General features: G+C 43.6%; 2 protein-coding genes across 2 annotated transcripts; both read right to left on the bottom strand.

Moving 5' to 3' along the window:
• Positions 1–16,790: 16,790 nt before the first annotated feature.
• Positions 16,791–42,544, bottom strand: LOC115115032 (cytochrome P450 3A27-like). The gene is made up of 13 exons (XM_065002174.1): positions 42,327–42,544; positions 33,357–33,450; positions 29,465–29,517; positions 27,956–28,055; positions 26,527–26,592; positions 24,702–24,790; positions 21,340–21,488; positions 21,022–21,149; positions 20,549–20,627; positions 19,497–19,657; positions 19,114–19,340; positions 18,586–18,748; positions 16,791–17,666 (listed from the first exon to the last, which is right to left on the bottom strand). The coding sequence occupies exons 1-13, from the start codon at positions 42,398–42,400 to the stop codon at positions 17,541–17,543; spliced, it is 1,509 nt and encodes a 502-aa protein (XP_064858246.1). The 5' UTR covers positions 42,401–42,544; the 3' UTR covers positions 16,791–17,540.
• A 2,267-nt stretch (positions 42,545–44,811) lies between these two features.
• On the bottom strand, positions 44,812–67,989 carry LOC115127139 (cytochrome P450 3A27). Its single transcript, XM_065002222.1, has 13 exons — positions 67,551–67,989; positions 67,200–67,293; positions 66,756–66,808; positions 62,311–62,410; positions 61,565–61,681; positions 58,420–58,508; positions 55,703–55,851; positions 54,710–54,837; positions 51,525–51,603; positions 47,633–47,793; positions 47,031–47,257; positions 45,763–45,925; positions 44,812–45,183 (listed from the first exon to the last, which is right to left on the bottom strand). The coding sequence occupies exons 1-13, from the start codon at positions 67,622–67,624 to the stop codon at positions 45,058–45,060; spliced, it is 1,560 nt and encodes a 519-aa protein (XP_064858294.1). The 5' UTR covers positions 67,625–67,989; the 3' UTR covers positions 44,812–45,057.
• Positions 67,990–72,089: the final 4,100 nt, after the last annotated feature.

Genomic DNA, 72,089 nt, shown 5'->3' with positions numbered 1-72,089 from the left:
TACAATACAATACCTTTAGCCCTACAATACAATACCTCTAGCCCTACAATACAATACAATACCTCTAGCCCTACAATACAATACCTCTAGCCCTACAATACAATACAATACCTCTAGCCCTACAATACAATACAATACCTCTAGCCCTACAATACAATACCTCTAGCCCTACAATACAATACCTCTAGCCCTACAATACAATACCTTTAGCCCTACAATACAATACCTCTAGCCCTACAATACAATACAATACCTCTAGCCCTACAATACAATACCTCTAGCCCTACAATACAATACCTCTAGCCCTACAATACAATACCTCTAGCCCTACAATACAATACAATACCTCTAGCCCTACAATACAATACCTCTAGCCCTACAATACAATACCTCTAGCCCTACAATACAATACCTCTAGCCCTACAATACAATACCTCTAGCCCTACAATACAATACAATACCTCTAGCCCTACAATACAATACCTCTAGCCCTACAATACAATACCTCTAGCCCTACAATACAATACAATACCTCTAGCCCTACAATACAATACCTCTAGCCCTACAATACAATACCTTTAGCCCTACAATACAATACCTCTAGCCCTACAATACAATACAATACCTCTAGCCCTACAATACAATACCTCTAGCCCTACAATACAATACAATACCTCTAGCCCTACAATATAATACCTCTAGCCCTACAATACAATACCTCTAGCCCTACAATACCTCCAGCCCTACAATACAATACAATACCTCTAGCCCTACAATACAATACCTCTAGCCCTACAATACAATACCTTTAGCCCTACAATACAATACCTCTAGCCCTACAATACATTTAGCCCTACAATACAATACAATACCTATAGCCCTACAATACAATACCTTTAGCCCTTTAGGAATAACAGTAGTGTTCTGTGGGGAATAACAGTAGTGTTCTGTGGGGAATAACAGTAGTGTTCTGTGGGGAGTAACAGTAGTGTTCTGTGGGGAGTAACAGTAGTGTTCTGTGGGGAATAACAGTAATGTTCTGTGGGGAATGACATTAGTGTTCTGTGGGGAATACCAGTAGTGTTCTGTGGGGAATAACAGTAATGTTCTGTGGGGAATAACATTAGTGTTCTGTGGGGAATAACATTAGTGTTCTGTGGGGAGTAACAGTAGTGTTCTGTGGGGAGTAACAGTAGTGTTCTGTGGGGAATAACAGTAGTGTTCTGTCGGAAGTAACAGTAGTGTTCTGTGGGGAGTAACAGTAGTGTTCTGTGGGGAATGACAGTGTTCTGTGGGAAATGACAGTAGTGTTCTGTGGGGAATAACGGTAGTGTTCTGTGGGGAGTAACAGTAGTGTTCTGTGGGGAATGACAGTGTTCTGTGGGGAATAACAGTAGTGTTCTGTGGGGAGTAACAGTAGTGTTCTGTGGGGAGTAACAGTAGTGTTCTGTGGGGAATAACAGTAGTGTTCTGTGGGGAATAACAGTAATGTTCTGTGGGGAATAACATTAGTGTTCTGTGGGGAATAACAGTAGTGTTCTGTGGGGAGTAACAGTAGTGTTCTGTGGGGAATAACAGTAGTGTTCTGTGGGGAATGACAGTAGTGTTCTCGTTGATCTATATTTTAGCTCATTGTTAAGAATGAGAATTTAGCTCATGAGAGAATGAGTAAATAGCTAATGAAATCTCTGATGACAAGATTACATGAATCTGCCCCTAAACTAATTTATTGCCCTATGGGTGTTCTGTGTAGGAATGTACCTGTTTGGCCTTGCTGTGATACTGTAGGTACTGCACCTGTTGGACCTGGCTGTGATACTGTGGACTAGCACCTGTTCTGTACTGGGACTACTGACCTGTTGGACCTGGCTGTGATACTGTAGGACTACTGCACCTGTTGGACCTGGCTGTGAACTGTAGGACTACTGCACCTGTTGGACCTGGCTGTGATACTGTAGGACTACTGCACCTGTTGGACCTGGCTGTGATACTGTGGGACTACTAACACCTGTTGGACCTGGCTGTTCTAGGACTACTGCACCTGTTTGGACCTGGCTGTGATACAGGACTAGCACCTGTTGGACCTGGCTGTCATACTGCAGGACTACTGCACCTGTTGGACCTGCCTGTGATACTGTAGGACTACTGCACCTGTTTGGACCTGGCTGGGATACTGTAGGACTACTGCACCTGTTGGACCTGGCTGTGATACTGTAGGACTACTGCACCTGTTGGACCTGGCTGTCATACTGTAGGACTACTGCACCTGTTGGACCTGGTTGTGATACAGTAGTGTTCTGGTTGTGATACTGGGACTGCACCTGTTTGGACAGCTGTTCTGTAGGACTACTGCACCTGTTTGGACCTGGCTGTGATACTGTAGGACTACTGCACCTGTTGGACCTGTTGTGATACTGTATGACTACTGCACCTGTTTGGACCTGGCTGTGATACTGTGGGACTACTGGACCTGTTGGACCTGGCTGTGATAGTAGGACTACTCATTTGACCTGCTGTGATACTGAGTAATACACCTGTTAGTGTTCTGTAGGACTACTGGACCTGGCTGTGATACAGGTAGCACCTGTTCTGCTGTCATACTGTAGTACTACTGCACCTGTTGGATCTGGATGTGATACTGTAGGACTACTCTGTTGGACCTGGGTCAACTGTAGGACTACTGCACCTGTTGGACCTGGCTGTCATCTGACTACTGCACCTGTTGGAATGAACAGGACTACTGGACCTGTTCTGTGGGGAATGCACTGTTGGACCTGGCTGTGATACTGTAGGACTACTGGACCTGTTGGACCTGGCTGTGATACTGTAGGACTACTGCACCTGTTGGACCTGGCTGTGATACTGTAGTACTACTGCACCTGTTGGAACTGTAGGACTACTGCACCTGTTGGACCTGGCTGTCATACTGTGGGGACTACTGCACCTGTTGGACCTGGCTGTGATACTGTAGGACTACTGCACCTGTTGGACCTGGTTGACTGTAGGACTACTGCACCTGTTTGGACCTGGCTGTGATCTGTAGGACTACTGGACCTGTTGGACCTGGCACTGTAGGACTACTGCACCTGTTGGACCTGGCTAAGTACTACTACCTGTTGGACCTGGCTGTCATACTGTAGGACTACTGGACCTGGCTGTGATACTGCAGGACTACTGCACCTGTTGGACCTGGCTGTCATACTGTAGTACTACTGCACCTGTTGGATCTGGATGTAAATACTGTAGGACTACTGCACCTGTTGGACCTGGCTGTCATACTGTAGGACTACTGCACCTGTTGGACCTGGCTGTCATACTGTAGGACTACTGCACCTGTTGGACTACTGGACCTGTTGGACCTGGCTGTGATACTGTAGGACTACTGCACCTGTTGGACCTGGCTGTGATACTGTAGGACTACTGCACCTGTTGGACCCGGCTGTGATACTAGGACTACCACCTGTTGGACCTGGCTGTGATACTGTAGGACTACTGGACCTGTTGGACCTGGCTGTGATACTGTAGGACTACTGGACCTGTTGGACCTGGCTGTGATACTGTAGGACTACTGCACCTGTTGGACCTGGCTGTGATACTGTAGGACTACTGCACCTGTTGGACCTGGTTGTGATACTGTGGGACTACTGCACCTGTTGGACCTGGCTGTGATACTGTAGGACTACTGCACCTGTTGGACCTGGCTGTGATACTGTAGACTACTGCACCTGTTGGACCTGGCTGTGATACTGTAGGACAACTGCACCTGTTGGACCTGGCTGTGATACTGTAGGACTACTGCACCTGTTGGACCTGGCTGTGATACTGTAGGACTACTGCACCTGTTTGGACCTGGCTGTGATACTGTAGGACTACTGCACCTGTTGGACCTGGCTGTGATACTGTAGGACTACTGCACCTGTTTGGACCTGGCTTTGATACTGTAGGACTACTGCACCTGTTGGACCTGGCTGTCATACTGTAGGACTACTGCACCTGTTTGGCCTGGCTGTGATACTGTAGGACTACTGCACCTGTTTGGACCTGGCTGTGATACTGTAGGACTACTGCACCTGTTGGACCTGGCTGTGATACTGTAGGACTACTGCACCTGTTGGACCTGGCTGTGATACTGTAAGACTACTGCACCTGTTGGACCTGGCTGTGATACTGTAGGACTACTGCACCTGTTGGACCTGGCTGTGATACTGTAGAACTACTGCACCTGTTTGGCCTGGCTGTGATACTGTAGGACTACTGCACCTGTCGGACCTGGCTGTGATACTGTAGGACTACTGCACCTGTTGGACCTGGCTGTGATACTGTAGGACTACTGCACCTGTTTAGCCTGGCTGTGATACTGTAGGACTACTGCACCTGTTGGACCTGGCTGTGATACTGTAGGACTACTGCACCTGTTGGACCTGGCTGTGATACTGTAGGACTACTGCACCTGTTGGACCTGGCTGTGATACTGTAGGACTACTGCACCTGTTTGGACTTGGCTGTGATACTGTAGGACTACTGCACCTGTTGGACCTGGCTGTGATACTGTAGGACTACTGCACCTGTTTGGACCTGGCTGTGATACTGTAGGACTACTGCACCTGTTGGACCTGGCTGTCATACTGTAGGACTACTGCACCTGTTGGACCTGGCTGTCATACTGTAGGACTACTGCACCTGTTGGACTACTGGACCTGTTGGACCTGGCTGTGATACTGTAGGACTACTGCACCTGTTGGACCTGGCTGTGATACTGTAGGACTACTGCACCTGTTGGACCCGGCTGTGATACTGTAGGACTACTACACCTGTTGGACCTGGCTGTGATACTGTAGGACTACTGGACCTGTTGGACCTGGCTGTGATACTGTAGGACTACTGGACCTGTTGGACCTGGCTGTGATACTGTAGGACTACTGCACCTGTTGGACCTGGCTGTGATACTGTAGGACTACTGCACCTGTTGGACCTGGTTGTGATACTGTAGGACTACTGCACCTGTTGGACCTGGCTGTGATACTGTAGGACTACTGCACCTGTTGGACCTGGCTGTGATACTGTAGTACTACTGCACCTGTTGGACCTGGCTGTGATACTGTAGGACAACTGCACCTGTTGGACCTGGCTGTGATACTGTAGGACTACTGCACCTGTTGGACCTGGCTGTGATACTGTAGGACTACTGCACCTGTTTGGACCTGGCTGTGATACTGTAGGACTACTGCACCTGTTGGACCTGGCTGTGATACTGTAGGACTACTGCACCTGTTTGGACCTGGCTTTGATACTGTAGGACTACTGCACCTGTTGGACCTGGCTGTCATACTGTAGGACTACTGCACCTGTTTGGCCTGGCTGTGATACTGTAGGACTACTGCACCTGTTTGGACCTGGCTGTGATACTGTAGGACTACTGCACCTGTTGGACCTGGCTGTGATACTGTAGGACTACTGCACCTGTTGGACCTGGCTGTGATACTGTAAGACTACTGCACCTGTTGGACCTGGCTGTGATACTGTAGGACTACTGCACCTGTTGGACCTGGCTGTGATACTGTAGAACTACTGCACCTGTTTGGCCTGGCTGTGATACTGTAGGACTACTGCACCTGTCGGACCTGGCTGTGATACTGTAGGACTACTGCACCTGTTGGACCTGGCTGTGATACTGTAGGACTACTGCACCTGTTTGGCCTGGCTGTGATACTGTAGGACTACTGCACCTGTTGGACCTGGCTGTGATACTGTAGGACTACTGCACCTGTTGGACCTGGCTGTGATACTGTAGGACTACTGCACCTGTTGGACCTGGCTGTGATACTGTAGGACTACTGCACCTGTTTGGACTTGGCTGTGATACTGTAGGACTACTGCACCTGTTGGACCTGGCTGTGATACTGTAGGACTACTGCACCTGTTTGGACCTGGCTGTGATACTGTAGGACTACTGCACCTGTTGGACCTGGCTGTCATACTGTAGGACTACTGCACCTGTTGGACCTGGCTGTCATACTGTAGGACTACTGCACCTGTTTGGCCTGGCTGTGATACTGTAGGACTACTGCACCTGTTTGGACCTGGCTGTGATACTGTAGGACTACTGCACCTGTTGGACCTGGCTGTGATACTGTCAGGACTACTGCACCTGTTGGACCTGGCTGTGATACTCAGGACTACTGCACCTGTTGGACCTGGCTGTGATACTGTAGGACTACTGCACCTGTTGGACCTGGCTGTGATACTGTAGAACTACTGCACCTGTTTGGCCTGGCTGTGATACTGTAGGACTACTGCACCTGTTGGACCTGGCTGTGATACTGTAGGACTACTGCACCTGTTGGACCTGGCTGTGATACTGTAGAACTACTGCACCTGTTTGGCCTGGCTGTGATACTGTAGGACTACTGCACCTGTTGGACCTGGCTGTGATACTGTAGGACTACTGCACCTGTTGGACCTGGCTGTGATACTGTAGGACTACTGCACCTGTTGGACCTGGCTGTGATACTGTAGGACTACTGCACCTGTTTGGCCTGGCTGTGATACTGTAGGACTACTGCACCTGTTGGACCTGGCTGTGATACTGTAGGACTACTGCACCTGTTTGGCCTGGCTGTGATACTGTAGGACTACTGCACCTGTTGGACCTGGCTGTGATACTGTAGGACTACTGCACCTGTTGGACCTGGCTGTGATACTGTAGAACTACTGCACCTGTTGGGCCTGGCTGTGATACTGCAGGTCTACTGCACCTGTTGGACCTGGCTGTCATACTGTAGACCTACTTATGTTACTTTACTGGGTGAATTCAGGAAGCATTCCAAGGTCCTCCTGTGTTTGTGTTTACCATGGCAACCAGAAATGTAAATAAAACGAGATGATTGCCCGAATGATAATCAGCCTCTGTGTCTGAGGATCTATTCCCCCTAAATGTAATGTTCAGGTCAACCCAGGTCCATCTTTTCAAATAAACACAATTTATTTAAATCTAGTTCCGTTTTCACCTTTTATTGCCTGTTAAATAACCAACAACCATAGATAACGAAAAGGAGAATAAGGTGAGGAATCATTCCATGTCAACTAGGCGCATCTTTCTTTTAAAGAAACACCATTTATTTCAATCTCTAGTTGAGTAAAATAAGTAGTTTTGTTCCCGGTCACAAGATAATCCAGAAAAATTGCAATAGACAGCGCCACACTCAGGCAGAAAACGGAATGTTCTATTCTAAACCAGGCTCATCTCTTTTCAAAAATAAAACACCATTTATTTAACTTGTGTTCCTGTGAGCACAAGAAAATCCTATCAATTCGGGTAAAGATCGCCACAGTCAAGGCAGAACATTGTAAATGTTCTGTCAGTCAGAACAATTGGTTTCCCCTGGCTGTTATATTGGTTTCCCCTGGCTGCTAACCTATAACCGGTCCAGATTGTCAGAACAATTGGTTTCCCCTGGCTGTTATATTGGTTTCCCCTGGCTGCTAACCTATAACCGGTCCAGATTGACACCCAGAAAATATTATATATAACTCATTACCGCAATGACCCTTCAGTGCACGTCTGTGGTGCGCCCGTTCTCCGACGAGAGAGCCGCGACCTTTCAGCAGCAATGTATAAAACAATGACATAACACAGACCACCTGGACTAGCCAACTCAAAACACAACGTGTAGCAGTTCTCTAACTGAGCATTTAATGTCAGTCAGAACAATTTGGTTTCCCCCTGGCTGTTATATGGCTGCTAGTAAATGAATAGTGTAGCAGTTCTCTAACTGAGCATTTAATGTCAGTCAGAACAATTTGGTTTCCCCCTGGCTGTTATATGGCTGCTAGTAAATGAATAGTGTAGCAGTTCTCTAACTGAGCATTTAATGTCAGTCAGAACAATTCGGTTTCCCCTGGCTGTTATATGGCTGCTAGTAAATGAATAGAAGACATTCAACTGCTTTAAACCTGTCTCCAATTTAATCGCATAGTTTACACTGATCCCACCGCGGACCTTTGACAAATAAATATCCGTCTGAAAAATGCGTCCAATGGTCTGTTTTGTCAACGAGTTTAAAGTATTCCAAGCACTGGTCATCTGGGGGCCAGAGCAGCGAACAGTTTTGACTGGGCTGAGCGGGAACTGTACTTCCTCAGTGGTAGGGAGGCGAGCAGGCCAGAGGTGGATGAACGCAGTGCCCTTGTTTGGGTGTAGGGCCTGATCAGAGCCTGGAGGTACTGAGGTGCCGTTCCCCTCACAGCTCCGTAGGCAAGCACCATGGTCTTGTAGCGGATGCGAGCTTCAACTGGAAGCCAGTGGAGGGAGCGGAGGAGCGGGGTGACGTGAGAGAACTTGGGAAGGTTGAACACCAGACGGGCTGCGGCGTTCTGGATGAGTTGTAGGGGTTTAATGGCACAGGCAGGGAGCCCAGCCAACAGCGAGTTGCAGTAATCCAGACGGGAGATGACAAGTGCCTGGATTAGGACCTGCGCCGCTTCCTGTGTGAGGCAGGGTCGTACTCTGCGGATGTTGTAGAGCATGAACCTACAGGAACGGGCCACCGCCTTGATGTTAGTTGAGAACGACAGGGTGTTGTCCAGGATCACGCCAAGGTTCTTAGCGCTCTGGGAGGAGGACACAATGGAGTTGTCAACCGTGATGGCGAGATCATGGAACGGGCAGTCCTTCCCCGGGAGGAAGAGCAGCTCCGTCTTGCCGAGGTTCAGCTTGAGGTGGTGATCCGTCATCCACACGGATATGTCTGCCAGACATGCAGAGATGCGATTCGCCACCTGGTCATCAGAAGGGGGAAAGGAGAAGATTAATTGTGTGTCGTCTGCATAGCAATGATGGGAGAGACCATGTGAGGTTATGACAGAGCCAAGTGACTTGGTGTATAGCGAGAATAGGAGAGGGCCTAGAACAGAGCCCTGGGGGACACCAGTGGTGAGAGCACGTGGTGTGGAGACGGATTCTCGCCACGCCACCTGGTAGGAGCGACCTGTCAGGTAGGACGCAATCCAAGCGTGGGCCGCGCCGGAGATGCCCAACTCGGAGAGGGTGGAGAGGAGGATCTGATGGTTCACAGTATCGAAGGCAGCCGATAGGTCTAGAAGGATGAGAGCAGAGGAGAGAGAGTTAGCTTTAGCAGTGCGGAGCGCCTCCGTGATACAGAGAAGAGCAGTCTCAGTTGAATGACTAGTCTTGAAACCTGACTGATTTGGATCAAGAAGGTCATTCTGAGAGAGATAGCGGGAGAGCTGGCCAAGGACGGCACGTTCAAGAGTTTTGGAGAGAAAAGAAAGAAGGGATACTGGTCTGTAGTTGTTGACATCGGAGGGATCGAGTGTAGGTTTTTTCAGAAGGGGTGCAACTCTCGCTCTCTTGAAGACGGAAGGGACGTAGCCAGCGGTCAGGGATGAGTTGATGAGCGAGGTGAGGTAAGGGAGGAGGTCTCCGGAAATGGTCTGGAGAAGAGAGGAGGGGATAGGGTCAAGCGGGCAGGTTGTAGGGCGGCCGGCCGTCACAAGACGCGAGATTTCATCTGGAGAGAGAGGGGAGAAAGAGGTCAGAGCACAGGGTAGGGCAGTGTGAGCAGAACCAGCGGTGTCGTTTGACTTAGCAAACGAGGATCGGATGTCGTCGACCTTCTTTTCAAAATGGTTGACGAAGTCATCTGCAGAGAGGGAGGAGGGGGGGGGGGAGGAGGATTCAGGAGGGAGGAGAAGGTTGCAAAGAGCTTCCTAGGGTTAGAGGCAGATGCTTGGAATTTAGAGTGGTAGAAAGTGGCTTTAGCAGCAGAGAGAGAAGAGGAAAATGTAGAGAGGAGGGAGTGAAAGGATGTCAGGTCCGCAGGGGAGGCGAGTTTTCCTCCATTTCCGCTCGGCTGCCCGGAGCCCTGTTCTGTGAGCTCGCAATGAGTCGTCGAGCCACGGAGCGGGAGGGGAGGACCGAGCCGGCCTGGAGGATAGGGGACATAGAGAGTCAAAGGATGCAGAAAGGGAGGAGAGGAGGGTTGAGGAGGCAGAATCAGGAGATAGGTTGGAGAAGGTTTGAGCAGAGGGAAGAGATGATAGGATGGAAGAGGAGAGAGTAGCGGGGGAGAGAGAGCGAAGATTGGGACGGCGCGATACCATCCGAGTAGGGGCAGTGTGGGAAGTGTTGGATGAGAGCGAGAGGGAAAAGGATACAAGGTAGTGGTCGGAGACTTGGAGGAGTTGCAACGAGGTTAGTGGAAGAACAGCATCTAGTAAAGATGAGGTCGAGCGTATTTCCTGCCTTGTGAGTAGGGGGGAAGGTGAGAGGGTGAGGTCAAAAGAGGAGAGGAGTGGAAAGAAGGAGGCAGAGAGGAATGAGTCAAAGGTAGGCGTGGGGAGGTTAAAGTCGCCCAGAACTGTGAGAGGTGAGCCGTCCTCAGGAAAGGAGCTTATCAAGGCATCAAGCTCATTGATGAACTCTCCGAGGGAACCTGGAGGGCGATAAATGATAAGGATGTTAAGCTTGAAAGGGCTGGTAACTGTGACAGCATGGAATTCAAAGGAGGCGATAGACAGATGGGTAAGGGGAGAAAGAGAGAATGACCACTTGGGAGAGATGAGGATCCCGGTGCCACCACCCCGCTGACCAGAAGCTCTCGGGGTGTGCGAGAACACGTGGGCAGACGAAAGAGAGCAGTAGGAGTAGCAGTGTTGTCTGTGGTGATCCATGTTTCCGTCAGTGCCAAGAAGTCGAGGGACTGGAGGGAGACATAGGCGGAGATGAACTCTGCCTTGTTGGCCGCAGATCGGCAGTTCCAGAGGCTACCGGAGACCTGGAACTCCACGTGGGTCGTGCGCGCTGGGACCACCAGATTAGGGTGGCCGCGGCCACGCGGTGTGGAGCGTTTGTATGGTCTGTGCAGAGAGGAGAGAACAGGGATAGACAGACACATAGTTGACAGGCTACACAAGAGGCTACGCTAATGCAAAGGAGATTGGAATGACAAGTGGACTACACGTCACGAGTGTTCAGAGAGTTAAGCTTACGTAGCAAGAATCTTATTGACTAAAATGATTAAAATGATACAGTACTGCTGAAGTAGGCTAGCTGGCAGAGGCTGCGTTGTTGACTAAGTAGGCTAGTTGGCATTGGCTGCGTTGTTGACACTACACTAATCAAGTCGTTCCGTTGAGTGTAATAGTTTCTACTGTGCTGCTATTCGGGGCTAGCTGGCTAGCTAGCAGTGTTGATTACGTTACGTTGCGTTAAAAGAACGACAATAGCTGGCTAGCTAACCTAGGAAATCGCTCTAGACTACACAATTATCTTTGATACAAAGACGGCTATGTAGCTAGCTATGTAGCTAGCTACGATCAAACAAATCAAGCCGTTGTACTGTAATGAAATGAAATGAAAAATGTGATACTACCTGTGGAGCGAAGCGAAATGCGACCGGATTGTTGAGTGCAGAAGTTCTGTTCGGTAGACGTTGGCTAGCTGTTGGCTAGCTAGCAGAGTCTCCTATGTTAAGGACGACATAAAACTACACACTCTAAACTACACAATTATCTTGGGTACGAAGACAGCAAAGACAACTATGTAGCTAGCTAACACTACACTAATCAAGTCGTTCAGTTGAGTGTAATAGTTGTGCTGCTAATCGGTAGACGGTGGACTAGCTAACGGTGGACGTTAGCTAGCTGGCTAGCTGCAGGGCAGTGTAGACTGCGTTAGGACGACGAAATACGATAATTACGCAATTATCTATGATACAAAGACGGCTGTGTAGCTAGCTAAGAAGAAATTGCTAAGATTAGACAAAGTATAATGGCCAGTATAATGTTTCACGAGCCTGGCGGTAGCATGCATCACCTCCAACGTGACTGGAGTGTATGCGGGTAAGCATCTCTGGACGTAGTGATTTGGGAATAATGACCTTCTGACCTCTGAACAAGACGCCATTTTGCACTCATCGCGAAAGGTCCAGTATTCTCTCACTGTGAAAGGTGTCTCCTCTTTCAGGTATGGCCAACCTGCGAGAGCCATGGACTTCAATGACTGTAGGCGTTCGTCCTTGTCAGTGTGTTGCCTTATCTGGGCTAGGCGGTGATCTGTGACGTTTAAGTAGTCTGCCTGATTGATCTGTTGAACATCTTGTTGTTCCTGCTGTAGCGAACATATGGCCTACCGCTGATAGACAGTGCCTCTGCCTGTACATTGTGTTGTTGCCCTGCTCAGTGTGTCGCTGATGTACATCTCTGGTCCTGGCTTGTAAATGACATTCAGGCTGTAGTTTTGCAGAGTCAGGAGCATGCTTTGAAGCCTCTTGGGCGCGTTGAGGAGAGGTTTACTGAATATGGCAATGACTGGTTTGTGGTCAGTTTCAGCGATGACCAGGTCTCGCCCATATAAGTAGTGATGGAATCGCTGGCAGGAGAAGACGATGCTGAGGCACTCTTTCTCAATTTGTGCATAGTTTTGTTCGGTGGGGGTGAGCGCTCTCGAGGCAAACACAACGGGCTGGCCTTCCTGCATAAGGCAGCATCCAAGTCCCCTTTGGCTGGAGTCGCTCTGGATTGTGACAGGCTTCATGACGTCGTAGATGCCATGGCACTGGCTACCCACACTGGCATGGATGAAGCCAGAGATTTAATCTCCTGCACTGCGGCCTCGTGCTTTGGTAGCCAGTGCCATGGTGTGTCTTTGTCCAGCAACCGGCGCAGAGACTCACAGACTGCTGATAGGTGTGGCATGAACTTTGCAAGATAGTTTGCAAAGCCGATGAGACGCTGTACTCCTTTTGCATCAGACGGGTTTGGCATGTCGAGGATCGCTCTGACCTTGTCTGGGTACGGCTTCAGGCCTTTTGCCGAGAGAATGTGGCCATGGAAGTGGATGTCTTTCACCTTGAACTGCAGCTTCTTCAGGCCAAGACGAAGCTTAACTGATCGGCAGCGCTCCATCAGTGCCAGGAGCTTCACATCGTGGTCGCGTACTGCTTCTTCGTCTGTGTCACCACAGCCTACGATCAGGACATCATCTGCGATGGGTTCAATGCCCTTGAGCCCAGCCAGTAACTCGTGCTGCTTACGTTGGTATATCTCAGGCGCCACCGAGACACCAAACGGGAGCTTGAGCCAGCGTTTCCGACCCCAGGGGGTCCAGAAGGTAGTCATGAGGCTGCTTTCTTCATCCAGCTTGCATTGAAGGAATGCATCTTGGGCATCCACCAAGGTGAAAATCCTGGCCTTGGGAAGCTTATAGAGGACATCCTCTAGTGTCGGCATGATGTAGTGGGATCGTTTCAGTGCTTGGTTCAGATGCTTTGGGTCGATGCAGACCCTCAGCTTCTCTGTTTTTTTTCACCATGACCATATTGCTGATCCAGTCAGTTGGTTCAGTCACAGATGTCATGTGGCCACCGGCCTCATACTTGTCCAGCTGGGCCTTCACAGCCACTTTCATTGCGAGGAGCACACTGGACTGGAGTGATGCTCTCATCCACTTCAAAGTGTACCTCCCCACTGATCCAACGGGCATGTTGAATACATCGTCCAATCTGCTAAGTAGTTGTTCTTTGGACAGGGGTCCATGCTAGACATGATCCACAATGTGCAGGTCATTTGGTACAGTGAACTGCATCAGTCCCAGGCGTTCGCATGTAGAGCCCGAGAGGAGAGGATGTTGACTGGTTTTTACAATCTCAAACTCCAGCTTGTGTTTGCGTCCCCGAATAACACATTCGGTCTCAAAGGTGCCCATAGAGCTCATTAGCTCTCCTGAGTAGAGCTTTAGTCTAGTATTGCTGGGCAATAGATGTGTGTCAGGTGCCAGATTGATTTTGTCTTTGTAGCTCATTACGTTGCATGTAGCACCAGAATCCAGTTGACATTGTTGTTGCTTGTTGTGTAATCGTAGTGTCACAAACCATTTCTTCCCTCTTGAGTGTACAGCCCCAATGTATTCATGAATGTATATGTCACTTTCACCTTTCAGCTCTGAACATTGAATGACATCATCAACACAGTGAATCTTGCTCTCACTCACCCTTATTTTGCTTTTGAGACACACTTTTGCAAAATGATTATTAGTTCCACAAGCTCTGCATGGTTTTCCGTAGGCAGGGCAGTGCTCTTTGCCACGTGTGTGTGTATTCCCACAGTATTTACGGGGCTCTCTGTGTTCACCGTTCGTGGTGAATTGCTCTGCCTCGATTGGTTTAGTCTGAATGTCTGCCTAGCAACAGCATGAACGGTATCAACGTCGGAGCGTGGGGTTTCGATTTCCATTGCTCTCATTCTCATGTCAGTGACTTCAGCAGTGCGGCACATTTCGATGGCAGTTACTAATGTTAAGTCTCTCTCTCTCAGTAGACGCCGGCGTGTATCCTCATTTGCAATTCCCAGCACTATTTTGTCACAAATCAATTCATCTTTCAATCCCCGTATTCACAAGTGGCGGATTTCTCTCTCAAACGGGTTACAAAGTTGTGTACTGACTCACCCTCTTCCTGTTTACAGCTTCCGAAAACGAACCGCTCATAAATTACGTTTCTGGCGGGTTTGAAGTAATTCTCCAATGCATCCAATATAGCCTTTGCATCACACTGTTGACGTGCTGTGAGGGTGAGATTGTGCCGGTAGATATGCCTGCATTCGCTGCCCATTAAACTCCTCAGAGTTGCCGCTTGTACCTCGTTGGGTTTCTCATGTAGACCGGTCGCCAGCGCATAGTCCTCGAATTCATCCCTGAAGTTGTCCCAATTAGTATTCCAGTCCCCTGTGAGAACCATGGGATTTGGTGGCGGAATGTTCGCTGCCATAGCAATGGAATATGAGATGTCTTTGCCTTCAGTCATCGACGTAGGTAGTGATGCTAGTGATGGCAGCTAACAACGAGTTCATCAGTGTTGTGAGTAGGAAACTTTGTGTGTTCGCATATGGAACGTAACTGCGCCTATACTGTACTTAGCTACAAAAATAACAAACGTGTGTTTTCCGAGCCACTTCTGATACCACGTTTCAGTATGATATGTTAGATAAAGGAATAACGACAGACACCAATGTCAGGTTCAATAGCCTTGTTTGTGCATTGTATGAAAGGCTACAACTGGAGTCCGGGGAACAGTCCTGCAAGTCGATTACCTAACAATAGCCCAATTGACAACAAAAACTTGCTGTGCATAGACCTCACCTGAAACATGTATATTTGAGACTTATATACAGTTGAAGTCGGAAGGATACATACACCTTAGCCAAATACATTTAAACTCAGTTTTTCATTATTCCTGACAATTAATCCTAGTAAACATGTTTTATGTCTGTTAGGATCACCACTTTATTTTAAGAATGTGAAATGTCAGAATATAATAGTAGAGGGAATTATTTATTTCAGCTTGTATTTCTTTCATCACATTCCAAGCGGGTCAGAAGTTTACATACACTCAATTAGTATTAGGTAGCATTGCCTTTAAATTGATTAACTTGCGTCAAACATTTCGGGTAGCGTTCCACAAGCTTCCCAAAATAAGTTGGGTGAATTTTGGCCGATTCCTCCTGACAGAGCTGGTGTAACTGAGTCAGGTTTGTAGGCCTCCTTACTTTCACATGCTTTTTCAGATCTGCCCACACATTTTCTATGGGATTGAGGTCAGGGCTTTGTGATGGCCACTCCAATACCTTGACTTTGTTGTCCATTTTGTCACAACTTTGGAAGTATGCTTGGGGTCATTGTCCATTTGGAAGACCCATTTGCGACCAAGCTTTAACTTCAATATGTCCACATAATTTTCCTGCCTCATGACACCATCTATTTTGTAAAGTGCACCAGTCCCTCCTGCAGCAAAGCACCCCCACAACATGATGCTGCCACCCCTGTGCTTCACGGTTGGGATGGTGTTCTTTGGCTTGCAAGCCTCCCCCTTTTTCCGCCAAACATAACGATGGTCATTATGGCCAAACAGTTCTATTTTCGTTTCATCAGACCTGAGGACATTTCTCCAAAAAGTACAATCTTTGTCCCCATGTGCAGTTGCAAACCGTAGTCTGGCTTTTTTATGGCGGTTTTGGAGCAGTGGCTTCTTCCTTGTAGAGCAGCCTTTTGGGTTATGTTGATATAGGACTCGTTTTACTGTGGATATAGATATTTTTGTACCTGTTTCCTCCAGCATCTTCACATGGTACTTTGCTGTTGTTCTGGGATTGATTTGCACTTTTCGCACCAAAGTACGTTCATCTCTAGGACACAGAACGTGCCTCCTTCCTGAGCGGTATGATGGCTGAGTGGTCCCATGGTGTTTATACTTGCGTACTATTGTTTGTACAGATGAACGTGGTACCTTCAGGTGTTTGGAATTTGCTCCCAAGGATGAACCAGACTTGTGGAGGTCTACAATGTTTTTTCTGAGGTCTTGGCTGATTTCTTTGATGTCAAGCAAAGAGGCACTGAGTTTGAAGGCAGGCCTTGAAATACATCCACAGGTACACCACCAATTTACTCAAATGATGTCAGTTAGCCTATCAGAAGCTTCTAAAATTACTTGACTTGTGTCATGCACAAAGTAGATGTCCTAACCGACTTGCCAAAACTATAGTTTGTTAACAAGACATTTGTGGAGTGGTTGAAAAACTAGTTTTAATGACTCCAACCTAAGTGTATGCAAACTTGTGTTGTGTGCCTCCAATCAAGTTGATTTGTGAATTTTCTTAAGAGATTGGTTGAGATGAAGAAAATTAGAATTTAACACTGAGCTTCAACCAACATGCCTACAGTAGACTATCATCTATAATGTTTTGTCTTATGGATGCTAATAAATACACAGACGACCTTGTTCATTAGTGTGATGATTTTATTGGTTTGTGATGATTAAAGTTAAAACCAAGCAGCTGCAGGGATCATCTCAACAGACAGTAAAGATTCTATTTTGGAATGACTGGACAGCAGAACACCCAGAGGAACAGAATGAGAGTACAGTTCTAGAGAACACCAGGCAGAGTTCTACATTCTAGGAGAATTCCAGCCACCAGCCACCAGTGTGCAGGATCCAGACATGACATCGTGCCATGGATTTAATACCTCCTGGTGTCTAACTTTAACAAGACATGTACCTCTGATGCATCCATAGTATTACTATCTCTCTTTTACCTGGTGGAAATGGGTTTCTGAGTCCTACTCAAACCAAGCATGAGACTGAGACCAGGATTCAATCCCAGCGCTTTGTCAGCTATGTGCCATTTTAAAGGTCATTTCTGATTGAACTGACATATGCAACATTTATCGTGAATGCAGTTCTTTTTATCATATTATATTAAGTAGCCTATTGAATCCCAGCCTGAATATTCAGTAGCCTATAGCAGGGTTAGGATAAGGACTGAATATTCAGTAGCCGATCGACAGATAGATAGATAGATAGAGAGGCTGTTGAACAAAAATGTTTCATGAGCTGAAATAAAAGATTCCAGAAATGTTAATTAGCGGGGGAGTATTTCTGTTTGTAGTAAAGCCCTTTTGTGTGGGGGGGAAAGAGAGAGAGAGAGGTACTCCAAGGTAGGGTAGGGTGGGGTGCTCCTGCATTTGGTCACGTTGTTGGACTCTTCAGAGTGGTAGCGGTGGTGTTGCTAGGGGTGTTTCTACGGGCCTCCAGCCTCAGTTTGATTGGTCGTTTTGGCATCAGCAGACCCTGGTTGTCCATCTCCAGAGGGATCTATAGAGAATAAAATAACAGAACATAACCCTGGTTGTCCATCTCCAACAGGATCTATAGAGAATAACAGACCATGTTAAAACAGGTGCTGACCATGTTAAAACAGGTGCTGACCATGTTAAAACAGGTGCTGACCATGATAAAACAGGTGGTGACCATGTTAAAACAGGCGGTGACCATGTTAAAACAGGTGGTGACCATGTTAAAACAGGTGGTGACCATGTTAAAACAGGTGCTGACCATGTTAAAACAGGTGCTGACCATGATAAAACAGGTGGTGACCATGTTAAAACAGGTCCATGTTAAAACAGGTGCTGACCATGTTAAAACAGGTGGTGACCATGTTAAAACAGGTGGTGACCATGTTAAAACAGGTCCATGTTAAAACAGGTCCATGTTAAAACAGGTCCATGTTAAAACAGGTGCTGACCATGATAAACAGGTGGTGAACATGTTAAAACAGGTCCATGTTAAAACAGGTGCTGACCATGTTAAAACAGGTCCATGTTAAAACAGGTCCATGTTAAAACAGGTGCTGACCATGTTAAAACAGGCGGTGACCATGCTAAAACAGGTGGTGACCATGTTAAAACAGGTGGTGACCATGTTAAAACAGGTGGTGACCATGTTAAAACAGGCGCTGACCATGTTAAAACAGGTGGGGACCATGCTAAAACAGGTGGTGACCATGTTAAAACAGGCGGTGACCATGTTAAAACAGGCGGTGACCATGCTAAAACAGGTGGTGACCATGCTAAAACAGGTGGTGACCATGTTAAAACAGGTGGTGACCATTTTAAAACAGGTGGTGACCATGTTAAAACAGGTGGTGACCATGTTAAAACAGGTGCTGACCATGCTGAAACAGGTACTGATGTTTGATGATGTCATATTCTGTCTGCTCAGGTGAGCGTCTCACCTCGGTCTCGTCGCAGACGGAGAAAGTGAAACTCTGGAGGATCTCGACCATGGCCAGTTTGATCATGATCAGGGCGAAGCGCATCCCGATACAGTTCCTGGGCCCCGCTCCAAACGGCATGTACGTGTACGGATCAATAGACTCCTTGTTCTCCTTACTGAACCTGGACAGGGGGAGGACAGACACATTGGGAGTTTTTCCTATCCACCGTGCTTTTACACCTGCATTGTTTGCTGTTTGGGGTTTTAGGCTGGGTTTCTGTACAGCACTTTGAGATGTCAGCTGATGTACGAAGGGCTATATAAATACATTTGATTTGATTTGATTTGATTACACATTGTATTGTAGTTGATTTGAGGTTGTGGTTCAGACACATTAAACATTGTGTGGTAGTTTATTTGAGGTTGTGGTTCAGACACATTACACATTGTGTGGTAGTTGATTTTTGGTTGTGCTGTGGTTATGTTGTGTTATTGTTGTATTAAGGTTGTGTTATCGTTGGATTGTGGTTACGGTGCGGTCCAGTACCTCTCTGGTTTGAACTCCTCAGGGTCGGACCAGATCTCTGGGTCACGGTGGAGGGTCCACGTGGGAACCAGGACAACGCAGTCTTTGGGGATGACGATGCCGTTGATCTCCACCGTCTTCTTGGCGACCCTCTCCAGTCGCGGGATGATGGGGTACAGTCTCAGAGACTCGTTCAACACACAGTCCAAATAGTCCATCTGCATCAGAGCTTCGTACTGGATTGGAGCCTGCACCGTGGTTACATACAAATCAGTACCTCACCTCATCTGTTGGAGAACACAGTATCTATTTCCTCCTGCAGTTTGGTCATGGTGTGGGGGTTACCTTGTTGGGGAACACAGTATCTATCTCTTCCTACAGTTTGGTCATGGTGTGGGGGTTACCTTGTTGGGGAACACAGTATCTATCTCCTCCTGCAGTTTGGTCATGGTGTGGGGATTGGTTGCCAGGTTATAGGCCAGGAAACTCATAGTAGTGCTGCTGGTCTCGTAGCCACCGAAGATGAAGATAATGGCCTGAGACAAGATCTCATGATCAGTCAGTCCTGTGGAGGGAGAGAGAGAGGAGAGGAGGGAAGAGGAGAGAGAATATGTTTGTAACAGGTGTGTGTTTGTAACAGGTGTGTGTTTGTAACAGTAGATTACAGGTGTGTGTTTGTAACAGTAATTTACAGGTGTGTGTTTGTAACAATAGTTTAGAGGTGTGTGTTTGTAACAGTAGATTACAGGTGTGTGTTTGTAACAGTAGATTACAGGTGTGTGTTTGTAACAGTAGTTTACAGGTGTGTGTTTGTAACAGTAGTTTCCAGGTGTGTGTTTGTAACAGGTGTGTGTTGGTAACAGTAGTTTACAGGTGTGTGTTTGTAACAGTAGATTACAGGTGTGTGTTTGTAACAGTAGTTTACAGGTGTGTGTTTGTAACAGGTGTGTGTTGGTAACAGTAGTTTACAGGTGTGTGTTTGTAACAGTAATTTACAGGTGTGTGTTTGTAACAGGTGTGTGTTGGTAACAGTAGTTTACAGGTGTGTGTTTGTAACAATAGTTTCCAGGTGTGTGTTTGTAACAGTAGGTTACAGGTGTGTGTTTGTAACAGTAATTTACAGGTGTGTGTTTGTAACAATAGTTAACAGGTGTGTGTTTGTAACAGTAGTTTACAGGTGTGTGTTTGTAACAGTAGTTTACAGGTGTGTGTTTGTAACAGTATTTAACAGGTGTGTGTTTGTAACAGGTGTGTGTTTGTAACAGTAGTTTACAGGTGTGTGTTTGTAACAGTAATTTACAGGTGTGTGTTTGTAACAATAGTTAACAGGTGTGTGTTTGTAACAGTAGTTAACAGGTGTGTGTTTGTAACAGTAGTTTACAGGTGTGTGTTTGTAACAGTAATTTACAGGTGTGTGTTTGTAACAATAGTTAACAGGTGTTTGTTCGGCAGGTACCTTTAGTCTGTTCCCCTCCTGTCTTTGTGTCGTTGCCTTTCTGAGAGTCGATCATCAGCTGTAAGAAATCCACCCGACTCTGGAAGCAGAATGAAATTAGGTAAAATATGCCCAATCACAGCCAACACAAACAGATTCTACTGGATCTGGTCCAATCACAACCAACACAATCAGATTCTAATGGATCTGGTCCAATCACAACCAACACAAACAGATTCTAATATGAATGATTTGGGTCCAATCACCCAACACAAATGATTCTAATATGAATGAAGATATTTGGACAATCCATATTGTTTTTCAATATTACAGTGATAGTTATATAAATAATAAATACAGAATATTACAGTACATAGTTATATAAATAATAAATACAGAATATTACAGTACATAGTTATATAAATAATAAATGGAGAATATTACAGTACAAATATAAATCATAACAATGATATACAAATATAAAACAAGTTTACGGTTGAGTTCCCAGAGTCACGTCCAGATTTGATCTTAGCCAGCGAGGCGTAAAAGAAGTCCAACACCGCAGTCGGGAAGAAAGAAAACTTCATCTTCTCCAAGATAGGACCAGTGAAGGGAAAAAACACTGGAGAACGAGAGGAGGGAAGGAGGAGGAGGGGAGGGAAGAAGAGAGGAAGAGAGGAGGACAGGAGAGGAGGAGACGAGTTGAGGACGGGAGAGGAGAGGACAGGAGAGGATGGGAGAGGAAAGTTTTATAAAAAGGTACACATACATACGATTATAAAGAACAACTTTGTGTCTGTGTGTGGTCTCACAGATTAGGAGGAACAGTGGGTTGAACAGGTTAAACTTGAACATCTTCTTGACGTTGGAGACGAAGGGGTCTGAAGGGTTGTTCAGAGAGTCAATGTCCACACTGAAAGCTGTGCTGGTGACCACGTCCATACTGTAGGGCCCAAAGAACCTGCAACACAATCACAATTACACAACTACTGATCACACAACTAGAGACCACAACCACAACTATAGACCACAACTACTGACCACAACCACACAACTACCGACCACAAAACTACCGACCACAAAACTACAGAAAACACAACTACCGACCACACAACTAATGGCAACAACTGCTGACCACACAACTACTGCAACAAATCAAATGTGTTTGTCACACAACTTGCCAGCTGCAACAGAGCCTGGACTCGAACCAGGATCTCTAGTGGCACACCTAGCACTGCGAAGGATCTCTAGTGGCACAGCTAGCACTGTGAAGGATCTCTAGTGGCACAGCTAGCACTGTGAAGGATCTCTAGTGGCACAGCTAGCACTGTGAAGGATCTCTAGTGGCACAGCTAGCACTGTGAAGGATCTCTAGTTTTTCAGCAGCACTCTTGCGAAGGATTTAATCTGAGCACAGCTAGCACTGTGAAGGATCAATTAGTGGCACAGCTAGCTTAGGATTTTAGTGGCACAGCTAAAATATAAGGATAATAGTACAGATAATTAAGGATTTCAGCTGGCACAGCTAGCACTTGAAGGATTCCCAGTGGCACAGCTAGCACTGAAGAATATTTGGCACATTAGCACTTTAAGGATCTCTGTTTACAGCTGGGCACTGCGATGCTTTAGATCATTGCGCCACTCGGGAGGCTCCAGGTGACTGGAGTCTTTGACAATTTTTGGGGCCTTCCTCACCGCCGAGTACACACTGTTGAAGTCAGAAGTTGACATACACAATTATTTATTTCAGCTTTATTTCATTCATCACATTCACAGTGGGTCAGAAGTTTACATACACTGAATTTTGGTATGATTGAGGTTGTGGCTTTGTCATTGCCTTTAAAGCCACTCAATACCTTGACTCCACAAGCTTCCCCTTAGGGTGAATTTGGCCCATTCCTGGACAGAGCTGGTGTAACTGAGTCAGGTTTGTAGGCCTCCTTTTGCACACGCCTTTCAGTTCTGCCCACACATTTGGGAGATGTTGCTTCAATATAGTGCTAGTGGTTAGAGCGTTTAGTGCCTCAGGTTGCAATGATGCCATCTATTTTGTGAAGTACACCAGTCCCTCCTGCAGCAAAGCACCCCCACAACATGATGCTGCCACCCCCCGTGCTTCACGGTTGGGATGGTGTTCTTCAGCTTGCAAGCCTCCCCCTTTTTCCTAACCGACTTGCCAAAACTATAGTTTGTTATCAAGAAATTTGTGGACTGGTTGAAAAACGAATTTTAATGACTCCTACCTAAGTGTATGTAAACTTCCGACGTCAACTGTAGGTCCTGGATGGCAGGAAGCTTGGCCCCAGTGATGTACTGGTCTGTACACACTACCCTCAGTAGTGCCTTATGGTCAGATACCGAGAAGTTACCATACAAGGTGGTGATGCAACCAGTCTCGATGGTGCAGTTGTAGAACTTGTTTGAGTATCTGGGGACCCATGCCATATCTTTTCAGTCTCCTTAGGGGGAAAAGGCATCGTCGTGCCCTCTTCACGACTGTCTTGGTGTGTTTGGACCATGTTAGTTTGTTGGTGATGTGGACACCAAGGAATTTGAAACTCTCAACCCACTTCACTACAGCCCCATCGATGTGAATGGGAACGTGTTCGGTCCTCCTTTTCCTGTAGTCCACGATCAGCTACTACATTAAGGGAGAGGTTGTTGTTTTGGCACCACACTGCCAGGTCTGTGACTTCCTCCCTATAGGCTGTCTCATCGTTGTCGGTGATCAGGCCTACCACTGTTTTCTCATCAGCCAACTTAATGATGGTGTTGGTATTGTGCTTGGCCAAGCAGTCGTGGGGGAACAGGGAGTACAGGATGGGTCTAAGCACAAACCCATGCGGGGCCCCCGTGTTGAGGATCAGCGTGGCGGATGTGTTGTTACCTACCCTTACCACCTGGGGGCGGCCGGGTCAGGAAGTCCAGGATCCAGTTGCAGAGGGAGGTGTTTAGTCCCAGGGTTCTTAGCTTAGTGATGAGCTTTGTGGGCACTATGGTGTTGAACGCTGAGCTGTAGTCAATGAACAGCATTATCACGCATGTGTTCCTTTTGTCCAGGTGGGAAAGGGCAGTGTGGAGTGCAATAGAGATTGCATCATCTGTGGATCAGTTGGGGCGGTATGTGAATTGGAGTGGGTCTAGTGTTTCCGAGATGATGGTGTTGATGTGAGCCACGACCAGCCTTTCAAAGCACTTCATGGTTACCAACGTGAGTGCTATGGATCTGTTGGTGCGGTATGCTAGTCTTGTAGGCACGTTACGTTCGTTTTCATGGGCACAGGGACTGTGGTGGTCTGCTTGAAACATGTAGGCATTACAGACTCGGACAGGGAGAGGTTGAAAATGTCAGTGAAGACACTTGCTAGTTGGTCAGCACATGCTCTGATTACACATCCTGGTAATCCGTCCTGCCCTGCGGTTGCACATGTGACATCCTGGTAATCTGTCCTGCCCTGCGGTTGCACATGTGACATCCTGGTAATCCGTCCTGTCCTGCGGTTGCACATGTGACATCCTGGTAATCCGTCCTGGCGGTTATTGACATTTTAATCTGTCCATTGCCCTATTGGTTGCACATGTGACATCCTGGTAATCCGTCCTGCCCTGCGGTTGCACATGTGACATCCTGGTAATCTGTCCTGCCCTGTGGTTGCACATGTGACATGCTGGTAGATATTAGATCAAACGGATTTAAGTTAAGATTCATGGCCTTATTTTTTTACATTTTTATTTTACCTTTAATTAACTAGGCAAGTCAGTTAAGATTACATTTTTATTTTACCTTTAATTAATTAGTCAAGTCAGTTAAGATTACATTTTTATTTTACCTTTAATTAACTAGGCAAGTCAGTTAAGATTACATTTTTATTTTCAATGATGGCTACTGTCCCTTATACAGCTCTTTGATTGTGGTCTTAGTGCGTCAGGTTGTGGTGGTAAATAGACGGCTACGATACTATTGATGAAATCTTGGTAGATAGTGTGGTCTACAGCTTATCATGAGGTGCTCTACCTCAGGCCAAGAGTGTGCAAAGCTGTTATCAAGGCAATGGGTGGTGTGTGTGTGTGTGTGTGTGTGTGTGTGTGTGTGTGTGTGTGTGTGTGTGTGTGTGTTATGCTCAAGACTCAGAGTTGTAAGGTGAAAAGCTAGAGGTTAGGAATCAGGACTCACTCCTTCACTTCGATGGTCTGGTCTTTATCTGCCTGCTTCTTCATTCCGTTCAGCAGGTTAGCAGAGTGCTGCTTCATGATACCAAACATCTAGAGGAGAGAGAGAGAGAGGTAGAGAGAGAGGTAGAGAGACAGCAGTAGAGAGCAGTAGAGAGGTAGAGAGAGAGATAGTTAGAGAGACATCAGTAGAGAGCAGTAGAGAGGTAGAGAGAGAGAGCGAGAGAGGAAGAGAGACATGGAAAGATATAATTAAAAACAGAGCAAACTAGATTCCAACTCCATGCAAATGCCCATGATTTTGGATTGAGATGTTTGACAAGCAGGTGTCCACATACTTTTGTTGATTTTGTGTATATACTGCAGACAGACCGACCGACCGACCGACTGACTGACTGACTGGCCATTTGGAAATTACTTCCAAGGATGAGCCAGACTTTTGGAGGGCTAAATTTTTTTTCTGAGGTCTTGGCCGATTTCTTTTGATTTTCCCATGATGTCAAGCAAAGAGACACTGAGTTTGAAGGAAGACCTTGAAATACATCCACAGGTACACCACCAATTTACTCAAATGATGTCAATTAGCCTATCAGAAGCTTCTAAAGCCATGACATAATTTTCTGGAATATTCCAAACTTAAAGGCACAGTCAACTTAGTGTGTGTAAACTTCTGACCCACTGGAATTGTGATACAGTGTATTATAAGTGAAATAATCTGTCTGTAAACAATTGTTGGAAAAATGTAATTTTGTCATGCACAAAGTAGATGTCCTCACCGACTTGCCAAAATTATAGTTTGTCAACAAGAAATTTGTGGAGTGGTTGAAAAACGAGTTTTAATGACTCCATATTAAGTATATGTAAACTTCCCACTTCAACTGTATACAATTCTATCCATGTATTCTACAGATTTGCTATATATTCTATCAACATAATGTACATGATGTCTATACATCCCATCACATTAGGGGAGGCAGGTAACCTAGTGGCTAAGGACGTTGGACTAGTAACCGGAAGGTTGCTAGATCGAATCCCCGAGCTGACAAGTTAAAAATCATTTGAAAAGGGCAGTTAACCCACTGTTCCTAGACCAGTTAACCCACTGTTCCTAGACCAGTTAACCCACTGTTCCTAGACCAGTTAACCCACTGTTCCTAGACCAGTTAACCCACTGTTCCTAGACCAGTTAACCCACTGTTCCTAGACCAGTTAACCCACTGTTCCTAGTCCAGTTAACCCACTGTTCCTAGACCAGTTAACCCACTGTTCCTAGACCAGTTAACCCACTGTTACTAGTCCAGTTAACCCACAGTTCCTAGACCAGCCAACCCACTGTTCCTAGACGGGTTAACCCACTGTTCCTAGTCCAGTTAACCCACTGTTCCTAGACCAGTTAACCCACTGTTCCTAGTCCAGTTAACCCACTGTTCCTAGACCAGTTAACCCACTGTTCCTAGACCAGTTAAAACACTGTTCCTAGACCAGTTAAAACACTGTTCCTAGACCAGTTAACCCACTGTTCCTAGACCAGTTAAAACACTGTTCCTAGACCAGTTAAAACACTGTTCCTAGACCAGTTAACCCACTGTTCCTAGAGTTTATAGAGTTAACCCACTGTTTAGACCAGTTAAAACACTGTTCCTAGACCAGCTTAAAACACTGTTTATAACAAGCTATAATGAGTTAGTAACCACTTTTAACAAGCCACTGTTCCTAGATAACAAGATATAATGAGTTAACAGTTTATAACCTATAATGAGTTTATAGAGAGTTGATAAACACAGAAAGGGAGAGATGGAGGGATGGTTCTACCTCTTTCCAGTTCCTGCGGATCCGTCTCCACGTCGTCCTCGGCAACGGACAGCGTCAAACAGCTCACCATTCAGAATGATGTTCTTAAACAGTTAAAACACTGTTCCTAGACCAGTTAAAACACAGTTCACCATTCAGGCGTTCTAGTCATTGTAAATAAGAATTTGTTTGTAACTGACTTGCCTAGTTAAATAAAGGTAAAATCAATTAAAAAAATATATACTTATATTTATAATTTAGGACAGTTAGGAAATAATTTAAACAAGATACTGAGTTTCAGATGGAAGCTAGAAATGAGTTAGAGAGTTTATAATTATCAAACAGATCACTATTAGATGGAAGTTTATAAAGAGTTTATCAAACAACATATAAAGAGTTTATAATCAAAAGCTATTAATGAGTTTATAGAGTTTATAAATCAAAAGCCATTAATGGAGTTTATAGAGTTTATAACAAGCTAGATGGAGTTTATAGAGAGTTGATAAACATAGAAAAGGAGAGATGGAGGGATGGTTCTACCTCTTTCAGATCACCATTCAGAGGTAAAGGAAGGTGAGAGTTGTATTAATTATCAAACAGATCACCATTCAGATCCGTTCTCATGGAGGACAGTTGTATTAATTATCAAACAGATCACCATTCAGATGGAAGTTCTAGAACATGGACACAGTTGTATTAATTATCAAACAGCTCACCATTCAGAATGATGTTCTTAAACAGTTATATTAATTATATGATTTAATAAGGATCACTAAAACATGGAGGAAAGTTGTATTAATTACCAAACAGATCACCATTCAGATGGAAGTTCTAGAACATGGAGGACAGTTGTATTAATTATCAAACATCTCACCATTCAGAATGATGTTCTTAAACAACAGTTGTATTAATTATATGATTTAATAATGATCATAGTATTTACACAATATTCACACTACTTTAAAATGTATGAATAATGAACGACACAAATAATGTATTAATAATATCAGTCATAATGTTAGGATTATATGTCACAGCCTGACCATAGTTTGCTTTGTATGTTTCTATGTTTTGGTTGGTCAGGGTGTGATCTGAGTGGGCATTCTATGTTGGATGTCTTGTTTGTCTATTTCTATGTCTGGGCTGATATGGTTCTCAATCAGAGGCACGTGTTAGTCATTGTCTCTGATTGGGAACCATATTTAGGTTTCACTGTGTGTTTGTGGGTGATTGTTCCTGTCTCTGTGTTTTGCACCAGATAGGGCTGTTTTGAGTTTTCACATTTCATTGTTTTTGTAGTTTATTCATGTATAGTTTTCCTTTATTAAACAAACATGAATCATCATCACGCCGCATTTTGGTCCGCCTCTCCTTCAACTAAAGAGAACCGTTACATTATAATTATTCAGATTATTATTAGGGGGATGTGTGTGTGTGTGTGTGTGTGTGTGTGTGTGTGTGTCTCACCCTGCGGTTGGTGAAGATGTTGTAACACTCTTTAATCAGGACGGTCTTGATCATGCTTTTGTCCATGGTACACAGAACAGGTTGCCTCCCATCATAGATCCTTCACAGAGGAGAAACACACATCTGGCTTTATGGTACACAGAACAGACTGCCTTCCATCATAGATCCTTCACAGATCCTCCCGATGAGACATTTCATTAAGTTACAGCCTTATTCTAAAATGGATTAAATGAACAAAACCCCTCATAAATATACACACAATACCCCATAATGACATCACAATACCCCATAATGACATCACAATACCCCATAACGAGAAGAGAAAAACAGAAATACCTTAGTTAAATAAGTATTCAGACCGTTTGCTAAGAGACTCCAAATTGAGCTCAGGTGCATTTTGTTTCTATTGATCATGTTTCCGTCATGCTTGAGATGTTCCTCCAACTTGATTGGAGTACATCTGTGGTAAATTCCATTGTTTGGACATGATTTGGAAAGGCAAACACCTGTCTTCTTAAGGTCCCACAGTTGACAGAGCATGTCAGAGCAAACGCCAAGCCATGAGGTCGAAGATGGGAGAACCTTCCAGGAGGAGAACCATATCTACAGCACTCCACCAATCAGGCCTTTTTGGTAGAGTGGCCAGACGGAAGCCACTCCTCAGTAAAAGGCACATGACAGCCCGCTTGGAGTTTGTCAAAAGGTAACTAAAGACTCTCAGACAATGAGAAACAAGAGTCTCTGGTCAGATGAAATCAAGATTAAACTCTTTGGCCTGAATGCCAAGGGTCACGTCTGGATGAAACATGGCACCATCCCTATGGTGAAGCACAGTGGTGGCACCATCCCTATGGTGAAGCATGGTGGTGGCACCATCCCTATGGTGAAACATGGTGGTGGCAGCATCAAGCCTGGATGAAACCTGGCACCATCCCTACGGTGAAGCATGGTGGTGGCAGCATCATGATGTGGAGATGTTTTTCAGTGGCAGGGACTAGTCAGGCAGACTAGTCAGGATTGAGGGAAAGATGAACAGAGCAAAGTACAGAGAGATCCATGATGAAAGTCTGCTCAAGACCTCAGACTGGAGTGAAAACAAACAGGTTTTGCGTTGTCAATATGGGGTATTGTGATGTCATAATGGGGTATTGTGATGTCATAATGGGGTATTGTGTGAGTAGATTGATGAGGAAAAAAACGATTAAATCCATTTTAGAACAAGGCTGTAATGTAACAAAATGTGGAAAAAGTGAAGGGGTCTGGATACACCTACAATCCTACATGATACACAGAACAGACTTCCTCCCATCATAGATCCTTCACAGAGGAGAAACACAGACACACATTTAACCACCTCATATAAAACTACAAAGAAAACATTAGTCGGGTTGTTGTTGATATTATTAATAATATTCCTCATGGTCACATGACAGCTCCAGCAGGTGATGAAAGGAAAGAGCATAGTACAGTTGTAAGTCATCCTAGTACGGTACAGTCAACTGAACTCACCCCCATATTCTCCCATACTTCTGAAAGCACTCTGTGTCAAAGTTATTGATGCCCTGTAGAGAGAGAGACAGAGAGAAAGAGAGAGAGAGAGAGAGAGAGAGAGAGAGAGAGAGAGAGAAAATAGCTGATTCATGCCCTAGGAGGTCGTGTAGGTGTGTCCTACAGCTGAACAGAGAACACACCTGAAATAGGTGAGGGTTGAGGAGGGTTTGTTATTTTATATGGTCCCCAGGGTCAATAATACAACTTCTAGACTGATCATGTCTCATATTACCTTGTATTTACAGTGCCTTGCGAAAGTATTCGGCCCCCTTGAACTTTGCGACCTTTTGCCACATTTCAGGCTTCAAACATAAAGATATAAAACTGTATTTTTTTGTGAAGAATCAACAACAAGTGGGACACAATCATGAAGTGGAACGACATTTATTGGATATTTCAAACTTTTTTAACAAATCAAAAACTGAAAAATTGGGCGTGCAAAATTATTCAGCCCCTTTACTTTCAGTGCAGCAAACTCTCTCCAGAAGTTCAGTGAGGATCTCTGAATGATCCAATGTTGACCCAAATGACTAATGATGATAAATACAATCCACCTGTGTGCAATCAAGTCTCCGTATAAATGCACCTGCACTGTGATAGTCTCAGAGGTCCGTTAAAAGCGCAGAGAGCATCATGAAGAACAAGGAACACACCAGGCAGGTCCGAGATACTGTTGTGAAGAAGTTTAAAGCCGGATTTGGATGCAAAAAGATTTCCCAAGCTTTAAACATCCCAAGGAGCACTATGCAAGCGATAATATTGAAATGGAAGGAGTATCAGACCACTGCAAATCTACCAAGACCTGGCCGTCCCTCTAAACTTTCAGCTCATACAAGGAGAAGACTGATCAGAGATGCAGCCAAGAGGCCCATGATCACTCTGGATGAACTGCAGAGATCTACAGCTGAGGTGGGAGACTCTGTCCATAGGACAACAATCAGTCGTATATTGCACAAATCTGGCCTTTATGGAAGAGTGGCAAGAAGAAAGCCATTTCTTAAAGATATCCATAAAAATTGTCGTTTAAAGTTTGCCACAAGCCACCTGGGAGACACACCAAACATTTTTTATTTTATTTTTATTTCACCTTTATTTAACCAGGTAGGCTAGTTGAGAACAAGTTCTCATTTGCAACTGCGACCTGGCCAAGATAAAGCATAGCAGTGTGAACAGACAACACAGAGTTACACATTGAGTAAACAATTAACAAGTCAATAACACAGTAGAAAAAAATGGGCAGTCTATATACAATGTGTGCAAAGGGCATGAGGAGGTAGGCGAATAATACAATTTTGCAGATTAACACTGGAGTGATAAATGATCAGATGGTCATGTACAGGTAGAGATATTGGTGTGCAAAAGAGCAGAAAAGTAAATAAATAAAAAACAGTATAAAAACAGTATGGGAATGAGGTAGGTGAAAATGGGTGGGCTATTTACCAATAGACTATGTACAGCTGCAGCGATCGGTTAGCTGCTCGGATAGCTGATGTTTGAAGTTGGTGAGGGAGATAAAAGTCTCCAACTTCAGCGATTTTTGCAGTTCGTTCCAGTCACAGGCAGCAGAGTACTGGATCGAAAGGCGGCCAAATGAGGTGTTGGCTTTAGGGATGATCAGTGAGATACACCTGCTGGAGCGCGTGCTACGGATGGGTGTTGCCATCGTGACCAGTGAACTGAGATAAGGCGGAGCTTTACCTAGCATGGACTTGTAGATGACCTGGAGCCAGTGGGTCTGGCGACGAATATGTAGCGAGGGCCAGCCGACTAGAGCATACAAGTCGCAGTGGTGGGTGGTATAAGGTGCTTTGGTGACAAAACGGATGGCACTGTGATAGACTGCATCCAGTTTGCTGAGTAGAGTGTTGGAAGCCATTTTGTAGATGACATCGCCGAAGTCGAGGATCGGTAGGATAGTCAGTTTTACTAGGGTGAGCTTGGCGGCGTGAGTGAAGGAGGCTTTGTTGCGGAATAGAAAGCCGACTCTTGATTTGATTTTCGATTGGAGATGTTTGATGTGAGTCTGGAAGGAGAGTTTGCAGTCTAGCCAGACACCTAGGTACTTATAGATGTCCACATATTCAAGGTCGGATCCATCCAGGGTGGTGATGCTAGTCGGGCATGCGGGTGCAGGCAGCGATCGGTTGAAAAGCATGCATTTGGTTTTACTCGCGTTTAAGAGCAGTTGGAGGCCACGGAAGGAGTGCTGTATGGCATTGAAGCTCGTTTGGAGGTTAGATAGCACAGTGTCCAACGACGGGCCGAAAGTATATAGAATGGTGTCGTCTGCGTAGAGGTGGATCAGGGAATCGCCCGCAGCAAGAGCAACATCATTGATATATACAGAGAAAAGAGTCGGCCCGAGAATTGAACCCTGTGGCACCCCCATAGAGACTGCCAGAGGACCAGACAGCATGCCCTCCGATTTGACACACTGAACTCTGTCTGCAAAGTAATTGGTGAACCAGGCAAGGCAGTCATCCGAAAAACCGAGGCTATTGAGTCTGCCGATAAGAATATGGTGATTGACAGAGTCGAAAGCCTTGGCGAGGTCGATGAAGACGGCTGCACAGTACTGTCTTTTATCGATGGCGGTTATGATATCGTTTAGTACCTTGAGCGTGGCTGAGGTGCACCCGTGACCGGCTCGGAAACCAGATTGCACAGCGGAGAAGGTACGGGATTCGAGATGGTCAGTGACCTGTTTGTTGACTTGGCTTTCGAAGACCTTAGATAGGCAGGGCAGGATGGATATAGGTCTATAGCAGTTTGGGTCCAGGGTGTCTCCCCCTTTAAAGAGGGAGATAGTTTCAGAAATAGAGGGTCCAGATTGTCAAGCCCAGCTGATTTGTACGGGTCTAGGTTTTGCAGCTCTTTCAGAACATCTGCTATCTGGATTTGGGTAAAGGAGACATGTGGAAGAAGGTGCTCTGGTCAGATGAAACCAAAATTGAACTTTTTGGCAACAATGCAAAACGTTATGTTTGGCGTAAAAGCAACACAGCTCATCACCCTGAACACACCATCCCACTGTCAAACATGGTGGTGGCAGCATCATGTTTGGGCCTGCTTTTCTTCAGCAGGGACAGGGAAGATGGTTCAAATTGATGGGAAGATTCATGGAGCCAAATACAGGACCACTCTGGAAGAAAACCTGATGGAGTGTGCAAAAGACCTGAGACTGGGACGGAGATTTGTCTTCCAACAAGACAATGATCCAAAACATAAAGCAAAATCTACAATGGAATGGTTCAAAAATAAACATATCCAGGTGTTAGAATGGCCAAGTCAAAGTCCAGACCTGAATCCAATCGAGAATCTGTGGAAAGAACTGAAAACTGCTGTTCACAAATGCTCTCCATCCAACCTCACTGAGCTCGAGCTGTTTTGCAAGGAGGAATGGGAAAAAATGTCAGTCTCTCGATGTGCAAAACGGATAGAGACATACCCCAAGCGACTTACAGCTGTAATCGCAGCAAAAGGTGGCGCTACAAAGTATTAACTTAAGGGGGCTGAATAATTTTGCACGCCCAATTTTTCAGTTTTTGATTTGTTAAAAAAGTTTGAAATATCCAATAAATGTCGTTCCACTTCAGGATTGTGTCCCACTTGTTGATGATTCTTCACAAAAAAATATAGTTTTATATCTTTATGTTTGAAGCCTGAAATGTGGCAAAAGGTCGCAAAGTTCAAGGGGGCCGAATACTTTCGCAAGGCACTGTATCTATTGTTCAAACAACAAAAAAGGCTAGTCCTCTTTTTCCTTCTCAATGTATTGTTTTACATGGGGGGAAATAACACTGTTGTTTAAAATATGAGAGAGAGATGTTTATTCTGAATGGGTACTAACCTTTCTATACCCCATCATTGTGCCAAAGTAAGGTAGGGGTTTGGGACCAGGGATACCCATCTTAGTGAATACACCGTAGGGCCAATACCCGTACCTGTACACACACACACACACACACACAGACACACAGTAAATAGTAATATGTTCTAGAGAAGTTATATTAAGTATAGTATCCTTGTATATAGCCATGTTACTCTGTATATAGCCATGTTACTCTGTATATAGCCATGTTACTCTGTATATAACCATGTTACTCTCTTTATAGCCATGTTACTCTGTATATAGCCATGTTACTCTGTATATAACCATGTTACTCTCTTTATAGCCATGTTACTCTGTATATAGCCATGTTACTCTGTATATAGCCATGTTACTCTGTATATAACCATGTTACTCTCTTTATAGCCATGTTACTCTGTATATAGCCATGTCACTCTGTATATAGCCATGTTACTCTGTATATAGTCATGTTACTCTGTACATAGCCATGTTATTATGTATATAGCCATGTTACTCTGTATATAGCCATGTTATTATGTATATAGCCATGTTATTTTATTTAGTACATAACCATGTTACTCTGTATATAGCCATGTTATTCAGTATATAACCATGTTATTATGTATATAGCCATGTTACTCTGTATATAGCCATGTTATTCGGTATATAACCAAGTTATTATGTATATAGCCATGTTACTCTGTTTATAGCCATGTTATTCGGTATATAGCCATGTTATTCGGTATATAGCCATGTTACTCTGTATATAGCCATGTTATTCGGTATATAGCCATGTTACTCTGTATATAGCCATGTTACTCTCTTTATAGCCATGTTATTCTGTTTATAGCCATGTTACTCTGTATATAGCCATGTTACTCTCTTTATAGCCATGTTACTCTCTTTATAGCCATGTTACTCTGTATATAGCCATGTTACTCTCTTTATAGCCATGTTATTCTGTTTATAGCCATGTTACTCTGTATATAGCCATGTTACTCTCTTTATAGCCATGTTACTTTGTATATAGCCATGTTACTCTCTTTATAGCCATGTTACTCTCTTTATAGCCATGTTACTCTGCATATAGCCATGTTACTCTCTTTATAGCCATGTTATTCTGTACATAGCCATGTTACTCTGTATATAGCCATGTTACTCTCTTTATAGCCATGTTATTCGTTATATAGCCATGTTATTCGGTATATTACATTTACATTTACATTTAAGTCATTTAGCAGACGCTCTTATCCAGAGCGACTTACAAATTGAATATAGCCATGTTACTCTGTATATAGCCATGTTACTCTGTATATAACCATGTTATTTTGTATATAGCCATGTTACTCTGTATATAACCATGTTACTCTGTATATAGCCATGTTATTCTGTATATAGCCATGTTATTCGGTATATAGCCATGTTATTCAGTATATAGCCATGTTATTCGGTATATAGCCATGTTATTCGGTATATAGCCATGTTATTCTGTTTATAGCCATGTTACTCTGTATATAACCATGTTACTCTGTATATAACCATGTTACTCTGTATATAGCCATGTTACTCTGTATATAGACATATTATTATGTATATAGCCATGTTATTCTGTATATAGCCGTGTTATTCAGTATATAGCCATGTTACTCTCTTTATAGCCATGTTACTCTCTTTATAGCCATGTTATTATGTATATAGCCATGTTACTCTGTATATAGCCATGTTACTCTGTATATAGACATGTTATTATGTATATAGCCATGTTACTCTGTATATAGCCATGTTACTCTCTTTATAGCCATGTTATTATGTATATAGCCATGTTACTCTGTTTAGAACCATGTTATTCTGTATATAGCCATGTTACTCTGTATATAGCCATGTTACTCTGTATATAGCCATGTTATTCTGTATATAGCCATGTTATCTGTATATAGCCATGTTACTCTGTATATAGCCATGTTATTCTGTATATAGCCATGTTATCTGTATATAGCCATGTTTATAGCCATTCTGTATATAGCCATGTTACTCTGTTTATAGCCATGTTATTCTGTATATAGCCATGTTACTCTGTATATAGCCATGTTATTCTGTATATAGCCATGTTATTCTGTATATAGCCATGTTATTCTTTATAGCCATGTTACTCTGTATATAGCCATGTTATTCATGTTATATAGCCATGTTACTGTATATGTATATAGCCATGTTATTCTGTATATAGCCATGTTATTATGTATATAGCCATGTTACTCTGTTTATAGCCATGTTATTCTTTATATAGCCATGTTATTCTGTATATAGCCATGTTACTCTGTATATAGCCATGTTATTCTGTATATAGCCATGTTATTCTGTATATAGCCATGTTATTCTGTATATAGCCATGTTAGCCATGTTCGGTATATAGCCATGTTATTCTGTATATAGCCATGTTACTCTGTTTATAGCCATGTTATTCTGTATATAGCCATGTTACTCTGTATATAGCCATGTTACTCTGTATATAGCCATGTTATTCTGTATATAGCCATGTTATTCTGTATATTGTTATTCAGTATATAGCCATGTTACATTCTGTATATAGCCATGTTACTTTAGCCATGTTATTATATAGCCATGTTATGTTATTCTGTATATAACCATGTTATTACTCTGTATATAGCCATGTTATTATGTATATAGCCATGTTATTATGTATATAGCCATGTTACTCTGTTTAGCCATGTTATTCTTTATAGCCATGTTATCTGTATATAGCCATGTTACTCTGTATATAGCCATGTTATTCTGTATATAGCCATGTTATTCTGTATATAGCCATGTTATTCTGTATATAGCCATGTTATTCTGTATATAGCCATGTTACTCTGTATATAGCCATGTTATTCTGTTTATAGCCATGTTATTCTGTATATAGCCATGTTACTCTATATTATAGCCATGTTATTCTGTATATAGCCATGTTATTCTGTATATAGCCATGTTACTCTCTTTATAGCCATGTTATTCTGTTTATAGCCATGTTATTATGTATATAGCCATGTTACTCTCTTTATAGCCATGTTATTCTGTTTATAGCCATGTTACTCTGTATATAGCCCATGTATAGCCATGTTCTCTTTATAGCCATGTTATTCTGTATATAGCCATGTTATTCTGTATATAGCCATGTTACTCTGTATATAGCCATGTTATTCTGTATATAGCCATGTTACTCTGTATATAGCCATGTTACTCTGTTTATAGCCATGTTATTCTGTATATAGCCATGTTACTCTGTATATAGCCATGTTATTCTGTTAGCCATGTTACTCTGTATATAGCCATGTTATGTTATTATGTATATAGCCATGTTACTCTGTATATAGCCATGTTACTCTCTCTTTATAGCCATGTTATTTGGTATATAGCCATGTTATTCTGTATATAGCCATGTTATTCTGTATATAGCCATGTTACTCTGTATATAGCCATGTTATTCTGTTTATAGCCATGTTATTACTCTGTATATAGCCATGTTATTCGGTATATAGCCTCTGTTTACCATGTTATTTGTATATAGCCATGTTATGTTCTGTATATAGCCATGTTACTCTGTTTATAGCCATGTTATTCTGTTTATAGCCATGTTATTCTGTATATAGCCATGTTACTCTGTTATAGCCATGTTATTCTGTATATAGCCATGTTACTCTGTATAGCCATGTTATTTATAGCCATGTTATTCTGTATATAGCCATGTTACTCTGTATATAGCCATGTTATTCTGTATATAGCCATGTTATTCTGTATAGCCATGTTACTCTGTATATAGCCATGTTATTCTGTATATAGCCATGTTACTCTGTATATAGCCATGTTATTCTGTTTATAGCCATGTTATTATGTATATAGCCATGTTATTCTGTATATTACATTTACCATGTTATTCTGTATATAGCCATGTTACTCTCTTATATAGCCATTACAAATTAATATAGCCATGTTACTCTGTATATAGCCATGTTATTATGTATATAGCCATGTTACTTTGTATATAGCCATGTTACTCTGTATATAACATGTTATTATGTATATAGCCATGTTACTCTGTATATAGCCGGTATATAGCCATGTTCTCTTTATAGCCATGTTATTATGTATATAGCCATGTTATTCTGTTTTAGCCATGTTATTCTGTATATAAGCCATGTTTACTCTGTATATAGCCATGTTACTCTGTATATAGCCATGTTATTCTGTATATAGCCATGTTATTCTGTATATAGCCATGTTATTCAGTATATAGCCATGTTACTCTGTATATAGCCATGTTATTCTGTATATAGCCATGTTATTCTGTATATAGCCATGTTATTCTGTTTATAGCCATGTTATTCTGTATATAGCCATGTTACTCTGTATATAGCCATGTTATTATGTTTATAGCCATGTTATTATGTATATAGCCATGTTATTCTGTTTAGAACCATGTTATTCTGTATATAGCCATGTTACTCTGTATATAGACATGTTACTCTGTATATAGCCATGTTATTCTGTATATAGCCATGTTATTCGGTATATAGCCATGTTATTCAGTATATAGCCATGTTATTCGGTATATAGCCATGTTATTCTGTATATAGCCATGTTATTCTGTTTATAGCCATGTTATTCTGTTTATAGCCATGTTACTCTGTATATAGCCATGTTATTATGTATATAGCCATGTTATTCTGTATATAGCCATGTTATTCTGTATATAGCCATGTTATTCTGTATATAGCCATGTTACTCTGTATATAGCCATGTTATTCTGTTTATAGCCATGTTATTATGTATATAGCCATGTTATTATGTATATAGCCATGTTATTATGTATATAGCCATGTTACTCTGTATATAGCCATGTTACTCTCTTTATAGCCATGTTATTTGGTTTATAGCCATGTTACTCTGTATATAGCCATGTTATTCTGTATATAGCCATGTTATTCTGTATAAGCCATGTTATTCTGTATATAGCCATGTTATTCTGTATATAGACATGTTACTCTGTATATAGCCATGTTATTCTGTTTATAGCCATGTTATTATGTATATAGCCATGTTATTCTGTTTAGAACCATGTTATTCTGTATATAGCCATGTTATTCTGTATATAGCCATGTTACTCTGTTTATAGCCATGTTATTCTGTTTATAGCCATGTTATTATGTATATAGCCATGTTACTCTGTTTAGAACCATGTTATTCTGTATATAGCCATGTTACTCTGTATATAGACATGTTATTATGTATATAGCCATGTTACTCTGTATATAGCCATGTTATTCTGTATATAGCCATGTTATTCTGTATAATTCTGTATATAGCCATGTTATTCTGTATATAGCCATGTTACTCTGTATATAGCCATGTTATTCTGTTTATAGCCATGTTATTATGTATATAGCCATGTTATTCTGTATATAGCCATGTTATTCTGTATATAGCCATGTTATTCTGTATATAGCCATGTTATTCTGTATATAGCCATGTTATTCTGTATATAGCCATGTTATTCTGTATATAGCCATGTTATTCTGTATATAGCCATGTTATTCTGTATATAGCCATGTTATTCTGTATATAGCCATGTTATTATGTATATAGCCATGTTACTCTGTATATAGCCATGTTATTCTGTATATAGCCATGTTATTCTGTATATAGCCATGTTATTCTGTATATAGCCATGTTACTCTGTATATAGCCATGTTATTATGTATATAGCCATGTTACTCTGTATATAGCCATGTTACTCTGTATATATATGACTCTGACCTCTTTCTCCCTCTCTCTCCAGATGAAATCTCGCGTCTTGTGACGGCCGGCCGCCCAACAACCTGCCCGCTTGACCCTATTCCCTCCTCTCTTCTCCAGACCATTTCCGGAGACCTTCTCCCTTACCTCACCTCGCTCATCAACTCATCCCTGACCGCTGGCTACGTCCCTTCTGTCTTCAAGAGAGCGAGAGTTGCACCCCTTCTGAAAAAACCTACACTCGATCCCTCCGATGTCAACAACTACAGACCAGTATCCCTTCTTTCTTTTCTCTCCAAAACTCTTGAACGTGCCGTCCTTGGCCAGCTCTCCCGCTATCTCTCTCAGAATGACCTTCTTGATCCAAATCAGTCAGGTTTCAAGACTAGTCATTCAACTGAGACTGCTCTTCTCTGTATCACGGAGGCCCTCCGCACTGCTAAAGCTAACTCTCTCTCCTCTGCTCTCATCCTTCTAGACCTATCGGCTGCCTTCGATACTGTGAACCATCAGATCCTCCTCTCCACCCTCTCCGAGTTGGGCATCTCCCGGCGCGGCCCACGCTTGGATTGCGTCCTACCTGACAGGTCGCTCCTACCAGGTGGCGTGGCGAGAATCTGTCTCCTCACCACGCGCTCTCACCACTGGCGTCCCCCAGGGCTCTGTTCTAGGCCCTCTCCTATTCTCGCTATACACCAAGTCACTTGGCTCTGTCATAACCTCACATGGTCTCTCCTATCATTGCTATGCAGACGACACACAATTAATCTTCTCCTTTCCCCCTTCTGATGACCAGGTGGCGAATCGCATCTCTGCATGTCTGGCAGACATATCAGTGTGGATGACGGATCACCACCTCAAGCTGAACCTCGGCAAGACGGAGCTGCTCTTCTTCCCGGGGAAGGACTGCCCGTTCCATGATCTCGCCATCACGGTTGACAACTCCATTGTGTCCTCCTCCCAGAGCGCTAAGAACCTTGGCGTGATCCTGGACAACACCCTGTCGTTCTCAACTAACATCAAGGCGGTGGCCCGTTCTTGTAGGTTCATGCTCTACAACATCCGCAGAGTACGACCCTGCCTCACACAGGAAGCAGCGCAGGTCCTAATCCAGGCACTTGTCATCTCCCGTCTGGATTACTGCAACTCGCTGTTGGCTGGGCTCCCTGCCTGTGCCATTAAACCCCTACAACTCATCCAGAACGCCGCAGCCCGTCTGGTGTTCAACCTTCCCAAGTTCTCTCACGTCACCCCGCTCCTCCGCTCTCTCCACTGGCTTCCAGTTGAAGCTCGCATCCGCTACAAGACCATGGTGCTTGCCTATGGAGCTGTGAGGGGAACGGCACCTCAGTACCTCCAGGCTCTGATCAGGCCCTACACCCAAACAAGGGCACTGCGTTCATCCACCTCTGGCCTGCTCGCCTCCCTACCACTGAGGAAGTACAGTTCCCGCGCAGCCCAGTCAAAACTGTTCGCTGCTCTGGCCCCCAATGGTGGAACAAACTCCTCACGACGCCAGGACAGCGGAGTCAATCACCACCTTCCGGAGACACCTGAAACCCCACCTCTTTCAGGAATACCTAAGATAGGATAAAGTAATCCTTCTCACCCCCTTGAAAGATTTAGATGCACTATTGTAAAGTGGCTGTTCCACTGGATGTCTTAAGGTGAACGCACCAATTTGTAAGTCGCTCTGGATAAGAGCGTCTGCTAAATGACTTAAATGTAAATGTTAAATGTATAGCCATGTTACTCTGTATATAGCCATGTTACTCTGTATATAACCATGTTACTCTGTATCTAGCCATGTTACTCTGTATATAACCATGTTATTCTGTATCTAGCCATGTTACTCTGTATATAGCCATGTTACTCTGTATATAACCATGTTATTCTGTATCTAGCCATGTTATTCTGTATATAGACATGTTACTCTGTATATAGCCATGTTACTCTGTATATAGCCATGTTACTCTGTATATAGCCATGTTACTCTGTATCTAGCCATGTTACTCTGTATATAACCATGTTATTCTGTATCTAGCCATGTTACCCTGTATATAGCCATGTTACTCTGTATATAACCATGTTATTCTGTATCTAGCCATGTTATTCTGTATATAGACATGTTACTCTGTATATAGCCATGTTACTCTGTATATAGCCATGTTACTCTGTATATAGCCATGTTACTCTGTATCTAGCCATGTTACTCTGTATATAACCATGTTATTCTGTATATAGCCATGTTACCCTGTATATAGCCATGTTACTCTGTATATAACCATGTTATTCTGTATCTAGCCATGTTATTCTGTATATAGACATGTTACTCTGTATATAGCCATTTTACCATTGTGACACAGCCTGATCTGTTTCAGATATTGAGCATTTTCCAGAACAGTTATGATACATTGTTGGAAAAGAACCTGCATTTCACTGTTAGTCTACACCGGTTAATATTGAGCATTTTCCAGAACATGTGTGGCCATGATACATTTCAGGATAGTCCGCAAGATGAGTGCCCTCTTCATGTGGGTTTGGGTCATCAGACACCATTAGACCTGCACCTGTCTGGGGAGTGGACATGGCTGTTTATTTTGGTAGCAGTGGTATGGTCTAATATATACCGTTGCTATTGTTACACCTCTTGGGATTTTACCAGAACATGAGTGTTCCTTTCAGAGGAGTTAGCAGGATGACATGTACTGGTTATTTCTATGGACTGTTGCTATGGTTACACCTCTTGGGATTTTACCAGAACATGAGTGTTCCTTTCAGAGGAGTTAGCAGGATGACATGTACTGGTTATTTCTATGGACTGTTGCTATGGTCCTAGTCTGTCTTGTTGAACTATTGCTGTGTCTATAAAGTTTCCATTAACTTAATGCAAGACAATAAGATAACGGTGGTTAAGTGCCAGAGGTGATGAGTCCTTTAGAGGAGTTACTATGGGTGTGACACCCATAGGAAGGAGGACAGCTGTATAAGAAGTGTTTGCCAAGACTGGAAAAGTTGTTGTTTTCACGAACCAGCTCGGCTTTTATTATGTCGTAATACAAGTCTATTTGAACTCACAAGCTCCGGTATTTGTGAAAATATTATTGACGGATTATTTCCACGAGATAAACTACGATGCATGTGACAAATAACATTTGATTTGATGTAAGTCCTTACACTAAAATGAGGGTGATGAGGAGGGCCAGGAGGGTCCAGGTCTCAGCGGAGAAGTATGGCAGAAAACTCATCATCTTTCCTCCGGTTCGGCTCTCTGCTGCTTCTGAAAACAAAGGCTCCGTTTCCTCTCAGGTTCGTTCACTAATTCCGATGTCGACTACCGACCGCTGCTCTTCTCCGTGCTCTGTTTGAGACCGTGCAGGTTGCAAGTGATTATTATATCCTGTCGGAAAAGCACCTGTGTGATGCTAGCTAGAATAAGGTTGAGCAACAATGGAATTTGCGTTTTGCCTTCAAAATAAGAGTCCAATATTGAAACGGACGCAAACAGATACAAATCATGTAATAATGCCATATTTGGATTAGATAATGCTGAACAGGGTTGGAATGTTGTTATATTAATTAAACAAAAGACAATAAATTAATTTGACAGACAAAAATAGTTGAAGTCCCACTGTGGCTGTATTAGAATTGCATTGGGGCAGACTTCTATTGAACTGTACAGCGTTACCTGTGGATCTTGGGTCCATGAAATGAGTTTTCACAAATAATTGTGTCATAGCTCTTATTGCAGGACTTTAACTGTAGGAAATCACCTCACAAGTACATAGGTAAGAATGTACATTAAAATATGAATGGTCAATAGTTACTATAGGCTGATCTGGGGGGAAATCACCTCACTATGCAGTAATGGTAAATAGTAGCTCTATGTGAACTTTGCTCTATGTGAACTTTGCTCTATTCTCTACACTGTGTTTATGAATGCAGAAAGTACAAGAGCTGTAAAATGTGGAAAGTGGATTAATAGTTTGTAATGGGCTGTGTATTTACATCCAACGGCCACAAAGGGGAGGTATTGGGATCTGAAAAGAAACGTTTGTGGATGACCAAGTCGTCACACTACAATTAGGCCTAGCTGAATGAAATTATGAATACAGTATGTCTTGATAAAAAACACAAATCAATCTATATAGATTGTTCTCATGTATATTTGTGTGTGTTTGTGTCTTAAGTTTTGTCTTATGAATGTTAATAAATACACAGACGACCTTGTTCATTAGTGTGATGATTTTATTGGTTTGTGATGATTAAAGTTAAAACCAAGCAGCTGCAGGGATCATCTCAACAGACAGTAAAGATTCTATTTTGGAATGACTGGACAGCAGAACACCCAGAGGAACAGAATGAGAGTACAGTTCTAGAGAACACCAGGCAGAGTTCTACATTCTAGGAGAATTCCAGCCACCAGCCAGTAGTGTGCAGGATCCAGACATGACATCATGCCATGGATGTAATACCCCCTGGTGTCTAACTTTAACAAGACATGTACCTCTAATGCATCCATAGTATTACTATCTCTCTTTTACCTGGTGGAAATGGGTTTCTGAGTTCTACTCAAACCAAGCATGAGACTGAGACCAGGATTCAATCCCAGCACTTTGTCAGCTATGTGCCATTTTAAAGGTCATTTCTGATTGATCTGACTGAACTGAAGCATTTATCGTGAATGCAGTTCTTATTATCATATTATATTAAGTAGCCTATTGAATCCCAGCCTGAATATTCAGTAGCCTATATCAGGGTCAGGATAAGGCCTGAATATTCAGTAGCCTATAGCAGGGTCAGGATAAGGACTGAATATTCAGTAGCCTATAGCAGGGTCAGGATAAGGACTGAATATTCAGTAGCCTATAGCAGGGTTAGGATAAGGACTAAATATTCAGTAGCCTATAGCAGGGTCAGGATAAGGACTGAATATTCAGTAGCCTATAGCAGGGTTAGGATAAGTCCACCTGGCCATGCTGCTGCTCCAGTTTCAACTGGCCTAGGCCCTAGGACCATGTCCCAGGACTACCTGACATGATGACTCCTTGCTGTCCCCAGTCCACCTGGCCATGCTGCTGCTCCAGTTTCAACTGTTCTGCCTTACTATTATTCAACCATGCTGGTCATTTATGAACATTTGAACATCTTTGGCCACGTTCTGTTATAATCTCCACCGGCACAGCCAGAAGAGGCCTGGCCACCCCACATATGCTAATTCTCTCTTTCTTTCTCTCTCTCGGAGGTGAGCCCTAGGACCGTGCCCCAGGACTACCTGACATGATGACTGTCCCCAGTCCACCTGACTGTGCTGCTGCTCAGTTTCAACTGTTCTGCCTTATTATTAGACCATGCTGGTCATTTATGAACATTTGAACATCTTGGTCATGTTCTGTTATAATCTCTACCCGGCACAGCCAGAAGAGGACTGGCCACCCCACATAGCCTGGTTCCTCTCTAGGTTTCTTCCTAGGTTTTGGCCTTTCTAGGGAGTTTTTCCTCACCGTGCTTTTACACCTGCATTGTTTGCTGTTTGGGGTTTTAGGCTGGGTTTCTGTACGGCACTTTGAGATATCAGCTGATGTACGAAGGGCTATATAAATACATTTGATTTGATTTGATTTGAATAGAGCCTAGAGGGTTAGGATAAGGACTGAATAGATAGATCGACAGATAGATAGATAGATAGATAGATAGATAGATAGATAGATAGATAGATAGATAGATAGATAGAGAGGCTGTTGAACAAAAATGTTTCATGAGCTGAAATAAAAGATTCCAGAAATGTTTATTAGCGGGGGAGTATTTCTGCTTGTAGTGAAGCCCTTTTGTGTGGGGGGGGGGAGGGGGAAGAGAGAGAGAGAGAGGTACTCCAAGGTAGGGTAGGGTGGGGTGCTCCTGCATTTGGTCACGTTGTTGGACTCTTCAGAGTGGTAGCGGTGGTGTTGCTAGGGTTGTTTCTATGGGCCTCCAGCCTCAGTTTGATTGGTCGTTTTGGCATCAGCAGACCCTGGTTGTCCATCTCCAGAGGGATCTATAGAGAATAAAATAACAGAACATAACCCTGGTTGTCCAACATAACCCTGGTTGTCCATCTCCAACAGGATCTATAGAGAACAGACCATGTAAAAACAGGTGCTGACCATGTAAAAACAGGTGGTGACCATGTAAAAACAGGTGGTGACCATGTTAAAACAGGTGCTGACCATGTTAAAACAGGTCCATGTTAAAACAGGTGGTGACCATGTTAAAACAGGTGGTGCCCATGTTAAAACTGGTGGTGACCATGTTAAAACAGGTGGTGACCATGTTAAAACAGGTCTATGTTAAAACAGGTCCATGTTAAAATAGGTCCATGTTAAAATAGGTCCATGTTAAAACAGGTGGTGACCATGTTAAAACAGGTGTTGACCATGTTAAAACAGGCAGTGACCATGTTAAAACAGGCAGTGACCATGTTAAAACAGGTCCATGTTAAAACAGGTCCATGTTAAAACAGGTGGTGACCATGTTAAAACAGGTGGTGACCATGTTAAAACAGGTGGTGACCATGCTGAAACAGGTACTGATGTTTGATGATGTCATATTCTGTCTGCTCAGGTGAGCGTCTCACCTCGGTCTCGTCGCAGACGGAGAAAGTGAAACTCTGGAGGATCTCGACCATGGCCAGTTTGATCATGATCAGGGCGAAGCGCATCCCGATACAGTTCCTGGGCCCCGCCCCAAACGGCATGTACGTGTACGGATCAATAGACTCCTTGCTCTCCTTGCTGAACCTGGACAGGGAGAGGACAGACACATTACACATTGTATTGTAGTTGATTTGAGGTTGTGGTTCAGAAACATTTCACATTGTATTGTAGTTGATTTGTGGTTGTGGTTCAGAAACATTTCACATTGTATTGTAGTTGATTTGTGGTTCAGAAACATTTCACATTGTATGATGATATAATGATGCACTGTAGTTACGTTGTAGTAAAATGTATTAAGGATGATGCGAATCTTCGCAGCTTTTTGTTAAAAATCGCGCAACATTTCAAAGTCCTGCTACTCATGCCAGGAATATAGTATATGCATATGATTAGTATGTGTGGATAGAAAACACTCTGATGTTTCTAAAACTGGTTAAATCACGGCTGTGACTATAACAGAACGTGCGTTTCATCGAAAAGCGCAAGAAAATCTGATCACTGAAAACTGGAACATATATCAATGCGCCACTTGCATGTATTGTTGAATGGAAACCACATTACATGGGGCTTAGATTGCAATTCCTACAGCTTCCACACGATGTCGCCAGTCTTGTCATTTGCCTAGGCTTTGTTTCTTGGTCAAACGAACAAGAGACAGCCCATTTCTTCCGGTCTCCGACAGGATGTTTTGGATGAGAAATATCCGGACATGATTTGAAGACATGGAGCTATTGAATACACATCGCCCGTGATCAATTTGATAGATTATTAACGTTTACTAATACCTAAAGTTGCATTACAAAAGTATTTCGAAGTGTTTTGTGAAAGTTTATCGTCGACTTTTTTAATTTAAAAAAATGACGTTGCGTTTTAAAACGTTGTTTTTTCCTTGATCACACAGTCTTCATAGATCGATATCTAGGCTATATATGGACCGATTTAATCGGAAAAAAAGACCCAATAGTGATGTTTATGGGACATCTATGAGTGCCAACAAAGAAGCTAGTCAAAGGTAATGAATGTTTTATATTTTATTTCTGCGTTTTGGGTAGCGCCGGCTACCGCAAAATCTGTTGTTTAGGTGACGTTGTGGTATTTAGTTAATGATCTTGTGTTTGTATTGTGGTTGTGTTATGGTTATGTTATGGTTGTGTTATGGTTGGATTGTGGTTACGGTGCGGTCCAGTACCTCTCTGGTTTGAACTCATCAGGGTCGGACCAGATCTCTGGGTCACGGTGGAGGGTCCACGTGGGAACCAGGACAATGCAGTCTTTGGGGATGACGATGCCGTTGATCTCCACTGTCCTCTTGGCGACCCTCTCCAGTCGCAGCATGACGGGGTATAGTCTCAGAGACTCGTTCAACACACAGTCCAAATAGTCCATCTGCATCAGAGCTTCGTACTGGATTGGAGCCTGCACCGTGGTTACATACAAATCAGTACCTCACCCCATCTGACACCGGGGATACACACACATCAGTACCTCACCCCATCTGACACCGGGGATACACACACATCAGTACCTCACCCCATCTGACACCGGAAATACACACACATCAGTACCTCACCCCATCTGACACCGGGGATACACACACATCAGTACCTGATCCACATCTGGCACCCACACAGTATCTATCTCCTCCTGCAGTTTGGTCATGGTGTGGGGGTTACCTTGTTGGAGAACACAGTATCTACCTCCTCCTGCAGTTTGGTCATGGTGTGGGGGTTACCTTGTTGGAGAACACAGCATCTATCTCCTCCTGCAGTTTGGTCATGGTGTGGGGGTTACCTTGTTGGGGAACACAGTATCTATCTCCTCCTGCAGTTTGGTCATGGTGTGGGGATTTGTTGCCAGGTTATAGGCCAGGAAACTCATAGTACTGCTGCTGGTCTCGTAGCCGGCGAAGATGAAGATCATGGCTTGAGACAAGATCTCATGATCAGTCAGTCCTGTGGAGGGAGAGAGGGAGCAGAGGAGGGAATAGTTTGTAACAGGTGTGTATTTGTTACAGTAGTTATATAGGTGTGTACGTAACAGTAGATTACAGGTGTGTGTTTGTAACAGGTGTGTGTTTGTAGCTGTAGTTTGTGTGTGTTTGTAACAGGTGTGTGTTTGTAACATTAGTTAAATTAACAGGTGTGTTGTTGTAACAGTAGTTTAAAGGTGTGTGTTTGTAACATTAGTTAATTAAAAACCTCTTAGAGCTCGGGACAATTTTTTCAACATTTTATTAAAAATCGCGCAAAATTCCAAAGTCCTGCTACTCATGCCAGGAATATAGTATATGCATATGATTAGTATGTGTGGATAGAAAACACTCTGAAGTTTCTAAAACTGGTTAAACCATGTCTGTGACTATAACAGGACGTGTTTAACATGCAAACTCCAAGGAAAACTGTTCACCCCCAAAAAGATAAATCCGCCAGTTGGCTGTATTGTCTATGGCCTGCGAAAATATATATCTCTCAGTTTACAAGTCCTACAGCATCCACACGATGTCACCAGTCTTGGCAATTTCCTTGACGTTGTTCCTTGGTCAAACGAAGAAGAGACACTTGATTTAATCCGGTCCACGACAGGAAGTTTTGGAAGAGACAATTATCGACCCTCATTTCAAGACGTTGAGCTATTGAATACACATCGCCCCGCGATCAATTTGATCGATTATTAACGTTTACTAATACCTACATTTGGATTACAAATGTATTTTGAAGTGTTTTGTCCAAGTTTATAGGCAACTTTGTTAATTTTTAAAAATGACGTTGCGTTATCTAAAGAAGTTTTTTCCTGGATCAGACGGGCTACATAAATTGACATTTTGGGTATACATGGACGGATTTAATCGGGAAAAATACCCAATTGTGATGTTTATGGGACATATAGGAGTGCCAACAATGAAGCTCGTCAAAGGTAATGAATGTTTTATATTTTATTTCTGCGTTTTGTGTAGCGCCGGCTATGCTAATTATTTTGTTTACGTCCCCTTCAGGTATTTCGGGGTGTTGCATGCTATCAGCTAATAGCTCCTCATGCTTTCGCCGAAAAGCATTTTAAAAAATGACTTGTTGGCTAGATTCACAACTAGTGTAGCTTTAATTCAGTACCTTGCATGTGTTTTTTAATGAAAGTTTGAGTTTTAGCGAGTACTATTAGCATTTGGCGTCGCGCATTTCCATTTCCTGTTGGCTAGGGGGGACGCAGACGTCTCACTTATCCCTAAGAGGTTTTAAATTAACAGGTGTGTGGTTGTAACAGTAGTTTAAAGGTGTGTGTTTGTAACATTAGTTAAATTAACAGGTGTGTGGTTGTAACAGTAGTTTAAAGGTGTTTGTGTTTGTAACAGGTGTGTAATGTTAGGGCTAGACGTTATATTAACAGGTGTGTAATGTTAGGGCTAGACGTTATATTAACAGGTGTGTAATGTTAGGGCTAGACGTTATATTAACAGGTGTGTAATGTTAGGGCTAGACGTTATATTAACAGGTGTGTGTTTGTAACAGGTGTATAATGCTAGGGCTAGACGTTATATTAACAGGTGTGTGTTTGTAACAGGTGTGTAATGTTAGGGCTAGACGTTATATTAACAGGTGTGTAATGTTAGGGCTAGACGTTATATTAACAGGTGTGTAATGTTAGGGCTAGACGTTATATTAACAGGTGTGTAATGTTAGGGCTAGACGTTATATTAACAGGTGTGTGTTTGTAACAGGTGTGTAATGTTAGGGCTAGACGTTATATTAACAGGTGTGTGTTTGAACCAGGTGTGTAATGTTAGGGCTAGACGTGCCGCTAGCGGGGCGCCTTGACAACATCCTGTGAAATTCCAGAGCGCAAAATTCAAACTACAGTATTTTAAATATCTAACATTCATTAAAATATACGTGCAATACATCAAAATAAAGCTTAACTTCTTGTTAATCCAGCTGCCGTGTCAGATTTCAAAAAGGCTTTACGGCGAAAGCACACCATATGAGTAACTTATGGGCCTGAGTAACAGGCAGTTTACTTTGGGCTCCCTTTTCATCCGGAGGTGGAAATACTGCCCCCTACCCTAGAGAGGTTAAGCATGTCCGAGTTTATGGGCATGAGTAACAGGCAGTTTACTTTGGGCTCCCTTTTCATCCGGAGGTGGAAATACTGCCCCCTACCCAAGAGAGGTTAAGCTGCCCTCATAAATGATACTTTGGATGACTACTGTTGTTTTTCTTCCGGAATCACTCTTTAAATAAACACCCAGAAGACCTTTTGTGGCTCCGCCATATTTGTATTTGATAGAGGTCAGGTTTTTCAATTTAGACTTCTGGCTCTTCTCTACGTGACATTTTTGTAACAGGTGTGTGTTAGTAACAGTAGTTTCCAGGTGTGTGTTTGTAACAGTAGTTTCCAGGTGTGTGTTAGTAACAGTAGTTTACAGGTGTGTGTTTGTAACAGTAGATTACAGGTGTGTGTTAGTAACAGTAGTTTACAGGTGTGTGTTAGTAACAGTAGTTTACAGGTGAGTGTTTGTAACAGTAGATTGCAGGTGTGTGTTTGTAACAGTAGATTACAGGTGTGTGTTAGTAACAATAGTTTCCAGGTGTGTGTTAGTAACAATAGTTTCCAGGTGTGTGTTTGTAACAGTAGTTTACAGGTGTGTGTTAGTAACAGTAGTATACAGGTGTGTGTTTGTAACAGATGTGTGTTTGTAACAGTAGTTTATAGGTGTGTGTTGGTAATTGAAGTTTACAGGTGTGTGTTTGTAACAGATGTGTGTTTGTAACAGTAGTTTATAGGTGTGTGTTGGTAATTGAAGTTTACAGGTGTGTGTTTGTAACAGGTATGTGTTTGTAACATGTGTGTGTTTGTAACAGGTGTGTGTTTGTAACAGGTGTGTGTTTGTAACAGTAGTGTAAAGGTGTGTACTGGTAACAGTAGTTTACAGGTGTGTGTTTGTAACAGGTGTGTGTTTGTAACAGGTGTGTGTTTGTAACAGTAGTTTATAGGTGTGTGTTTGTAACAGGTGTGTGTTTGTAACATGTGTGTGTTTGTAACAGGTGTGTGTTTGTATCAGGTGTGTGTTTGTAACAGTAGTGTAAAGGTGTGTGCTGGTAACAGTAGTTTACAGGTGTGTGTTTGTAACAGGTGTGTGTTTGTAACAGTAGTTTATAGGTGTGTGTTTGTAACAGGTGTGTGTTTGTAACAGTAGTTTATAGGTGTGTGTTTGTAACAGGTGTGTGTTTGTAACAGTAGATTACAGGTGTGTGTTTGTAGCTGTAGTTTACAGGTGTGCGTTTGTAACAGGTGTGTGTTGGTAACAGTAGATTACAGGTGTGTGTTTGTAGCTGTAGATTACAGGTGTGCGTTTGTAACAGGTGTGTGGTTGTAACAGGTGTGTGTTTGTAACAGGTGTGTATTTGTAACAGGTGTGTGTTTGTATCAGTAGTACCTGTTAGAGCTACTAGTTCCCCTTTGGGAACTCCCCCCCCCCCCTGAGCTGTAATGTGGCGCAGGGAACGCAAGAAATAATCCTAAAAATATTTAACCCCCACAGAATCAGAAACAGTAGTTTACAGGTGTGCGTTTGTAACAGTAGTTTCCAGGTGTGTGTTTGTAACAGTAGATTACAGGTGTGTGTTTGTAACAGTAGATATACAGGTGTGTGTTTGTAACAGTAGTTAACAGGTGTTTGTTCGGCAGGTACCTTTAGTCGGTTCCCCTCCTGTCTTCGTGTCATTGCCTTTCTGAGAGTCGATCATCAGTTGTAAGAAATCCACCCGACTCTGCGAGCAGAATGAATTTAGGTCAAATACGTCCAATCACAGCCAACACAAACAGATTTTACTGGATCTGGTCCAATCACAACCAACAGATAGTTGGTTCACCGACTACTTCGCATACAGAGTTCAGTGTGTCAAATCGGAGGGCCTGTTGTCCTTTCCTCTGGCAGTCTCTATGGGGGTACCACAGCGTTCAATTCTTTGGCCAACTCTTTTCTCTGTATATATCAACGATGTCGCTCTTGCTGCGGGTTATTCCCTGATCCACCTCTATGCAGACGACACCATTCTGTATACATCTGGCCCTTCTTTGGACACTGTGTTAACTAACCTCCAAACGAGCTTCAATGCCATACAACATTCCTTCCCTGGCCTCCAACTGCAAATACCAAGGTGTCTGGCTAGACTGTAAACTCTCCTTCCAGACTCAAATCAAACATCTCCAATCCAAAATCAGCTTCCTATTTCGGCAAAAAAGCCTCCTTCATTCACGCCGCCAAACTTACCCTCGTCAAACTGATTATCCTACCGATCCTCGACTTTGGCGATGCCATCTACAAAATAGCTTCCAATACTCTATTCAGCTAATTGGATGTAGTCTATCACAGTGCCATCCGTTTTGTTACCATAGCCCCTTATACCACCCACCACTGCGACCTGTATGCTCTAGTAGGCTGGCCCTCTCTACATATTCATCGCCAGACCCACTGGTTCCAGGTTATCTGTAATTCTATGCTAAGTTAAAGCTCCGCCTTATCTCAGCTCACTGGTCACGATAACAACACCCACTCGTAGCACGCGCTCCAGCAGGTATATCTCTCTCGTCATCCCCAAATTCAACACCAACTTTGGCCGCCTTTCCTTCCAGTTCTCTGCTGCCAGTGACTGGAACGAATTGCAAAAATCACTGAAGCTGGAGACTTACATTTTCCTCACTAACTTTAAACATCAGCAATCTGAGCAGCTAACCGATCGCTGCAGCTGTACATAGTCCATCTGTAAATAGCCCACCTAATCTACCTACCTCATCCCCATATTGTTTTTATTTTTATTTACTTTTCTGCTCTTTTGCATACCAGTATTTCTACTTGCACATCATCATATGCTCATCTATCACTCCAGTGTTAATCTGCTAAATTGTAATACCTCCTCACGCCATTTGCACACACTGTATATAGACTCTCTCTTTTTCTATTGTGTTATTGACTGTACACTTGTTTATTCAATATGTAACTCTGTGTTGTTTTTTGTGTCGCACTGCTTTGCTTTATCTTGGCCAGGTCCCAGTTGTAAATGAGAACTTGTTCTCAACTGGCCTACCTGGTTAAATAAAGGTGAAATAAAAAACATTAAAAAAATAGTAATAAAGACATGCTCCGTTTTTTTGAAAAAAGCAAGTTCTGCAGGTTCTAGTTTTGTCTAATCTGTGGTCCAGTGCTGCAAGGAAAGACCTAGTTAAGCTGCAGCTGGCCCAGAACAAATTCAAGAAAATGTACAGAATTATATAGAGCCCTTGTTGCATGGAACTTCCTTCCATCTCATATTGCTCAAATAAACAGCAAACCTGGTTTCAAAAAAACAGATAAAGCAACACCTACAAAAACATGCAAAACACAATCAGATTCTAACGGATCTGGTCCAATCACAACCAAGACAATCAGATTCTAATGGATCTGGTCCAATCACAACCAAGACAATCAGATTCTAATGGCCTCATCATGTCGACCTTTTGCAACAGCTAATTGTTTTATTTCACTAAGTCAGTCAAGACCAAATTCTCATTTTCAATGACGGAGAACAGTGGGTTAACTGCCTTGTTCAGGTGGAAAAGGACAGATTTTTACCTTGTCAGCTCGGGGACTCGATCTTGCAACCTTTCGGTTTCTAGTCCAACACTCGAACTACTAGGCTACCTGCAGATCTAATGGATCTGCTCCAATCACCACCAAGACAATCAGATTCTAATGGATCCCGTCCAATCACAACCAAGACAATCCGATTCTAATGGATCTGGTCCAATCACAACCAATACAAACAGATTCTACTGGATCTCGTCCAATCACAACCAACACAAACATATTCTAATATGACTGTAGATTTTTTGGGTCCCAATTTGGGTCCCAATAATAGTGTTTTTAAATTCCAACATATGATATCGATATAGACATTCCATATTGGTCCCCATCACAAGTTACATTTCATAGTTTCATAGTTATATAATAAGTAAATACAGAATATTACAGTACAAATACAAATGTACAGATGAAAATATCAACATGATCAAATATACATGTTTACAGTTGAGAACCCGGTGTCACATTCCATATTGGTTCTAGTTCTAGTTACATTTCATAGTTTCATAGTTATATAATAAGTAAATACAGAATATTACAGTACAAATACAAATGTACAGATGAAAATATCAATATAACAATGATATATAAATATAAAACAAGTTTACGGTTGAGTTCCCAGAGTCACGTCCAGATTAAATATAAATATAAAACGTGTTTACAGTTGAGTTCCCAGAGTCACGTCCAGATTAAATATAAATATAAAACAAGTTTACGGTTGAGTTCCCAGAGTCACGTCCAGATTAAATATAAATATAAAACAAGTTTACGGTTGAGTTCCCAGAGTCACGTCCAGATTAAATATAAATATAAAACAAGTTTACGGTTGAGTTCCCAGAGTCACGTCCAGATTAAATATAAATATAAAACAAGTTTACGGTTGAGTTCCCAGAGTCACGTCCAGATTAAATATAAATATAAAACAAGTTTACGGTTGAGTTCCCAGAGTCACGTCCAGATTAAATATAAATATAAAACAAGTTTACGGTTGAGTTCCCAGAGTCACGTCCAGATTAAATATAAATATAAAACAAGTTTACGGTTGAGTTCCCAGAGTCACGTCCAGATTAAATATAAATATAAAACAAGTTTACGGTTGAGTTCCCAGAGTCACGTCCAGATTAAATATAAATATAAAACAAGTTTACGGTTGAGTTCCCAGAGTCACGTCCAGATTAAATATAAATATAAAACGTGTTTACGGTTGAGTTCCCAGAGTCACGTCCAGATTAAATATAAATATAAAACAAGTTTACGGTTGAGTTCCCAGAGTCACGTCCAGATTTGATCTTAGCCAGCGAGGCGTAAAAGAAGTCTGTCACCGCAGACGGGAAGAAAGAAAACTTCATCTTCTCCAAGATAGGACCTATGAAGGGAAACAACACTGGAGAAATAGAGGAGGAGAGGAGGAGGTGAGGACAGGAGAGGAGAGGAGAAGAGAAGAGAAGAGGAGAATAGGAGAGGAGATGAGGAGGAGGGGAGAGGAGGGGAGGATAGGAGAAGAGGAGAGCAGGGGAGGAGAGGAGAGGAGAAGAGAAGAGAAGAGGAGAATAGGAGAGGAGATGAGGAGGAGGGGAGAGGAGGGGAGGATAGGAGAAGAGGAGAGCAGGGGAGGACAGGAGAGGAGAAGAGGAGAGGAGAGGAGAGGAGAGGAGAGGAGAGGAGAGGAGAGGAGAGGAGGAGAAGAGGAGAATAGAGAGCAGGGGAGGACAGGAGAGAAGAAGAGAGGACGGAGGAGAGGGAGAGGAGAGGAGAGGAGAAGAGAAGAGGAGAAGAGGAGAAGAGGAGAGCAGGGGAGGACAGGAGAGAAGAAGAGGAGAGGACGGGAGAGGAGAGGAGAGGACGGGAGAGAGGAGAGGAGAGGAGAGGAGAGGAGAAGAGGAGAAGAGGAGAGCAGGGGAGGACAGGAGAGAAGAAGAGGAGAGGACGGGAGAGGAGAGGAGAGGAGAGGAGAAGAGGAGAGCAGGGGAGGACAGGAGAGAAGAAGAGGAGAGGACGGGAGAGGAGAAGAGGAGAAGAGGAGAGCAGGGGAGGACAGGAGAGAAGAAGAGGAGAGGAGAGGAGAGGAGAAGAGGAGAAGAGGAGAGGAGATGAGGAGGAGGGGAGAGGAGGGGAGGATAGGAGAAGAGGAGAGCAGGGGAGGACAGGAGAGGAGAAGAGGAGAGAAACGTTTTATAGAAATGTGTACAACTGCATATGATTAAAAAGTTCAACTTTGTGTCTGTGTGTCTATGTGTGTGTGGTCTCACCGAATAGGAGCAACAGTGGGTTGAACATGTCAAACTTGGTCATCTTCTTGACGTTGGAGACGAAGGGGTCTGAAGGGTTGTTCAGAGAGTCAATGTCCACACTGAAAGCTGTGCTGGTGACCACGTCCATACTGTAGGGCCCAAAGAACCTGCAACACAACCACAATTACACAACTACTGACCACACAACTACGGACCACAACTATGGACCACAACTACTGACCACACAACTACTGACCACAACTACACAACTACTGACCACACACATAATGACCACAACCACACAACTACTGACCACATCTACTGACCACACACATAATGACCACACATAATGACCACAAATACTGACCACAACCACACAACTACTGACCACATCTACTGACCACAATCACACAACTTCTGACCACCAACCACACAACTACTGACCACAACTACTAACCACACCGCGGCGGCAGGTAGCCTAGTGGTTTGAGCATTGGGCCAAGAATTGAAAGGTTGCTAGATCGAATCCCCAAGATTACAAGGTAAAAATATGTTGTTTTGCTCCTGAACAAGGCAGTTAACCTACTAACCACACACATAATGACCACACAACTACTGACCACAACTACTCACCACAACTACTCACCACAACCACACAACTACTGACCACAACTACTGACCACAACCACACAACTACTGACCACAACCACACAACTACTGACCACAACTACTCACCACAACTAAATCAAATGAAATGTATTTGACACATGCGCCGAATACACCAGGTGTAGAACCGTGAAATACTTACTTACAAGCCCTTAACTGAGAAAGCAATTCAAGAAACAGAGTTAAGAAAATACTTACTGAATAAACTAAAGCAAAAAATACGTAAACAGTTTGGGTGGCCAATTGATTCATTGTTCAGCAGTCTTATGGCTGCTACAGAGCCTGGACTCAAACCAGGATCTCTAGTGGCACAGCTAGCACTGTGATGCTTTAGACCATTGGACTCGAACCAGGAGCTCTAGTGACACAGCTAGCACTGCGGTGCTTTAGACCATTGGACTCGAACCAGGAGCTCTAGTGACACAGCTAGCACTGCGGTGCTTTAGATCATTGGACTCGAACCAGGATCTCTAGTGGCACAGCTAGCACTGTGATGCTTTAGACCATTGGACTCGAACCAGGAGCTCTAGTGGCACAGCTAGCACTGTGATGCTTTAGACCATTGGACTCAAACCAGGATCTCTAGTGGCACAGCTAGCACTGCTTTAGACCATTGGATTCGAACCAGGATCTCTAGTGGCACAGCTAGCACTGTGATGCTTTGGACCATTGGACTCGAACCAGGATCTCTAGTGGCACAGCTAGCACTGCGGTGCTTTAGATCATTGGACTCGAACCAGGAGCTCTAGTGGCACAGCTAGCACTGCGGTGCTTTAGACCATTGGACTCAAACCAGGATCTCTAGTGGCACAGCTAGCACTGCTTTAGACCATTGGATTCGAACCAGGATCTCTAGTGGCACAGCTAGCACTGTGATGCTTTAGACCATTGGACTCAAACCAGGATCTCTAGTGGCACAGCTAGCACTGTGGTGCTTTGGACCATTGCACCACTTGGGAGGCTCTGGGTGACTGGAGTCTTTGACTATTTTTGGGGCCTTCCTCTGACACCGCCTAGTATATAGGTCCTGGATGACACCGCCGAGTTTATAGGTCCTCGATGGCAGGAATTTTGGCCCCAGTGATGTACTGGGCCGTACGCACTACCCTCAGTAGCTCCTTACTGTCAGATAACGAGCAGTTGCCATAGCAGGTGGTGATGCAACCAGTCAGGATGTTCTCGATGGTGCAGCTGTAGAACCTTTTGAGGATCTGGGGACCATTGCCAAATCTTTTCAGTCTCCTGAGGTAAAAAAAAAGCGTTGCTGTGCCCTCCTCACGACTGTCTTGGTGTGTTTGGACCATGTTAGTTTGTTGGTGATGTGGACGCCGAGGAACTTGAAACTCTCAACACACTTCACTACAGCCCTGTCGATGTGAATGGGGGCGTGTTCGGTCCTCCTTTTCCTGTAGTCCACGATCAGCTACTTTGTCTTGCAAACATTGAGGGAGAGGGTGTTGTCTTGGCACCACACTGCCAGGTCTCTGACCTCCTCCCTATTGGCTGTCCAGGATCCACTTGCAGAGGGAGGTGTTTAGTCCTAGCGTTCTTAGCTTAGTGATGAGCTTTGAGGGCACTATGGTGTTGAACGCTGAGCTGTAGTCAATGAACAGCATTTTCACGCATGTGCTCTTTTTGTCCAGGTGGGAAAGGGCCGTGTGGAGTGCAATAGAGATTGCATCATCTGTGGATCAGTTGGGGCGGTATGTGAATTGGAGTGGGTTTAGTGTTTCCGAGATGATGGTGTTGATGTGAGCCACGACCAGCCTTTCAAAGCACTTCATGGTTACCAACGTGAGTGCTATGGATCTGTTGGCGGCTCAATGACGTCTCTCTCTCTCTCTCTATATATATATGTCTATAGATGTCTATAGATGAAATCTTGGTAGATAGTGTCTACAGCTTATGATGAGGTGCTCTACCTCAGGCCAAGAGTGTGCAAAACTGTTATCAAGGCAATGGGTGGCTATGTGTATGTGTGTGTGTGTGTGTGTGTGTGTGGTGTGTGTATTATAATCAAGACTCAGAGTTGTAAGTTGAATAGCCAGAGGTTAGGAATCAGGACTCACTCCTTCACATCGATGGTCTGGTCTTTATCTGCCTGCTTCTTCATTCCATTCAGCAGGTTAGCAGAGTGCTGCTTCATGATACCAAACATCTAGAGGAGAGAGAGAGAGAGAGAGAGGTAGCGGTAGAGAGAGAAGTAGAGAGAGAGAGGTAGAGAGAGACAGAGAGAGAGAGAGAGAGAGAGAGAGGTAGCGGTAGAAAGAGAGGTAGAGAGAGAGAGGTAGAGAGAGAGAGAGAGAGAGAGAGAGAGAGAGAGAGAGAGAGAGAGAGAGAGAGGGGTAGAGAGAGAGAGGTAGAGAGAGAGAGAGAGAGAGAGGGGTAGAGAGAGAGAGGTAGAGAGAGAGAGATGTCTAGATGTTGTCTACCTCACTTGCTTTGGCAATGTTAACACATGTTTCCCATGCCAATAAAGCCCTTGAATTGAATTGAATTGAATTGAGAGAGAGAGAGAGAGAGAGAGAGAGAGAGAGAGAGAGAGAGAGAGAGAGAGAGAGAGAGAGAGAGAGAGAGAGAGTTTTTAGCAGAGTGCTGCCTAATGATTAGGGTTGAATGGCAGTAACCCAGTTACCCAGATTTACGCCAATAACTTCTCCCCTTTCCCAGGATAAAGAACAGAGAGAATTCGGTAACTCCTCTCCTTTCCCAGGATAAAGAACAGAGAGAAATCGGTAACTCCTCCCCTTTCCCAGGATAAAGAACAGAGAGAAACCGGTAACTCCTCCCCTTTCCCAGGATAAATAAAAGAGAGAAACCGGTAACTCCTCCCCTTTCCCAGGATAAAGAACAGAGAGAAACCGGTAACTCCTCCCCTTTCGCAGGATAAATAAAAGAGAGAAACCGGTAACTCCTCCCCTTTCCCAGGATAAAGAACAGAGAGAAAGGAGGAGGAGCCGGTAAGTTATTTATATGAACAGCATGACGTCTCCTTATAAAAAGCTCTTTAGCGTTAAACCATTAAATCTTCGTGAGGAGAAGTGATCTGCATCTAATTCTAGTCCTATATTATGATTCAATCATGTGATTAGAATGAAGAAGATAGGGGGTCCTGGGTGGTGCAGCGGTGAAAACACTGCACCGCCTGGTGTTCGATCCCAAGTCTGGCTCATCCTTGGGAGCAAATCAAAGTCAAATCAAATGTATTTATAAAGCCCTTCTTTCATCAGCTGATATCTCAAAGTGCTGTACAGAAACCCAGCCTAAAACCCCAAACAACAAGCAATGCAGGCGTAGAAGCACGGTGGCTAGGAAAAACTCCCTAGAAAGGCCAAAATCTAGGAAGAAACCTAGAGAGGAACCAGGCTATGAGGGGAGGCCAGTCCTCTTCTGGCTGTGCCAGGTGCAGATTATAACAGAACACGGCCAAGATGTTCAAATGTTCATAGATGACCAGCAGGGTCAAATATTAATAATCACAGTGGTTGTCGAGGGTGCAACAGGTCAGCACCTCAGGAGTAAATGTCAGTTGGCTTTTCATAGCCGATCATTAAGAGTATCTCTACAGCTCCTGCTGTCTCTAGAGAGTTGAAAACAGCAGGTCAGGGACAGGTAGCACGTCCGGTGAACAGGTCAGGGTTCCATAGCCGCAGGCAGAACAGTTGAAACTGGTGGACTGGAGACAGCAAGGAGTCATCAGGCCAGGTAGTCCTGAGGCATTGTCCTAGCAATTTCCAAACGTGTGAAGGTACCACGTTCATCTGTACAAACAATAGCAGCCGTCATACCGCTCAGGAAGGAGACTCGTTCTGTCTCCTAGAGATGAACGCACTTTGGTGCAAAAAGAGCAAATCAATCCCAGAACAACAGCAAAGGACCTTGTGAAGATGCTGGAGGAAACAGGTACAAAAGTATCTATATCCACAGTAAAACGAGTCCTATATCGACATAATCTGAAAGGCCGCTCAGCAAGGAAGAAGCAACTTCTCCAAAGCCGACATAAAAAAGCCTACGGTTTGCAACTGAACATGGGGACAAAGATTGTACTTTTTGGAGAAATGTCCTCTGGTCTGATGAAACAAAAATTTGGCCATAATGACCATCGTTATGTTTGGAGGAAAAATAGGGAGGCTTGCAAGCCGAAGAACACCATCCCAACCGTGAAGCACGGGGGTGGCAGCAACATGTTGTGGGGGTGCAGGCAAGGAGGCCTACAAACCGGACTCCAGCTCTGTCAGGAGGAATGGGCCAATATTCACCCAACTTATTGTGGAAAGCTTGTGGAAGGCTACCCAAAATATTTGACCAAAATATTTGACCCAAGTTAAACAATTTAAAGGCAATGCTACCAAATACTAATTGAGTGTGTGTGAACTTCTGACCTACTGGGAATGTGATGAAAGAAATAAAGCAGAAATAAATAATTCTCTATACTATTATTCTGACATTTCATATTCTTAAAATTAAGTGGTGATCCTAACTGACCCAAGACAGGGAAATTTTACTCAGATTAAATGTCAAGAATTGTGAAAAACTGAGTTTAAATGTATTTGGCAATGTGATGTGATGAAGTTTATAACAAGCTACAATGAGTTTATATAGAATTTATAACAAGTTCTGAGTTTATAACAAGCTATAATGAGTTTATAACAAGCTATAATGAGTTTATATAGTGTTTATAACAAGTTCTGAGTTTATAACAAGCTATAATGAGTTTATATAGAGTTTATAACAAGTTCTGAGTTTATAACAAGCTATAGAGTTTATAGAGTTTATAACAAGTTATGAGTTTATAACAAGCTATAATGAGTTTATATAGAGTTTATAACAAGCTACAATGAGTTTATAAAGAGTTTATAACAAGTTCTGAGTTTATAACAAGCTATAATGAGTTTATATAGAGTTTATAAAAAGTTCTGAGTTTATAACAAGCTATAGAGTTTATAGAGTTTATAACAAGTTATGAGTTTATAACAAGCTATAATGAGTTTATATAGAGTTTATAACAAGCTACAATGAGTTTATAAAGAGTTTATAACAAGTTATGAGTTTATAACAAGCTATAATAAGTTAATGAAGAGTTATAACAAGCTATAGAGTTTATAAAGAGTTTATAACAAGCTATAATGAGTTTATAGAGTTCATAACAAGCTATAATGAGTTTATAACAAGTTGATAAAACACAGAAAGGGAGAGATGGAGGGATGGTTCTACCTCTTTTAGTCGTCCCGAGGTAAAGGAAGGTGAGAGGACACTGCGGATCCGTCTCCACGCATCGTCCTCGGCAACGGACACCGCGTCAAACAGCTCACCATTCAGAAACGCAAAGTTCTAGAACATGGAGGACAGTTGTATTAATTATCAAACAGATCACCATTCAGATGGAAGTTCTAGAACATGGAGGACAGTTGTATTAATTATCAAACAGATCACCATTCAGATGGAAGTTCTAGAACATGGAGGACAGTTGTATTAATTATCAAACAGATCACCATTCAGATGGAAGTTCTAGAACATGGAGGACAGTTGTATTAATTATCAAACAGATCACCATTCAGATGGAAGTTCTAGAACATGGAGGACAGTTGTATTAATTATCAAACAGATCACCATTCAGATGGAAGTTCTAGAACATGGAGGACAGTTGTATTAATTATCAAACAGATCACCATTCAGATGGAAGTTCTAGAACATGGAGGACAGTTGTATTAATTATCAAACAGATCACCATTCAGACAGACGTCCTAAAACATGGAGGACAGTTAACAAATATATGATTTAATAATGCTCATTCTATTTACATAATATTCACACTACTTTGAAATGATGCCACAAATAATATATAAATAATATCAGCAATTAAATTAGGGTTATTATTATTCAGTTTATGTGTGTGTGTGTGTGTGTGTGTGTGTGTGTGTGTGTGTGTGTGTGTGTGTGTGTGTGTGTGTGTGTCTCACTCTGCGGTTGGTGAAGATGTTGTAACACTCTTTAATCAGGACGGTCTTGATCATGCTTTTGTCCATGGTACACAGAACAGGCTGCCTCCCATCATAGATCCTTCACAGAGGAGAAACACACACCTGGCTTTAACCGCTATATATACACCTACATGGTACACAGAACAGACTGCCTCCCATCATAGATCACAGAGGCATTTCGTCGTAACGAGGAGACCGGTCGTCATAAAGAGGCGACCAAGGCGCAGCGTCGTAAGGGAACATAACTCTTTAATTAAAGAGAGAACACTGAACAGAACTAAACTAAACAACAAAACGAACCGTGAAGCAATATGACTCAGAACAGGCAACTAAATATAGAATAACAACCCACAAACTCTCCAAGGAATATGACTAGTGGGAACAGGCAACTAAACATAGAATAACAACCAACAAACTCTCCAAGGAATATGGCTACCTAAATACAAGACCCTGCTAGTTATTAAAGTCCCCCCTTATCTCAGCTCGCTGGTCACCATAGCATCACCCAGCTGTAGCACGCGCTCCAGCAGGTATATCTCTCTGGTCACCCCCAAAACCAATTTTTTCTTTGGCCGTCTTTCTCTGCTGCCAATGACTGGAACTTACTACAAAAATCTCTGAAACTGGAAACACTTATCTCCCTCACTAGCTTTAAGCACCAACTGTCAGAGCAGCGCACAGATTACTGCACCTGTACATAGCCCACCTATAATTTAGCCCAAACAACTACCTCTTTCCCTACTGTATTTATTTATTTATTTTGCTCCTTTGCACCCCATTATTTTTATTTCTACACATTCTTCCACCTCAAATCTACCATTCCAGTGTCTTACTTGTTATATTGTATTTACTTTGCCACCATGGCCTTTTTTTGCCTTTTTTGCCTTTACCTCCCTTATCTCACCTCATTTGCTCACATCGTATATAGACTTGTTTATACTGTATTATTGACTGTATGTTTGTTTTACTCCATGTGTAACTCTGTGTTGTTGTATGTGTCGAACTGCTTTGCTTTATCTTGGCCAGGTCGCAATTGTAAATGAGAACTTGTTCTCAACTTGCCTACCTGGTTAAATAAAGGTGTTCTCAACTTGCCTACCTGGTTAAATAAAGGGGTTCTCAACTTGCCTACCTGGTTAAATAAAGGTGTTCTCAACTTGCCTACCTGGTTAAATAAAGGTGTTCTCAACTTGCCTACCTGGTTAAATAAAGGTGTTCTCAACTTGCCTACCTGGTTAAATAAAGGTGTTCTCAACTTGCCTACCTGGTTAAATAAAGGTGTTCTCAACTTGCCTACCTGGTTAAATAAAGGTGAAATAAAATAAAAATAGGGTCCCCAATCAGAGACAACGATAAACAGCTGATTGAGAACCAATCTCGGCAACCATAGACAAATAAACACCTAGACTAGTTAAACCCCAAGACAATATAAAAACTAAACACACCACCCTGACCTAACCAAATAATAAAGAAAACAAAGAGAACTAAGGTCAGGGCGTGACACTGCCTCTCATCGTACATCTATGGCATTCTGTTAAGTTACAGCCTTATTCTAAAATAGATAAATACAAAACCCTCACAAATCTACACACAATACGCTATGCAATCTGGTTTCAGAGTTGGTCATTGGTGCACCTCAGCCACGCTCAAGGTCCATAAACGACATCATAACCGCCATCGATAAGAGACATTACTGTGCAGCCATGTTCATCGACCTGGCCAAGCCTTTCGACTCTGTCAATCACAGCATTCTTCTTGGCAGACTCGACAGCCTTGGTTTCTCTAATGACTGCCTCGGCTGGTTTACCAACTACTTCTCTGATAGAGTTCAGTTTGTCAAATCGGAGGGCCTGTTTTCCGTACCTCTGACAGTCTCTATGGGTGTGCCACAGGGTTCAATTCTCGGGCCGACTCTCTTTTCTGTAAACATCAATGATGTTACTCTTGCTGCTGGTGATTCTCTGATCCACCTCTATGCAGACGACACCACTTTGTATACTTCTGGCCCCTCTTTGGACACTGTGTTAAATAACCTCCAGACGAGCTTCAATGCCAAACAACTCTCCTTCCGTGGCCTCCAACTGCTCTTAGACGCAAGTAAAACTAAATGCATGCTATTCAATCGATCACTGCCCGCACATGCTCGCCCGTCCAGCATCCCTACTCTGGACGGCTCTGACTTAGATTACGTGGACAACTACAAATACCTGGGTGTCTGGTTAGACTGTAAACTCTCTTTCCAGACTCACATTAAGCATCTCCAATCCAAAATTAAATCTAGAATCGGCTTCCTATATCGCAACAAAGCATCCTTCACTCATGCTGCCAAACATACCCTCATAAAACTGACCATCCTACCGAACCTCGACTTTGGTGATGTCATCTATAAAATAGCCTCCAACACTCTACTCAACAAACTGGATGTCTATCACAGTGCCATCCATTTTGTCACCAAAGCCCCATACACTACCTTCCATTGCGACCTGTACGCTCTCGTTGGTTGGCCCTCGCTTCATACTCGACGCCAAACCCACTGGCTACAGGTTATCTACAAGTCTCTGCTAAATAAAGCCCCGGCTTATCTCAGCTCGCTGGTCACCATAGCAGCACCCACTCGTAGCACGCGCTCCAGCAGGTATATCTCACTGGTCACCCCAAAGCCAATTCCTCCTTTGGTCTACTTTCCTTCCAGTTCTCTGCTGCCCATGACTGGAACGAACTGCAAAAATCTCTGAAGCTAGAGACTCACATCTCCCTCACTAGCTTTAAGCATCAGCTGTCAGAGCAGCTCACAGATCACTGCACCTGTACATAGCCCATCTGTAAACAGCCCATTTATCTACCTACCTCATCCCCATACTGTATGTATTTATTTATTTATCTAGTTCCTTTGCACCCCAGTATCTCTACTTGCACATCCATCTTCTGGCGATCTACCATTCCAGTGTTTAATTGCTATATTGTAATTACTTCGCCACCATGGCCTATTTATTTCCTTAACTTACCTCATTTGCACTCACTGTATATATAGATTTTTTGTTTTCTTTTGTTCTACTGTATTATTGACTGTATGTTTTGTTTATTCCATGTCTAACTCTGTGTTGTTGTATGTGTCAAATTGCTACGCTTTATCTTTGCCAGGTCGCAGTTGCAAATGAGAACTTGTTCTCAACTAGCCTACCTGGTTAAAAATAAAGGTGAAAAAACCAAGACTCTTCCTAGAGCTGGCCACCTGTCCAAACTGAGCAATCGGGGGAAAAGGGCCTGGGTCAGGGAGATAACCTGATGGTCACTCTGACAGAGCTCCAGAGTTCCTCTGTGGAGAACCTTCCAGGAGGAAATGAATTTAATCCAAAATAAAATAAAGCACATAACGGACGGCATAACATACAAACAAACAGAGGGTAATTGGGGAATTGAAACCCGTAGATCGGCGATGGCTCTCGAAGACCAGTGACGTCAACTTCGGCGGAAGTCGTGACACTCAGACCATGAGAAACAAGATTCTCTGGTCTGATGATGAAACCAAGATTAAACTCTTTGGCCTGAATGAAAAGTGTCACGTCTGGAGGAAACTTGGCACCATTCCTACGGTGAAGCATGGTGGTGGCAGCATCATGCTGTGGGGAGGTTTTTCAGCTGCAGGGACTGGGAGACCAGTCAGGATCAAAGAAAAAATGAACGGAGAAAAGTACAGAGAGATCCTTGATGAAAACCTGCTTAAGAGCGCTCAGGATCTCAGACTGGAGTGAAGGTTCACCTTCCAACAGGACAACAACCCTAAGCACACAGACAAGACAACACAGGAGTGGCTTTGGGACAGTTCTCTGAATGTCATTGAGTGGCCCAGCCAGAGACCGGATCTGCAGAGAAGAATTGGAGAAACTCCCCAAATATAGGTGTGCCAAGCTTGTAGCATCATACCCAAGAAGACGCGAGGCTGTAATTGCTGCCAAAAGTGCTTCAGCAAAGTTCTGAGTAAAGGGACTGAATACTTACGTAAATGTGATATTTAATTTGTTTTGTTTTCATACATTTGCAAAACTTTAAAAAACAAACAGGTTTTGCTTTCTCATTATGGGGAATTGTGTGAGTAGATTGATGAGGAACAAAACGATTAAATCCATTTTAGAACAAGGCTGTAATGTAACAAAATGTGGAAAAAGTGAAGGGTCTGGATACACCTACAATCCTACATGATACACAGAACAGACTTCCTCCCATCATAGAACCTTCACAGAGGAGAAACACAGACACACATTTAACCACCTCATATAAAACTACAAAGAAAACATTAGTCGGGTTGTTGTTGATATTATTAATACTATTCCTCATGGTCACATGACAGCTCCAGCAGGTGATGAAAGGAAAGAGCATAGTACAGTTGTAAGTCATCCTAGTACGGTACAGTCAACTGAACTCACCCCCAGATTCTCCCGTACTTCTGAAAGCACTCTGTGTCAAAGTTAGTGAAACCCTGCAGAGAGACAGAGAGAGAGAGAGAGAGAGAGAGAGAGAGAGAGAGAGAGTGAATGAGAGAAAGAGGTAGAGAGAGAGAGAGATGGAATGAGAGCGAGCGAGATTTTAAAAAAAAACATGCCCTAGGAGGTCACGTAGGTGTGTCCTACAGCTGAACAGAGAACACACTTGAAACAGGTGAGAGTTGAGGAGGGTTTGTTATTTTCTATGGTCCCCAGGGTCAAGGAACACAACTTCTAGACTGATCAAGTCTCATATTACCTTGTATTTATCTATTGTTAAAACAACCGGCTAGTCCTCTTTTTCCTTCTCAACGTATTGTTTTACATGGGGGGAAATAACACTGTTGTTTAAAAGATGAGAGATGTTTATTCTGAATGGGTACTAACCTTTCTGTACTCCATCATTGTGCCAAAGTAAGGTAGGGGTTTGGGACCAGGGATACCCATCTTAGTGAATACACCATAGGGCCAGTACCCATACCTGTACACACACACACACACACACACACACACACACACACACACACACACACACACACACACACACACACACACACACACACACACACACACACACACACGTTAACTATCAGTATGTTCTAGAGAACTATACAATATATATACATCTTATCTTGCATTGTTGGAACTGGACCCCTAACTAAGCATTTCACTGTTAGTCTACACCGGTTAACTACGATAAATGTGACAAATAACATTTGATTTGATGTAAGTCCTTACACTACAATGAGGGTGATGAGGAGGGCCAGGAGGGTCCAGGTCTCAGCTGAGAAGTATGGCAGAAAACTCATCATCTTTCCCCTGCTGCTTCCGAAAACAAAGGCTCCGTTTCCTCTCAGGTTCGTTCGAGTTCACTTCTCCGATGGTCTGACAGATTTTGAGTTGGGGTTTTTCTGTCCGGTTTTAGTGTGGTTCTTCTGTGACGCGGCAGATCTCGCCTACCGACCGCTGCTCTTCTCAGTACTCTGTTAGAGACCGTGCAAGTTGTTGTTAACAAGTTGTTATTGTATCCCGTCGGAAAAGCACCTGTGTGATGCTAGCTACAATAAGGATGAGCCACAATGGAACCGTTGCTCTTCTCCGTACTCTGTTAGAGACCGTGCAAGTTGTTGTTAACAAGTTGTTATTGTATCCCGTCGGAAAAGCACCTGTGTGATGCTAGCTACAATAAGGATGAGCCACAATGGAATTTGCAGTTCGCCTTCAAAATAAGGGTCCAATATTGAAACGGATGGAAAAATATTCAAATAGTGGATATAATGCCATATTTGGATTAGATAATGGTAAACAAGGTTTGAATGTTGTTATATTAATTCAACTAAAGACAGTAAGTAGTTCATTTGACACACAAAAAATAGTTGAAGTCCCACTGTGGCTGTATTAGAATTGCATTGGGGCAGACTTCTATTGCACTGTACAGCGTTACCTCTGGATCTTGGGTCCATGAAATGTGAAGAGATTACGCAAATAATTGTGTCATAGCTTTTATTGCAGGACTAACTGTGGGAAATCACCTCACAAGTACATAGGTAAGGCTGTACATTAAAATGTTCAATAGGCAGAATTGTTGTACATTGAATCCATAAGGCTGGTACAATATGTCATGAACCCAGACCCATAAGGCTGGTACGATATGTCATGAACCCAGGATCCATAAGGCTGGTACGATATGTCATGAACCCAGACCCATAACGCTAGTACGATATGTCATGAACCCAGACCCATAAGGCTGGTACGATATGTCATGAACCCAGGATCCATAAGGCTGGTACGATATGTCATGAACCCTGACCCATAAGGCTGTACCCCATGTCAGGAACCCAGGACCCATAAGGCTGTACCCCATGTCATGAACCCAAGACCCATAAGGCTGGTACCCCATGTCATGAACCCAGGACCCATAAGGCTGGTACCCCATGTCATGATCCCAGGATCCATAAGGCTGGTACGATATGTCATGAACCCAGACCCATAAGGCTGGTACGATATATCATGAACCCAGGATCCCTAAGGCTGGTACGATATGTCATGAACCCAGGATCCATAAGGCTGGTACAATATGTCATGAACCCAAGACCCATAAGGCTGGTACGATATGTCATGAACCCAGGATCCATTAGGCTGGTACGATATGTCATGAATCCAGGATCCATAACGCTGGTACGATATGTCATGAATCCAGGATCCATAAGGCTGGTACGATATGTCATGAACCCAAGACCCATAAGGCTAGTACGATATGTCATGAACCCAGGACGCATAAGGCTGGAACGATATGTCATGAACCCAGGATCCATAAGGCTGGTACGATATGTCATGAATCCAGGATCCATAAGGCTGGTACGATATGTCATGAACCCAGGATCCATAACGCTGTTCCCCATGTCATGAACCCAATACCCATAAGGCTGGTACCCCATGTCATGAACCCAAGACCCATAAGGCTGTTCCCATGTCATGAACCCAATACCCATAAGGCTGGTACCCCATGTCATGAACCCAATACCCATAAGGCTGGAACGATATGTCATGAACCCAGGATCCATAAGGCTGGTACCCCATGTCATGAACCCAAGACCCATAAGGCTGGTACGATATGTCATGAACCCAGGACCCATAAGGCTGGTACGATATGTCATGAACCCAGGACCCATAAGGCTGGTACGATATGTCATGAACCCAAGACCCATAAGGCTGGTACCCCATGTCAGGAACCCAAGACCCATAAGGCTGTACCCCATGTCAGGAACCCAGGACCCATAAGGCTGGTACCCCATGTCAGGAACCCAAGACCCATAAGGCTGTACCCCATGTCAGGAACCCAGGACCCATAAGGCTGTACCCCATGTCATGAACCCAAGACCCATAAGGCTGGTACCCCATGTCATGAACCCAGGACCCATAAGGCTGGTACCCCATGTCATGATCCCAGGATCCATAAGGCTGGTAATGTCATGAACCCAGACCCATAAGGCTGGTACGATATGTCATGATCCCAAGACCCATAAGGCTGGTACGATATGTCATGAACCCAGACCCATAAGGCTGGTACGATATGTCATGAACCCAGGATCCCTAAGGCTGGTACGATATGTCATGAACCCAGGATCCATAAGGCTGGTACGATATGTCATTAACCCAAGACCCATAAGGCTGGTACGATATGTCATGAACCCAGGATCCATAAGGCTGGTACGATATGTCATGAACCCAGGATCCATAACGCTGGTACGATATGTCATGAATCCAGGATCCATAAGGCTGGTACGATATGTCATGAACCCAAGACCCATAATGCTAGTACGATATGTCATGAACCCAGGATGCATAAGGCTGGAACGATATGTCATGAACCCAGGATCCATAAGGCTGGTACGATATGTCATGAACCCAGGATCCATAAGGCTGTTCCCCATGTCATGAACCCAATACCCATAAGGCTGGTACCCCATGTCATGAACCCAATACCCATAAGGCTGGAACGATATGTCATGAACCCAGGACCCATAAGGCTGGTACCCCATGTCATGAACCCAGGACCCATAAGGCTGGTACCCCATGTCATGAACCCAGGACCCATAAGGCTGGTTCCCCATGTCATGAACCCAATACCCATAAGGCTGGAACGATATGTCATGAACCCAGGACCCATAAGGCTGGTACCCCATGTCATGAACCCAGGATCCATAAGGCTGGTACGATATGTCATGAATCCAGGATCCATAAGGCTGGTACGATATGTCATGAACCCAGACCCATAAGGCTGGTACCCCATGTCTTGAACCCAGGACCCATAAGGCTGGTACGATATGTCATGAACCAAGGATCCATAAGGCTGGTACCCCATGTCATGAACCCAAGACCCATAAGGCTGGTACGATATGTCATGAACCCAGGACCCATAAGGCTGGTACCCCATGTCAGGTACCCAGGACCCATAAGGCTGTACCCCATGTCAGGAACCCAGGACCCATAAGGCTGGTACCGCATGTCAGGAACCCAGGATCCATAAGGCTGGTACCCCATGTCATGAACCCAAGACCCATAAGGCTGGTACGATATGTCATGAACCCAGGATCCATAAGGCTGGTACCCCATGTCATGAACCCAAGACCCATAAGGCTGGTACGATATGTCATGAACCCAAGACCCATAAGGCTGGTACCCCATGTCAGGTACCCAGGACCCATAAGGCTGGTACCCCATGTCAGGTACCCAGGACCCATAAGGCTGTACCCCATGTCAGGAACCCAGGACCCATAAGGCTGGTACCCCATGTCAGGAACCCAAGACCCATAAGGCTGTACCCCATGTCAGGAACCCAGGACCCATAAGGCTGTACCCCATGTCATGAACCCAAGACCCATAAGGCTGGTACCCCATGTCATGAACCCAGGACCCATAAGGCTGGTACCCCATGTCATGATCCCAGGATCCATAAGGCTGGTACGATATGTCATGAACCCAGACCCATAAGGCTGGTACGATATGTCCTGAACCCAGACCCATAAGGCTGGTACGATATGTCATGAACCCAGGACCCATAAGGCTAGTACGATATGTCATGAACCCAGACCCATAAGGCTGGTACGATGTGTCATGAACCCAGGATCCATAAGGCTGGTACGATATGTCATGAACCCAGGATCCATAAGGCTGGTACGATATGTCATGAATCCAGACCCATAAGGCTTTTACGATATGTCATTATCCCAAGACCCATAAGGCTGGTACGATATGTCATGAACCCAGACCCATAAGGCTGGTACGATATGTCATGAACCCAGGATCCATAAGGCTGGTACCCCATGTAATGAACCCAGGACCCATAATGCTGGTACCCCTGTCATGAACCCAGGATCCATAAGGCTGGTACCCCATGAACCCAGGACCCATAAGGCTGGTACGATATGTCATGAACCCAGGACCCATAAGGCTGGTACGATATGTTATGAACCCAAGATCCATAAGGCTGGTACGATATGTCATGAACCCAGGACCCATAAGGCTGGTACGATATGTCATGAACCCAAGACCCATAAGGCTGGTACCCCATGTCAGGTACCCAGGACCCATAAGGCTGGTACCCCATGTCAGGAACCCAGGACCCATAAGGCTGGTACCCCATGTCAGGTACCCAGGACCCATAAGGCTGTACCCCATGTCAGGAACCCAGGACCCATAAGGCTGGTACCCCATGTCAGGAACCCAAGACCCATAAGGCTGTACCCCATGTCAGGAACCCAGGACCCATAAGGC

Source organism: Oncorhynchus nerka, linkage group LG15 (assembly GCF_034236695.1).
Source record: "Oncorhynchus nerka isolate Pitt River linkage group LG15, Oner_Uvic_2.0, whole genome shotgun sequence".
NCBI lineage: Eukaryota > Metazoa > Chordata > Actinopteri > Salmoniformes > Salmonidae > Oncorhynchus > Oncorhynchus nerka.
Note: the sequence above shows the minus strand (reverse complement) of the source record. Positions and strands in the feature narration are given on the sequence as shown.

Excerpts from the sequence above, each read along its gene's own strand:
- LOC115115032 (XM_065002174.1), bottom strand. The coding sequence starts at position 42,400 with ATGATGAGTTTTCTGCCATACTTCTCCGCTGAGACCTGGACCCTCCTG. Across the intron at positions 33,451-42,326 it reads CTCATCACCCTCATTTTAGT|GTACGGGTATTGGCCCTACG; the intron begins GTAAGGACTTAC and ends GTGTGTGTACAG. Across the intron at positions 21,489-24,701 it reads CAGACCATCGAAGTGAAGGA|GTTCTTTGGGCCCTACAGTA; the intron begins GTGAGTCCTGAT and ends ATTGTGTTGCAG.
- LOC115127139 (XM_065002222.1), bottom strand. The coding sequence starts at position 67,624 with ATGATGAGTTTTCTGCCATACTTCTCAGCTGAGACCTGGACCCTCCTG. Across the intron at positions 67,294-67,550 it reads CTCATCACCCTCATTGTAGT|GTATGGGTACTGGCCCTATG; the intron begins GTAAGGACTTAC and ends GTGTGTGTACAG. Across the intron at positions 51,604-54,709 it reads GTGACTCTGGGAACTCAACC|AGTCGGGTGGATTTCTTACA; the intron begins GTAAACTTGTTT and ends TTCTGCTCGCAG.